This window comes from Phaenicophaeus curvirostris, chromosome 7 (genome assembly GCF_032191515.1).
Source record: "Phaenicophaeus curvirostris isolate KB17595 chromosome 7, BPBGC_Pcur_1.0, whole genome shotgun sequence".
Classification (NCBI taxonomy): Eukaryota; Metazoa; Chordata; class Aves; order Cuculiformes; family Cuculidae; genus Phaenicophaeus; species Phaenicophaeus curvirostris.
The window spans coordinates 25,366,392-25,433,869 of NC_091398.1; the positions used below are offsets into that span (position 1 = coordinate 25,366,392).

Genomic DNA, 67,478 nt, shown 5'->3' on the forward strand with positions numbered 1-67,478 from the left:
CTGCCAACCTCTCTTCTCTGAGGATCTCCTCGCAGTCCCAGGGAGAGAAGATGTTGTAGGATGTGGAAGGATGTTAGGGGAAGGGGAAGGCACCTTTCTGCTGAGCACCAAGCTAGGAGGCTCCAAAAAGGGGTTGGTGAGCACATCTTTGGTAGTGTTCTCCTTCCTCAAGGGCTGGAGAAGCAATGAGTTTGCTGGGCTCCTTGCCTGCCCTAAGCATCCTGCCTGGCTGCCGTGGGCACTGTACAGTTCTCTCCTGCCCACTGTTGGGGGCAATAGCCGCTTTGGTGTGTGCCAAGGCCCAGGCATCAAGAAGAGTACTTGGGTGAGAAGATACAGCCAAGCCCTACAGAAGATCCCATCAAGTGACCTGATCTGCACCGTGCAGCCCCCCTGCACCCTCAGAGTCAACTCCTGAGGGAAAGAGCATCAACTGGGGAGGCTCTGATACAGGCAGAGCCTGCCGTGCCCACAAGGGAGACAGAGAACTTGGTACCAAGGCTCAGTAAACCACAGAGAGCTGGGCAGGAGAGCTCCCCCGGCAATGTAGGTGGCAGATGTTGCAGGCCGGCGAGCTCCCAGAACAGCCTGTCTGCCTATCCCCCCATGCCACCGTGCTCCAGGGTCCCACAAAACAGAGAGCCCTCAGATCTCTGTACTCGGAAGCCAACACAAAGGTAGGATGTCAGGGTGATGGGCTCCCAGAGCTACGTCCCATTATCTGGGGGCATTTCTGCTCACCGTGATGCACTGAAACACCATGCCCGCAGCAAGACAGAGCAAAGATTCTCACTGCAGCCATCAAACTGAATTCTAGAGCATGGCATCCACCTTCAGACCCACCAACTGTGCTGTACACCCATCGCACCACTCCAAACATCAGCCTATGTGAGGGGGGAAGATGCCAGAAAGCAGTGGGGCCTGGAAGGAGCCTTGAGAGCAGCTGGGGCTGGGCAGAGAGAAGCAGCTCAGGACAAGGGCCAGCATAGGTGCAAAGCTGCACAGAGAGGAGCCCAGCTTTGTGTGATCTGGCAAACCCTGAGGTTTTTTAGGCTCTGTCTACCTTCATCTGTGGGGATGCTGAAGACCTGTCCTGGGCCCCTGGGCCAGGGAAAGGATGTGCAAGGGCCCCTGGGGAGCCCAAGACAGCTCCTGAGAGCAGAGGCTGGGCAGAGGAAGAGGAGAGAGGCTATCCAGTCTTTACCTCTGCTGAAGATGATGCTCTCATAGGGGATCTTGTTCTTGGTCTCGAGGCTAGAGCAGTTCCAGCGTTGGTCACGGAACTGGTGCTGGCACTCGTGGATGGCGATCTGGATGCCCTGGATGGCTGAGGCGGTGACATCAGGGTGGCGCACGCACACCTCCAGCTGCCGTCGCGTCAGCCCCGGCAGGGTTAGACACACCGTGTTGGCGTTCAGCACTGGCTCTGATGGTAGCTTCAGGCCCAGGATCTCATTGGAGCAGGAGCTGGGAGAAAAAGGGAAACTCATGAGCTTGGAGCAAGCAATGTGCCAAACATCCACTCCCCCTTTGGGAACACATGGGGAGGGGACATGCTCCTCTACTCACAACGTGCCCACTGCCTGCAAGAGTGACACACCAGGGCAGGTTGTTATTGGAAAGGAGAAGAAAAGATGAGGGGCACTGGAAAAGGTCAGCTGCAAAGGCTGGGGTGTGCCAGGATCAGAACTGTCCCTCTCCCCCCTACCCCTGGGCACAACAGCAAGCTCAGCCTGGCAGATATGCCCCAACACCACCGGGCTGCAATCCTCCCCAGACATGTCGGCACAGCCTGGACATCCCAGCATCTCCCAGGGCTGCACCTCCTCCACATGCTCCTCTGGGACTCTTCTGACCCAGCCGCACAGTGCTCTCTTGGGCACAGTCTACCCTGGATCGCCATCCCCAGACAGCATGAGTTTCTCCAGGAGAACCCAGAGATCCCAGACAAGGTGACCCGTCCCAGGTCTGGCTCCATCCCTGTTGCTGGCAGATTCCCTCCCTACATCTCCCATGCCCCCGGCACTGCTGGTCCTCACAAAAGAGGTAACCAGTGAGACCAGCCTTTTCCTGCCAGCTCAGCTGTGAAATTCAGAGCCAAGCACCCTGCCAAACATCCTCAGAAGCCCAGCAACAATCCCAAACCCACTGTCACATCCCAGCCCCGCTGGACATGATGCCAGTCACCACAGAAGCACAGAGACCACCAGATGGAAGGGTGCAAGGGGAGGCACACAGACTGCAGCGGGGACACCGCTACCCCTACAAGTAGAGCTGCTCCCAGGGGAAACAGGGAGGTAGAGTGTGGAGAGATGAGCAAAACATGTCCATAGGAAGATGCCTGGAGCTAAGACAGGGGTACACAGGACAGTCAGATGCAGAGAGGGAGATGGAAGGGAAGTGTCTGCCCAGCTCCAAGGAATAACTCGTAGTATCCTGAGGTCCACAGTGCCCAAGCAGAGGACCTGCAAAGTGAGCAGTAGGTGGTGGGACGCCCAGTAGCAGCCTGCAGCCTGTAGCAAAGTCCATCAGGAGCTCAACATCACCCTGCTCCTTGCTCAGGACAGTTCAGTTCCTGCTGAGAACTCTCTCCAGGCAGGGCTCCCTCTTCCCTGAGATGGCCAAGAGCTTGTACTCTGGGAGGAGCAGGGAGCTGAAGCCTTTGAACGCTGATTACAGAAAAGAGACTTTCAGAAGGATGCTGGAAGAAGGACTGTAGCTGTCTCATGGAGCAGCCAAGTCTTAGGGAGACGGGTTACTCCCCCTCTGCTTCCCTAAATTCTGTGAGCCCAGTGCAGGTACATACATGGACCTGTTGGGGACCAGGGCCTGACTTCACCAGTTCTGTGCTCACCCAGCTCTGGAAGAAGGGCTCAGTCCCAGGATCCCTGCAGAATTACAGCTTGCTCGGAGGGGAAGAGGGTTTGCCAGGGTCAAGCCGCTGCCCTCTCCAGCTTCCCAAGGGTGTTTATATCCACCTCAACAATTTCACAGATATGTGGGTCTGGCCCAGTGCAAATCCACATTGACTCCAACATGGAAAGTCAGGGCAGAAGGGAACAGAGAGAAAGAAAGCAGAAAGGGATGCATCCCTTCAAAGCCCCTACACAGGATGGGAAATCCTCTGCCTGGCTCCTGTGCTCATTCACACTGTTGAAACAAGCCTGGGCTAAGAAAAGAGAAGAAGCAGGTCTGCAGTTACCATCATCCCCAAGCCCGGCAGCGCCTGCCCCAAGCACTGCAAGGACCTTGTCCCCTGCATGTTCTGAGCCAGCCACAGCACCTGCCACCTCCTCCCGGGCCATCCCGCGGTCGGGGGGGATGTTATGGTCCTTCTTGCCGTTGCACAGCAGGGAAACTGAGGCAGGGGCCCTTCTCCAGGGCCCCAGAGAGTGGAGGGCAGGTCCTTCTGCCTCTTGCTCCACCCAGGGCTCAGAGGGGCCAGGGACTGGCAAGGAGCTGTCACTGTCACCCTCCCTAGGAGGACACAGCACTCCCCCTCAGCTCTCTTCCCCGTTGAAATCTGGATTTAAACTTGATTTCACGGTGACAAGCCCCCAGGTCACAGGCTGCAGCGGCTGCTGCTTTAATTAATACAAGTCCCAACGTTAACAAATTATATTTAAAGGGGCTGGAGGGAGGGGGAAGGGCGGGGGACCCCCCCCCCCCTTCACTCACACCAGCACCAAGTTTAACCCCTAGCTGCCTGGATCGCACAAATTTGGGAGCGGGTGGAGGGGAGCTGCCAGCCACCCGGGGGAGATGGAAACGGACAGGGGTGGTGAGTGTCGGGGGGCCTTTTTCTGGAAGACAGGTGGCCCCCTTTTACCCTCCCCTTGGGGATCGGTGGAGCTGGGGAGGGGATGCAGGTGGATCCCCTGCCCCGGTGTGCGCCCCTGGGACGCGGAGCGCAAAGGCGCCCGTCCCATGGGCACCGTCACCCGCGACAGCGGCGTTCCCGTCGGCATCCCCCCGGCGGAGAGGCTCGTCCCCCCGCCCGGGGAGAGCGGGGAAACTGAGGCAGGCAGGGCGGGCGCTGGGGCGGCCCCGGCCGGGGAGGGAGACGGACAACCTCCCGGAGCGGGGTGGGGGAGCCGCGCATCCCGCCGGGACGAGGGGGAGAGAGCGGAGAGGAGCAGCGGCTCCGACAGCGCCGGGAGCCGGGAGGGACCCCCGGGCAGCCCCGGACCCCGAGCGGCGCGGCGGCTTCGCGGGGCTGGGGAAGCGGCGGGGAGGGGTTGGGGGGGGGAAGCTCCTACCTGGGTACCCAGAGGCTGAGCAGCAGCGAGCAGAGTCCGTGCGCCAGGGCCGGGCGCATCTTCGCTGGGGCAGCGGCTGTGCGGGCTGCGGGCGGGCGGGCGCCTTTGGGGCAGGGGCGGCGGGGCTCGGCGCTGCTCTCTGCCCGCTTTGTTTGTTGTGGGTTGTTTGCTTGTTTGTGTTTTCCCCTCTCCTCCCTCTCACTGGCTCCCCGCGCGCCGGGGCTCGGCTCGCCGGGGCGGCTCTGCCATCCTCCCGGGGCGCCCCCCCCGCCCTCCGCCGCCCCGACGCCCCTCGAGGGCCGCGCGCCCCCCGCCCCGCCCGCCGCCCCCCGGCTCAGCCCCCCATGCCGGGACCCGCCGGGGGGCCGGGGGGGCTCTCGCCCGCCGCTCCCCAGGGCGCCCCGGGGCTGCGGGGTCGCGGCGCTGCGGGGCCCGCGGGGCCCGTGGGCGCATGGGCGGCCCCCTCCGCCGCCCCCCGGTGCGTCGGGGCCGCCGGGACAGCGGGCAGCCGCGCGGCCGGAGCGCCCCGGGAGCGCTGGGCGCGGAGCGGCGGCGGCGGCGGCTCTGCCCGGGACCGCGCTGCGCCGAGCATTACTCAGCGCCCCGAGCCCGAGTCCCGACACGTCCAGACAGGAGCCCGCGGGGGAAGGACGGGGCAGAGGGTGGCAGCGGGGCGGGGAGCGCCTGTCGCACGCAGCCCGACGGGGGAGCGGCCGGGGGGCGGGGGGCACGGGGGAATCACTGGGGGGGGGGGGTACGGGGGGGCGGGTGATTAGGGGCAGGGGTGAGTGATTGGGAGGGGGGACACCGGGACTGGGGGGGACTGGGGGCAGTGGGCACCGGGAATGGGGGAAGTGGGCACGGGGAGTGGGGGAGGTGATTGGAGGGAGTAGGGGGGTGATTGGGGGGAGTGGGCACCGGGAATGGGGGAAGTGGGCACGGGGAGTGGGGGGTGATTGGGGGGAGTGGGCACGGGGGGTGATTAGGGGCAGAGGCGAGTGATTGGGAGGGGGGGCACCGGGACGGGGGGGATTGGGGGCAGTGGGCACCATGAATGGGGGAAGTGGGCAGGGGGAGTGGGGGAGGTGATTGGGGGGAGTGGGACGGGGAGTCTGGGGTGATTGGGGTAGTGGGCACGGGGGTTGACTGGGGGCAGTGGGCACCGGGAGTGGGGATTGTTTGGGGGCAGTGGGCATGGGGAGTGGGGGAGGTGATTGGAGGGAGTAGGGGGGCGACTGGGGGGAGTGGGCACCGGGAATGGGGGAAGTGGGCACGGGGAGTGGGGGAGGTGATTGGAGGGAGTAGGGGGGTGATTGGGGTAGTGGGCACGGGGGGTGATTGGGGGGAGTGGGCACCGGGAGTGGGGTGTGATTGGGAGGAGTGGGCACTAGGAGGGGTAAGTGGGCACGGGGAGTGTGGGGGTGATTGGTGGGAGTGAGGGGGGTTGATTTGGGGCAGTGGGCACGGGGAGTGGGGGCATTTGCGGAAGTGGGCACCGGGAGTGGGGAGGGGGGAAGTGGTTGGGGGGAGTGGGCACCGGGAGTGGGGGGAGGGTGATTGAGGAGAGTGAGGGGGTGATTGGGAGGAGTGGGCACCAGGAGTGGGAGGTGAATGGGGGCAGTGAGCACGGGGAATGGGGGGTGATTGGTGGCAGGGGGCATGAGGAATGGGGGGTGATTGGGAGGAGCGGGTGAGCAGGGGGTGTGTGATTTGGGGGGAGTGGACATGGCAGAGGGAAAAGGAGAACGGGAGTATAGGGGTGTGTGGGTTGGGGACAGTGGGCACGGGGAGTAGAGGGGCGCAAGTTGGTGGGGCAGAATACCATGGGGAGGTGGGCATGGGGAGTCGAGGGGATATGTTTTGGGGGGAGTGGGCACGGGGAATAGGAGTGATGTGTGTTTTGTGGGGAGTTGGCGCAGTGAGGGGCAGCAGGCACGGGGAGCAGAGGGTGCATGGCTTCGGGGGAGAGGGCGCAGCATGGGGGAAGTGAACAGGGGGAACAGAGGGGTGTGATCGTGGGGGTACAAAGGTGCATGGTTTGCAGGGAGTGGGCATGGTGTGGGGGAGTGCGTGGGAGTAGAGAGGGTGCATGGTTTGAAAGCAGTAGGGATCGTCTGGGGGGAACAAGCGCGCAGAGTAGAAGGGGTATGTGTGGTTTGGGGAGAGTGGGCATGGCATGGGGGAGTGCACAGGGAGTAGAGCGGAGGTGGTTTGTGGGAAGAGGGCACAGCATGGGGCAGTGGGCATGGGGAGCAGAAAGGGTGCGTGGTTTGAGGGGAGTAGGCACGGTGTGGGGGGAATGTGCACAGTGCACAGTAGAGGGAGTGTGCACAGTGTGCGGGAGTGAGCACAGGGAGTAGGGAGGGTGCATGGTTTGGGGGAGTGGGCACAGCCTGGGAGAGTAGGCACGGGGAGAAGAGGGGGTCCATGGTTTGGCAGAGGTGGGCACAGCATGGAGGGAGCGTGCCCGAGAGGAAGAGGGAGTTCGTGGTTTGTAAGAAGCAGGTACAGTGTGGGGAAGTAGGGAACTGAGTGTGGTGAGGGCTGTGTGCATGGCATGGGGTCGAGCGTGCACAGTGGGAAATGGTGTGTACAGCATGAGGTGGGTGTGCACAGAGGGGGAGTGTGCACAGGGTGGAGGAGTGTGCATAGGGTATGGGGTGAGTGCACACAGCATGAACATACTCAAAGTGTTGGTGATTGCACAGGGTGTGCAGTGATTGTGCATGGCACCGGTGAGCTTGCACAGCATACGTGAGTGTGGGACAGTGCGTGCGATGCACTGTGAGCATGTGCTGCATGGGTGAGTGTGCGTGGCAGATCAGTGTGTGGGGTGAGTGTGCATGGAGTGAGGTTAGTGTGGATAGGGCATGGGTGCATGTGCATGCTATGATTCCACTAGGAATGGTATGGGTCTGCTAGGTGAGGAGAAAGGGTGTGTGCCATGGGGTCATTGTGCATGGATCGCACACAGTGGGAATGAACATGCATTGCGCGGAGAAACTGACTGGTGAAGGTGAATGTGCATGCGATGTGGGGTGACTGCAAGCACTGGTGCAGACGTGCATGAAGTGTGGGGCAAGTGTGCAGTATGGGTGAGTGTGGGCAGTGGATTGAGTGTGATTGGGGCGTAGGGCGAATATGCAGGGTATAGTATGAGGGTGCATGGCATGGGTGAAGATGCATGGGGTATGGAAAGAGTGTATATGGTACGGGGGGTGTGGGAAGTGAGTGTGCATGCAGAGGGTAAATACGTAGGGCATGGAGTGATTGTGCAAAGGGAGAAGGGTGTGCATAGAGTGGAATAGGGGGTGCAGTGGAGAGAGCGTGCCCATGGTGTGGTGATTGAACAGGATGCTGGGGATGCTGAGGGGCATAGGGGCTTGTGGTGCTGTGGGAGCTAGGAGTTTGCAGAAAGGTGTTCCTGCTGGTGTGAGGCACGTGGGCTCCTTTCTGTAAGCATAGGGGTATGAGCATGAATGGCACGTGCTGGGGCTGTGACTCTGTGTGGGCACAGAGCATGGCCACGTACAGCCCATGTAGGCACCAGGCACATTTTGGGCTCCTGCATCCCAGGGCCAGAAAAGTCATGCTGTGGGGCTGGAGGAGCTGTGGCTCTGGCTTCCACTGATGGGGCCACTGAGCACTCTCTGCCTCAGTTCCTTCCTGGGCTGAGCACCTAGGTCATGCCTGTCTCCTTAGCACCATCACCTCAGTGCTCAAGTACCTCTTTCAATCTCCCATCTGGGAGCTCTGCGGTGGCTTTGCAGGCTGTCATTGTGTCCTGCTGCTGCTCCTCTGGGGACAGGAGGGTGGCCCTGGGAAAGCCCAGGGTAACTCACCTAGTGGCATCTGCCCCAGTGAAGAACCTTCCTGGCCATGGGGACTCTTGGTGTCCTCCGAGTTTGGGTGTCCACCCTGGAGCTAGGGGGGCTCCTTTTGGATGCTCATGGCTTGGGGGTGGCAGGCAGTGCCTCTGCAACTCCCCAGAGTCCCCAGCTGCTGCAGCCCACACTACGCTGGAGTTCACACAGTAAACAGACAAGCAGCAGCTGGCAAAGTGCTTTATCCCCGGGCGGGCACCGCGTGTCTCCACGCCGGCACAGGAGCGCTGGCGGGGGCTGCCAGCACTGCTTGCGTGTCGGTTCCTGTTTGCACTGGGGAGGAAAATGCATTTCCTTTGGGAAATTAGTTGCAATCTGGGGTTGGGCCCAAAGGCTGTGCTGTGCCCCTTAGGGACTCAGGGGGGAGGAGGAGTGTCATCCCCACTGAGGTCCCTTTTGCAGTCCCGGTGGTGCTGGCTGTTCTGCCTCTGGCTCTGCTCCTGAGCTGTGGGCAGGTGGGAGAACTGGCACGGAGCCGGCATCTACCCATCAACTTCCCTGCCCACACAGCTTGGAAGCAGGGGGATTGCCGATCCCTCTGCCCCTGAGTACACAGAGTGGTCCCTTGTACAGCATTCCCTCAGCTTCACAGCTCCCATAGCTCCTGCCCTCCTGGATCCCCTCCAGGACCCAGTAGGCGATGCGGGATGTCACACAGGAGGTTGGTAGCGATGTCAGGACCCACCCCAGCACCCTGCAGAATACTTGTCCCCTCGATGCAGACTTTGGCTGATGGGAGGTGCTGAGCAGAGCACACTGAGGGACTTAGAGGAGTGACACTAGCTGGACCCCGATGTAGGGGCCACCACTCCTGCCCTCCCCGCCTCCTCCCACCCAAGACTTGGTTCCTGTGCTCCACTTCCCCTCCATGCTCTGGTACAGGCTGGCTGCCCCTCCCTTAACAGGCAAGAGGAGGCAGGGGAGCAGCCCCCTGTGCTAGGCAGCACCCTAGCTCTGATGTGCCCAGCAGGTCCTCACACCTCCAGCTTTTTAGGGCCACCCCAGGAGTTACACTCAGGTATGCACTGCCCTTGGCCTGGACCCACCAGAGGATGCTCTAGGAGGTCCTTCTGGGGTCCTGCAGCAAAAGCAGGGCTCCTTCCCACCAGAAGGCTCCTTCCCACCAGAAGGGGACCCTGGTGCCCAGACCCCAGGAGCACAAATGTTTGTGCATTTGTTAAGATCCTGTGCACAAATAGATGCCAAACCAAATCAGAGGGGAAAAGCTTTCATCCTCCTCCAGCCCATAATGACATAATCGCTTCCAAGAACGGGTGTCTTGCTCACACGTTCCTGCTGGCTTGGGGAGGAGGCCGGCTGCTGCGTCCCACAGTCTCAGCACTCATGGCAGGGGCAGGCAGAGGGGACCTGTTTCCTCATGTCCCAGCAATGTCCTGGGGCTGAAGAAGAGCCAGGTGAGCCCTTTGCTCCAGCCTTTCTTCTGCGTCACACCATCAAAGCCCTTACGCACAATATTAAGCATCTGTTGTAGCCTGGGGAACCGTGGACCTACAGGACAGGATCAGACCCCTCTGAGCAGGAATGGGTGCAGGCAGGCATGTGAGACTGGTGCAGGATGATTTGGTCCTGATGGGATTATCAAGGCTCAGGGTAAAAGCTGGGTCTTCTGTGAGCACTGCATGTGTCCTTGTCACTGCTACAGCGCCCTGGCTGGGGCCACAGGGCCATAGGTCCTGCCACTTCACAGCTTCTCTCCTTCTTTAGCACCCCACAGCAGTCCCATGTTCTGCAGAGGCCAGGTAGAGATGTAGGAAGCTCTCAGAACCAGCATGAAGGGTGTTGCTCCCCAGAGTTGGGGCAGAAATGGTGTTGAAGGAGTCCCTGGCATAGGACAGCGTAGGGACCCTTTGGAGTTCCCTTGTCCAGGCCAAAGCCCCAGGCAGGTCCCTTCCTTCAGCAGCAGCTTATGGTTGTCCTACCATATGTGTTGTGCAGGGCACTGCAGAAGCATCCATCCGTCTTTCTCTCCATGCTCTCTTCCCCACACCAGTCTGTCCCTTCACCCTTCTTGCCATACCTCCATCTCCTACATTCCATAACCACCTGCCCAGCCCCTAGGCTGCCTGTGCTTTCTCTGCTTATTTTGCCTTCCCTCATACAGCAGCAGGTCCTACCAGCACCCCATGCCACAGGCTTCATCCCTCCCCCAGGAGAATGGGGCTGGCTGTTCTGTTTTCTTCTCCATCAGGACCCCTTTCCAACACCTCTACATGGCTTTCTGGCTCCTTTCCCCCTTCCCTCCTGGTAGGTGTCCTCCTTTAGCCCCTCCTGCCTTGTGTTAAGCAACCTCCGAGTGTTGTGCCCTGGACAATCGTGCAGTGGTTTTCACAGGCACTGAATGGAAGGTCTCTGGTGTCTCTTTGGAGCAGTGGTTCATCTCTCTGGGCCTTTGGGATGTCCAAGGGCCACCCCCTAGTGACCCATAGCAGTGAAATGCAAGGTTTGGAATCACTGTGCTGTAACATGCTGCTCCCTCTTGGTCTTGTGGACTGACTGTAGGCCCATGGATGGGACTGAAGGGCCGCGCAGGGAGAGACCAGGAGCCCAAGCAGCCAGCCACGCACCCAGACTTTGCCATCCTGCAGCACAGCTTTCCTCGCTCCCCTGCCTGGCAGCATCTGTGGGACCAGAGCAAAGGCTGTATGAGTCAGGGCTGGGTGTGAGGTTGGGGCGACCCTGCCTTCTGCAGCAGCGTTAGTCACTGTGCCAAGCTGCCCCAGCCTGGCAGCTCTGGAGCCCCCAGCATCACTGCCCTCCCGTTGGCTCACACCCCACGACCTGCCTGAGTCTGCTTGTCATGACTCAGGACCCAACCACACGGCCACCCGGCCAGCCTGGCCAGTCCTCCTGGCTGCCTGGGGCTGGGGCGCTGGCAGGGCCCGGGGCAGTGGGTACACGCCAGCCTCAGCACCGTCACTCAGCCACGCTGCCCCTCGCGTCAGGGCGGAGGCAGCATCCAGCCACCTCCAGCGGTAAGATAGACCTTGCCTCCTCATGCTGCTCCCAGTGGTGCCTCAGTGGCAGCAGGCTGAAGGGAAGGGGTTAAAGACCCACTGTGGGTACCATCCTGTGGGAGCAGGATGGGAGATCCCAGCCCTTACACTGCCTCTGGCAGGGAAAGCTTATTCTCAAAGGGCATCGTCTGGGGTGGTGGCTGGATGGGGAGTGGCCAACTGCGTCTGGGTGGCACTGCCCTGGACACCTCACCCCTGTGCTGGGGGATGCACTGCACCAGAGATGAGGGGAAGGTGTTGGGTCCACACAGGGTGAACAAGGTATGGAGCCACCTCAGCAGCTGCTTGTTCAGCAGCTTCAGTCTCCAGGGGTGCACATAGTCAGAGCCCCCTCCCCACAGAAGAGAGGACGGCTGCTGCCCTCAATACAGGGTACATAATGAGGCTGCAGGAGCTGAAGAGCTTTGGATAAGGTGAGGTGTCAGCAGTCAGACACAGGACCCAGCAGTGTGGAAGGTCTCTGCCCTGCTCTTCTGCATGGGAAGGGGTGAGGAGTGGCTGAGTTGGGGGGAGTAGCTCAGTTCCTTACCAGCCTCCAGACCCCACCACCGTCACAGACACTGCTTGGTGTGAGCCATGCCAACACGGCTGGCCCTGGGGCTGGGGTTGCACGGACGGAGCAGAGGTCAGACACCAGTGCCAGAGAAAGTTAAAGAAAACGAAAGACAGAGACCTCTCATGTTCACAGGCCCCATCCCCAAACAGCACTTCTAGGAGTCCTTGTGCACTCCGTCTCCTACCTCTCGATGGCTCACGCCCACTGTCTGCATCTCACTTTAGATGTGGTGGATCTCAGCGAATCCCCTTGCCTGAGCACTTGGAGATGCTGCAGCAGGGCTGGCCTGGACACCTCACCCCAAGCACCCACCCATCTCCCCCTGCCAGACCACTCACTCCTGAGTGCCAGGAGCAGCGGGATGGGGTGGGCAGAGCCCCGAGGGTGGGCAGGGAGGAGCTGGACCCTCCTGGGCAGTTCAAGGTGCGTGTGACCCTGTGGCTGCATGGGTGACATCTGTCACTGGGAACCAGAGGGGAAAAGAGAAGGACAGTTACAAGCAGCTCCCTGGAGGGAGCAGCAGAGCCTGGAGAAGGAGAGTTAGAGGCCTCCTGGGAGAGCAGGGCTGAGCAGGCAGGAGCTCTGTCCGGGACCAAGCTCCGCTCAACACCCAGCAAGGAGCAGGCGGAGGGACCACGACCACGGGAAAGGGGTTTGGCAGAGGTTTTGGGTGCTGCTGTCTGAGCCTTCCCTTGGCTGAGTTAGCATCTGGGTTTCTCAGCCTCCCCCTCGTAGGCCTATCTGCCTTCCTCCAAACTTTCCTAAAAAGCTTCTTTTTTTGGCAAAAACTTTCTAATTTTGGTCTCAGTCCAGAAGGATTTTTTTTTCTAGTTTGATCGAATTAATCCAACCAGCTGTTTTCAACTTGGGCAGTTGAAGGGATAATTGTACTCTTCCCATCTGAAAAAAAAAAAAAAAGAAAAAAAAAGAAAAAAAAAGAAAAAGAAAAAAGAAGCCATTAGTGTTACAGAGGTTTGGGATTCTTTTTTAAAGCCAAATATTACAAACTTCCTTTTTTCCCTTGGCAAGATCCCACAAGTTTTGCAATGTAAACTGCCCTGCAGTAGGGATCTGGGCTACACGCACATGGATGGCAACTGCAGACCCCACTGCTACGCACGCACCCACACAACCACCCTTGTGCACCCCTGGCTCACATCAGCCCCACCGAGCTGGTGGGGCTGCCCCCAAAAGCATGGGCTGAGGGTTTGGGAGGGAGCTGGGGGGCTCATACACATTCGCATGCCCCACACACCCCCCATAGGCTCCCACCTGCACAAGTCCCCACGTACAGTTCTCCAAGCGCAGCCACCTGCACACCCCTGTGAACTTCCAGGAACCTGTGTCCATGCCCACAAGCACACTCCCCCATGCCCATCTCTATACACTCCCACCCCATGCCTTCTGATACACACCTCCCTGCAAATTCCCCAGACGTGCCCTCCCAGGCACACCCCCTACAATCTCCCACGCTCCTTCATGCCTGCCATGCATACACCCCCACGACACCCCCAAGCTCACTCCAACGAGCTCCGTGCCACTCCCCATATTCCCTGTGCCCCCTTCTATCCCCCCATTCCACTTCCTATGTTCCATATGCACCCCTCATGCCCCCCATGTCTACTTCCATGTTTCCCCGTGCTCCCTTCCATCCCCCATGCCCCCCCATGCCCCTTCTTCATGTTCCCCATGCTCCCCATGCCCTCCAAGCCCTCCATGCCTGGCGCTGCCCACCCCACCCCGCATCCCAGGTTGCCATGGTGACCATGGGGATGCTGCGCCCCCCTGGGCTGGGGGCTTCGGGCTCTTGAGTGGGTTCAGGGAGCTCCTAGGGGTCTGGAAAGCTGGAAGATTTCTAGCAATGTGAGGGAGTCCCCGGGCACTGCTAGGGACACGGTGGGTTCCCAGGGGGATGAGGGGCTCCTGAGGGGCTCCAGGGTGCTTCTAGGAGTCTAGGATGGGATCATAGTGGATGGGGACCTCTTCGGGAGCTTCAGGATGCCTAAGATGGTAGGAGGACTGCTAGGGGACTGGGGAGTTGGGAAATTGCTAGAGGGCTCTTCTGGCTGTTCAGACCTTTCCAACCCACTGGGCCAGGTCCAGCCCCTGCCTGGCTGTGGGTACCACCTGCCTGTGCTAAGGCCTCTATTGGCCCAGTGGGAGGAGCAGTGACAGGAGATTCTCTCCCCCACCCACACCCCCACCAGCATCCTTTCCCTGGTTGGGCAGGGTACTTGGAGATATTCTGGGAGTCCAGAGAAGTCCCCCCACAATCAGTGATCATACGACTCTCCAAGTGATGATGCCTTGCCCCTGCCCTTGCTTCATTTTTCCAGCTTCTCCCCCCTCCACGTTTTTGGCTTCTGTGTTCTTCATACTCCAGGAGCTGTAATTTGGTTCAGACACAGGTTGGATCCTTACTCACAAGAGCTACCCATCTTCTCCGGGGTTTTTCCATAATCCAGACTTCCAGAACTGTGTCCATGCAGCCAGGAGCATGAAAGTAGACCATTGTGGGGAAACTGAGGCAGAGAAGGAGCTGGGATGGAGCCAGGAAATGTGGCTCTCGGTGCCAGGCTCAACCTCTGCATTCTGAGAGGATCAGAATGCCCCAGTATAACTGGCCTCAGCCTCAGATGGCTCAGAGGAGAGCAGGGGTGACCCAGAGGTTCACCAGACCTGCCTGAACAGAGGTCTCCTGATGGTCAGCCCACGGCTCAAGGTATGATCTGGAGTTTCTAGATCAAAAGGACCTGCTCAGCCTGCAAAATGGGCCCAGCACATGGACTCTACATCTCTGTAGTTCGCTTCCCGCGGGGCCCTCCTGCACCCACACATGTCCTCCCTGTCCCAGACACACCTGCACAAATACAGTAAGACACATGCAAACTAAGATGCTCCCACGCAGGCACACACCGGGATGGTGTCACTGGCGTGCGCACACACTAACAATTTGCCGTGTATTCATTCACATGCATGAAGACACATGGGTCAATGTGTTTGCACACCCACAAGGGGCTCACATGCATGGTGGTGAGTGTGCACGCAAATTGACATGCACACTTACGGTCATGAACACGCATAGACGCGTTACCTGTGCGCACGCACACACGCACATGGAGCTGCTTGCCTACACAGGTACCTTCACCCACACCCACCCTAACCCCGCTCACATCCACACACGTGTTCCCATGGGCAGGCAGGCAGCTGGGAGTTCCAGGGGAGCCCCGTGTGCTTTTCCTCTCCCAGCACCACTCTGGGCAAGTCAGTGGGGGAATTTCCAGCTGCAAAGCTGCAGCTGACAGATTTAGAGGCTCCCGCCTCAGCGTTCACTGGGCCAAGTTAATGGTTCACCAGCACCCTGCTTCCCCTGCCCTTCTGTTCTAGTGCCCTGGGGGTGGATAAGGAGGGACCCGCTTGTGGGCATCACCGTGTTGCAGCTCCCCAAGCACTGCAGTGCGCCCAGCACTGTGAGCTCCTCTCCTGCCCTGCCTGGCAGTACCCAGCATGAAGGGCATTGCCCACCTCAGCTGAGACCCCCAGTAGCCCTTCTGCATAGGGGTGGACAGGCAAAGTCATAGAATCATAGAATCACCAGGTTGGAAAAGACCCACCGAATCATCGAGTCCAACCATTCCTATCGAACACTAAACCATGTCCCTCAGCACCTCGTTCACCCATCCCTTAAACACCTCCAGGGAAGGTGACTCAACCACCTCCCTGGGCAGCCTGTTCCAGTGCCTGATGACCATTTCTGTGAAAATTTTTCCTAATCTCCACCTTTCTGCCCAGGCACTGGCCCTGCTGACATCCATCAGGGCCTCCTCTGCCAAGTGTGGCATTGCCAGCCAAGTGCTTCCTCTCTGCAGTTACATAATCCTCCACACTGGGGAAGGCTGGATAAATCCATTCCCATGGGCTCCTGGCACCATGAGAGTGACCTCCTCAGGGATCCTGGAGCTTCTGGAGCTGAGGGATGGCAGCCTGCACTGCTAGCCAGGCTGCTCCTCAATTTGTGTTTGCCCATGAGGGGCACAGGCTGATCAGGTTACAGAGACACGCCTGGCACTGTGCAGGCCAGGTGAGGCTGCACCTCAAGCAAATACCTCGCATGCCACCAAGCCACCACTGCCAGCACAGCACACAGCTTCTCCGTGCCAGGCCCCACAGCCAGGAATGTAGTGACAACGGTTGAAGATTGTATGAAAAGAATAGAAGATATGTTCAGGAAACCCACGGCCCGTCACCATGGTGTCAGGACAGCTAGCCATGCTTCCTGCAGGAGGGGTGAACCGAGGGATTGTAGACTGCAAATCACCACAAATGTCCTAAGTCAGGTGGTGGTGGGACACAAACTGGCATCCCCAAGCAATGGTGGCCATAGATGATGGGAGGAGAGCACCCACCCTGCCTGGGGGCTGCAAAGAAGGGCAGGAGAGCATCTCCTGACTATACAACCACAGAGAAAAGCAGAGAGTGAATAAAAAATGAGCCAGGCTCCACCATGGGCTCCAGCATGGCCATCATGAACAGGAGGCTGGAGGAAGTCCATCTGATCTGGACTTATAGCTGGAGCAAGACGACTCTCCAGCTGGTCCCATCCCAGTGCCGCAGCCAGCACTTCCCAGCCCTCCCTAGGAAGCGCTGTGGCACACTGGCTTTAAATAGCTTTATTACTGGAAGCTCTGTGCCTGCAGCCCCCACTACAGGGACCATGAGAATGCCAGGCAGCCCCACGCTGTCCCTTGGAGAAGCCAGGACTCCCAGGGGTGCAGAGCTGTGCTCACCCCTGCTGTCGCTGCCATCGTCTCAGCCTGTGTCTGTCCTGGCTGCAGCATGTGCCTGGCGGTGGCCCTTCAAATTGTCCTCACCCAACCCCAGGCTGTCAGACACAGAGGCTGAGCTCCTGACGGACGGAGCACTTGCGGCACTGCACCACGCAGCACCAGTGGAAGCGGCAAAGACAGTTCTCCTCCAGCACCACCGTCTCGTCTCGGTGACCTCGCCCACAGCACAGCAGGTCGCACCCACTCGTGTCCATGGCCGTGCTGTTGCAGACGCGGCCTCGGGTGCCCAGCGAGCCCGTCTTACGGTTAGCTGAGCAGAAATCAGGCGAATCGGCTGAGTAGATGAGGTCTTGCTTGTCGGGCGGTTTGATGTTCTCACCCACAGGGATGAGGGTTTTCCCATCATTGCCCCCCATCACCTTGAAAGCCCCATTGAAGCGCTCGAGCAGGCGATCCCCCACCTCACGGAAATGGGGCATCTTCCTCCAGCAGGTCCGCAGGGTGCAGGAGCCCGACAGCCCATGGCATTTGCACTCTGTCCTCATGTAGCTGCGCACTGCCTGGGGAAGAGATGGTGATGTTCAGCTCCCAGCTCCCCGCTCCCCTGCCCAGCACCCCCAGCCAAACCCCTGCCTCTTGGTGTTGCCCTGGTGCTGGAATTGGGCACAGAGGGGTCTCCAAAGCACCTGCAAAGGGTTCCTGAAAGATATCTGTCCATATACAGGTACAGGGCTTGGAGGTAATACAGGTGGAGGGTTGAGCTGGGAAGGGGCACAGGGCAGGTGATGCTTATGGAAGGCAGAGAGCACTGGGGGCCTTACCAAGCGCCCAGCTTCATTGTTGTGCAGGTCGATGAGAGCTCGGATGTCATTTTTGCCTTTCTTGCTCTTAGCATCCATAAACTGCTGGGATTTCTCGTAGCCAAACTGCACGTCGTCCCCGCATCCCCCCCACTCCCAGGCTGTGCCCTCAGTGCCTGGACCTGCCGTGGGTGAGGGGGGTGCCCGGCTCCGCGTCAGCTCACAGCCGCACTGCAGCAGCTCGCCCATGCTGCAGGCTTGCGTGATGGCGTGGCTCACCCCGGCCGCCGTGATGGCATACACAAAGGCTGTCTCCCGGATATCTGCAAGGGAGCAACCAGGGTCAGCATGTGTGGTCAGCTCTACAAGCAAAGCATCCCCCCTGCCAGCACCCCCTGGGTGCTCAGGCCTCCTCTTCTCCCTCTTCCTCTGTGCTTGGTGCTGTTCCCTGGGTGGTGCATCCAGCCCACAGCGGGCTGCCTGGGGCAGAAGCTGTCTCTTGCAAGCAGATACAGAGAATTTGGGGGATGGCCAGGCCCTGTCAGCATTCCTTCACCTTAGCTGGAGGGTCCTAGGGGCAATGAATCTCCTGCCTCCCCTTGCAAGGATGAGTGCTGTCCCATAGAAAAGAGGGGGGCTTGGAGAGCAGAGGGGATCCCGGGTGACCAGGTGGTACCCACAGCTTCCTCACATCATCCTGCAATGTCCCTCCAAGCCATAAAAATCCTATCTCCAGCTGCAAGCTGGCACCGGGAAAGAAGTGCTATGAAGGGCACAAGGGGTGGCACTCACCTGTCTGCAGGGAGGCAGCGATGAAGCTGTGCTGCCTGCTCACCCCCATACCCACTTTGCCACAGGGTGCTACCTGCCCCCTCCCTCAGCCGGCACAGCCTCCACCCTGCAGGATTATTTATTATTAGTATTTGCTCCTGTCTCTCTCTGCTCCGGGACACAAATTCCAAGCATCTTTCCCCTGCCCAGACCTGCCGCTCACAGCCGCAGCCAGCGGGGGATTCTGGCAGCAGGGGTGCGGCGCCCTGCATGGGGGGCTCCTGCGCTCTCCCCACCCCATGCCAGGCTAATCCCCACCCAAGAGAATGCCAGGGCAGGGCTGATCCAGGGTGGTGACATGCAGGGGGAGCCTAGGGCACCGGGGCAGAGAGGAAGGCGTGTTTTGCGGGGTGCCCCTTCTGCTCATCTCCAGCATTCTGATCTGGGGGGGGACCGTGGGAAGAAGGGTTTCTGGGCACTGACTCTGCACTCGGCTCCTCCACAAGTCCCTGCAGCACTTGATTCTCACTGGTCTTGGTAGGAAGTGGGCACACAAGTGTCTTAATGGCTTTGTTACCCCAGTGACAGGTATCCCCTGCCCTGACCCTCCTGCTGCACTCAACCACACGACCACCACCCATCCACTCACGTTGGGGGCTGCCAGAGCCCTTGTCACGCAGCCTGCAGCTGGCAGAGGTCCCCATGTCACCCTGCCAGCCAGGGACCTGAGGGAACGCCACTCCTCTGACAGCTCCTCCAGACACGTGGCTGCCCCCAAGCCAGCCTGCCCAGGCACGCTGCGCCTGGCAGAGGCAGCAGGAGGGGAGGTGGGGATGGCCATGACTGAGCCAGGAACTGGGGCTTCCTGCAACATCCCTGGAAAGAGGAGGCTGGCAGATAGGAGGTGCTCATCTGATGGCAGCTGGGAACCCCCAGAATGCTGGTATGGTTTATTCAGTCCCTACAGGCTTACAGGGAAGCTGGTGCCTGCTGGCACCTCTAGATGCAGCACAAGCTCTCTGCTTCTGACAACTGTGATGCAGCTCTGGGGACCTCCACACCACCGGCTGGGATGTCACACGTCCTCAGAGCGCCAGGGGCTCCCAAACTCATAGTTGTCCCCATGACATTACTCATCTTTCCTGGGCCAGAGCATGGTGGCTCCTTCAGCAGTCCATTGCCCGATGCACTTGTGTTTCCTCCAAGCCAAGCTGCCCCTTAGTACCTGGCAGCTCATCCACCAGCAGCACCCACTCTGGCCATTGCATCCCAGCACCATCCCACTCCCAGCCCAAAGCCCTGACTAGCAGAGATCCCACCTTCTTCGCTGCCAGGACAGCATGAGAATAGGTGACTCCAGAGGCAGGATTGACCCTAGCTCTCTGCCCCTCGACTGAATATACCTCCCTGTGTTGGGGGGAACTCACACTTGCAAATGTGCTCCTTAGAAGAGCTTGCCCCCACACCCTACCATGGGCTGGTGTCGCCCTTGGGCCCCCAGATCTGGGACCCCAACAGAACCACAATCACTGAGTACACAGGGCACTGCCATTGCCAGTGCCTCCAGGCAGTAGGAAAATAGCAAACCTCTGCTGTTGGGCACTGCCATGCAGACCCGCTTTCAGGGTCCAAGGGTATATATCTTCCTTGGCCCGTCAGATGCACTGGAGAGAGACACGATGGCTGAGGAGACTGGGGCTCACTCCAGCATCTTCATCTCCTGCCTCAGTGCAGGGGATGGAGGGCACAGGGGAAGGACTAAACTCACCACCCACTGAAGTGGCCCTTTTACTTGGCCCTACCAATCCAAGATTCTTGGAGCATCCCTCCCCTTCCCTGCTCCCCCAGCCCCTCTCATTGTGCAGTGTGGCTGGTTGGCACTCATGGGTGCCCCCTCACCCTGCCCCTGCTCTGGCTTTGATGCAGTTGAGATGGGCTTGAACCACAGCATCCCCCTGTCTGGGACATGCCAACTCTCCCTGCCACCCTGTCCCTCGGGGTGACATCAGGGTGCCCACCCATGGATGCAGGGAGAGGGTCACCTCCTCTGACCCCCACAAGGCCAGGAGGGATCTGCAGGGCACCCATGGGCAAGGGGCAGCTCCCAGCGGCAGCGCTCTGCCTCCCACCCAGGCCCCTTCCCCCAGCACACCCCAGGGTCCCAGGGGAGCAGTAAATCACTGCCAGACGAAGGTGCATTCTTGGGCTTTGTGAAGCCCCGCGCTGTCTGGAAGCATTGGTAATTGCTTCATTACAACACGGGGAGACATGTCCTGGCAGTAAAACCCCAGCGTAACTGCACCGAGGAGCACTGAGTAACCCTCTACACAGACACACGCAGATTTACACGCCTAGACTGTGCACCAGGAGTCCCCGGGGAGGCGTGCGTCTGCACAGCTGGAAGCTTTTGGGGAGACTGGAGGCCAAAGAAGTGCTGGGCTTACCCTGCTGTAGGATCTTGCCGAAGTACTTGCTGTGGCTGGTGCAGTTCCAGCGGCGAAAGCGGAATTGGTACTGGCATTCCCGGACACCCAGCTTGGTGCCCTTGGCCACCTCCTGCACGATCTCTGGCTCCAGCTGGCACAGCTCCGCCTGCTTCCCTGCCAGTCGCTTTGTCTTGCGGCAGATGCTGTTGGGGTCCATGACCAGGGGGCTCCCCACTGCCCTGCAGGAGGGACAGTGAGCAGAGCAAAACCAGCACCCAAGCCCAGGGGGGACCAGGGTGGGGATGTGGCATGGCCAAACCTGCTCCCAGGGATGAAGCAGAGCCACAGGGCAGTGGTGGCTCAGGGCTGAGCCTGGGTGACAAGGAGAAGGGAAGAGATACGTAGGGAGGGAAGGACAAAAGGCGTGGGTAGCACCTGCGTGTCAGTGCCCTGGGGATACTGCCAGGCAGTCAGGGAATTGGGGAGACCCCCAGATGTGGGGCTGGCTGGAGGATGAGGCTGGTATACACCACTCCACACTCTGAAGCCCTTGAAGACATCACTGAGGGTGATGGTGGTGTCCCCAGTGCGAGGTGGCAGAGTCATTGTGCTGCTCAGCACCTGCTCTTTGGGTCTGGCACTGACCCGGCACAGCCCTGGCATCGCAGTTTGACTGATACCTGGTGCAGCTGCAGCTCCCACAGCCTCCCGGGCAGAGTGGGGGGAGCCCAGCCAGCGCTCTTGGTGTGCCTCCCCCTCTCCAGGGCAGCTCACTGCTTTGCCCTGTGGGAGATGAGCTGAGTGACCTTGCTGGTGATAACGACCCTTGGCTGCTGGCCACGCTCCCATGCTCATTTCCCCCTACCCAGGCAGTGGCCCCCGGGGAATCGAGGTGCGGGCGCGGGAGGGATGCAGGTGGCATCACCAGCCCTGCGGATGCCAGCACGGGAGGGCAAGCCTCGGCTGGGCCTGTGTCAGAGGCAACTCCTCCTCACCAGCACAGCTGGAGTGAGGTTCCTGGCTCTCCGGGCGGGGAAGCAAATTCTGAGCATGATGCCACGCTCCCCAGCGTGCTGCTGGCTACAGAAACTCCTGTACTTTCCCCACACATTTTGCCTGGAGTGCCCTCCACGGCACGGCTCGTGCAGCTGCACAGCCCGCCAGCACCGTGCCCTGTGCCGAGGCGGGCGATGCTCCAACTCCGCCGTGGGCAACACTGAAGCTGCAGCGGGCAGAGGGCAGGCACGCCGCGCTGGCGGCCTCCCGCCCACACCATCCGTCCTGTGGCACAGAGACCTCGTGCCCATGGGCCACCCAAATTTAGCCTGCCCCAAACGCAGCCCCGCGCAGCCCTTCCTCACCCCCAGCACCACTCCTGCAGGCTCAGAGCTCATACTACTTGATTCCTTGCTCATCTACCACGGTTTTCCTGGCTGTGGATGCCCCCAGGGTCCCCGGGCTGGACTCAACACCCCTCAGTGCTTTGGAATGCCCAAGGACTGCAAGGCCACATCTCCTGGGGTCCCCTGGAGAGCAGCGCCTGGGCTGCCTGTGTTGCTGGCAGCCCTGCTCTCTGGGGAGCACCGGCTGCGTTGCAGCTTCCAAACTCAGACCTTTATAGTCTGGCCAAGCCCCAGGGGCTTGAAAATCACAAGCTGAATCTCGAAGTTTAACCATGTTTTGGGTTTCCTTTTTGCTCTCATGCAGCTGGGGGCCTGTGTTGAGGACACCAGGCTGTAGGACATCGCTTGCCATCCTGCCCCCAGTGCAAACATCCCCTCAACCCCTTGTTTGAATCTTGAGGTCTGCCAGGGTTCCCCTGCCCCACGTCAGGCTCCCAAGCTGCCCGTATCTTCTGCCCGCCAAAGCCCAGCTGGGTTTGGGGAGGACATGCCCACTTGCACAGCCTGGAAAAGAAGTTCTTATGCTTTGGCTGGAGGTTTAAGGGGTTAAATAGCTCAACTGAGAGGCAAAGTCTGGAAAGATGACCTCCGGCTGGGAAACTGAGGCAAGCCCACACCGCTGCTGGGGAGCACCTGTCTCTCTTTGCTCCTCACAGCTTGGCTTTCCTTTACTGCGTGATGCACAGGTGCCTCTGCAAAAGGATGGAGAAGCTGGGGAAGCCTCACAGGGCTGTGGCTGGGCTGGCACGGGTCCCCATCAATGGGGAAACTGAGGCCCATGTGAGCCTCACCACCAGTGACCCTGTCCAGTCCCATCCCACAACCACAAGGGGATTCAAATCTCCACGCTCGGCTCTGAGCTTGCCCTCCTTGGAGACCACGGGCTCCCAACATCCCTGATGGGACAGCCGAGGTTTGGCCGCCTGCTCTGGCAGGGTGGGGAAGAAGAGAGGCTGGGACAGGACTTTTCATTAAGAGACAGCTCTTTGTACTCCTATAAAAACGATGCGCCAGCCCCTCTGGGCCGTCAGATCAAATGCTGAACTGCAGCTCACCCCATCCCGCTGGATCAGGCCGGGAAGAAGAGCTCAGCCCCGCGGGGCCGGCAGGCAGCTCGCCAGCACCACGGGGGTCCCACCCATGGCCATGGTGGGAGCGCGCGGGAGCTCGCCGGCCACGCCGACGAGGCGTGGGGTGGGCTGCCTAAGTCCTGCACGATATTAATTTCCGCTGGGCTCTACTTTCTGGCACGGGGAGGCAGCCGGGAGCCCAAGAGCTGTTTTGCTTTGGAGGGTTTGGGGGGGCTGGGGTGGCGGGGGGGAGACAAGGGCAAGAAAAATGCTGCCAAACTGCTACCGCTTTGGCAAGGGCTCCGGCGCGGGGCCCAGATCTGCCTGAGCTTGTCCTGCTCCAAGGCCTCCCGCATCTACAATTAAGGTGCCCCACCTCTGCCGCTGGGCACTCCTCCCCCTGCCCTGGTGAAGGAACTGGGTCACCAGCCCAGCTCCCTCCGACCCTCCTGGGGCACCCCACCACCCCGACACCTCCTGCCTGGCAGCCCCTAGCGAGGTTCAGCATCTCAGGAGTATCCTTGCCTTTTTCCCTCAGGTGCTCTTAGGCTGCCAAAACTGCCACCAGGCGGCTGCCCGGAGAGAGCTAGGACGGTGAGCCTCACTTTCCTTCCTAGTTCCAAGCACCCTTGTGCAAGGAAAACACCCCTTGTTGCTGAAAGGGGAAACTGAGGCACGGAAGAAGAGCAGTAACCCACTGTCAACCTGCTGCTGTCACCCCTTAGGCTGTCAGAGCAGCATCCTGAGCCCGATGTGAGTAACACACGGGAAATAGGAGTCACTGGGGTTTCCGATGCAACTTCCATGCTCTGGAGGCCGTTGCTGCTGCAACAGAGCTGAGGGCTCCTAAGAGACATAATCACCAGCTTTTCCAGCTCAGCTCACGGTCATGGAGCCTCCAGTACGTCTCAGCATGGTTCCCAGCTGAAATCATAGGCCAAAGAGCCTGGCACAAGACCCCGATTCCCCTCTCAGATATAGGGATGGTGAGGAACTGGGCTTCTTCTGGCTCCCACCAGTGGGCTGTGATGAAGGGGAGCTGATGGTGCCCTGGTTTGCAAGGATCCAATAGTGAGGAAGAGGACAGTCAGCCTCCACGAATGGCACCCACACCTTTTTGGCGGGGGGGAGCAAAATGCCTGCTTTGGTCCTGACAGCCTTGACACTCTGACGGAGGGCAGTGATTGTACTGTACTAGCTCCACGTGGGACCAGCTGGGTCTGCTTGGATGTTCCTGTACAGCTTGCCTTGCGCCCAGGTCTCCACCCGAACCCCTGGATACTTTCAGGAGTGGGCTGCAGGATGCCAGGTTGCTCAGCCCATCATGCCAAGCCCACAGGACTTCTTGGAGACACTAGAGCTGCAGGACAGCAGCCACGTAGATCTGAGCTCCAACCCTGAGTGGATGGATGACCCTGCATCCTACCTGCTGGTATCACACGCAGTGACAGCCCTGTGAAGAAATCAGATGAGGGCTTCGCTCCAGGACCGCCACCACGTCTATCTCTTTCCAAGCTGTGCAAACAAGGCGAGGGGGGAACACACATGAATTTTTGCCCATCCAGCTTCCCCTCACCCCATCCAGACATGCACTGGGCACCTGGCCCCCTCACCTGGTGCAGTCCATGGGTCCCCCTGGAGTGGGGTTGCTAACTGGGGCAGCTGGGCACGGAAAGCAGAGCGGGAGGGATGAGTAAGCAGCAATTCCCTGCCTGAGGGGCACTGCTGGAGCTCACTGGGGGACACCAAAGAACTGGGAAATGCTGTGGGTCAGGGAGAGGCCAGGACTCCATTCCCTGCCCTCCTCCTCAGACCTCCTTGGCAAGGACTAGATGCAAATAGCTGGGAAACCACTCAAAGGAAAGAGGCTTTGGCATAGCCTGGTGTCAACTCACAGATCCACTGGCTGCAGGGTCACGCTGAGGCTGAATGCTCACAAGTAGGAGCTGCCCAAGCTTGTGCTACAGGTACCAGGGGGAAGGAAGGAACACACACCTGCAGGAGTATGGTCCCAAAGCCCTGCCCAAGCTCTGGAGGGACTGTGATGGGAAGAAAGCAGTCCACCTGGTCACTGTGTCCTTCCTCCAGGTGCTGATGGAGGCTGGGGTGGTGTGAGGGCTGAGCTAGCATATATCCAAATGCAAGTGCCACTAGTTGCTGCAAGACTGTGTAGGTTCCAAGCAAATATCAGGGTGCTCTCAACTCTGCCTAGCACCCTCCTGCACAAGGAGGGGATTTGAAGGGGTCAAGCCTCTGATGCAAAGCCCAGCTGAACCCTCCAGCCTGGGACAAGTGCAAGGCAGGGCAGCCTGGGTGTCACTGTGGGAGAGTGGAGGTGACCAGGAGCAGGACAAGAGATGGCATGGGGGAAAGTTCAGTTCTTGTCTTTTCAGGTGGATACAAGTAGCCCAATTTTGGAGCCAGCACCATCAAAGAGAATGCAAGGGAAAACTTTTTCCTTTGAAAAACCCAATGCGTCATCTGCTGCCCCAGAAGGAGAACAGGGAGATGCTGCCAGGCAGGGGTTCCCGCACTGGGAGGTGTTTTGCTGTGCAAACAACACCACTCCAGGAGCGAGGGCATGCCTGGGATGACTGGTCAACCCAGGCCATTGAGTGCTGGGTGGGCTGTGGGCTGAGGTGAGCATCAGCAGGCTCCAGAGGTGACTCACGATGTTCAGCCCAAGGCACATAGGTAGGGCCTAAGAACCCAGCAGCCTGCCCTTACAGCCTCCACGCGGTGAGGGTGCTGTTTGGGGTGGGTGAGAAGAAGGGGAGGCCATCAGTGCATGACACCCACGCAGGGGTGTGTTGCTTCAGGAGACACAGGGTCAGGACCTCCTGAAGCAGCGGTGCAGACACAGGTGCCAGCAGATGGATGGATCCTTCCTGAGCCGGCATCTGAAGGAGCTGTACAGAGAGCTGGAGAGACACTGCCCATGGGCATGCGTGGGAATGGGATGCAGGGCAGGTGTCTGTCCCTCCAGACCCACACAAACCCACAGCTGGAGCAGAGAACATATCACCCGGGCTGGTTTTCACCTTTGCCCTTACTTCCATGTCCTGACTGCTCTCAGACAGGGCCACAGAGAGTCACTGGGCTTTGGGACACTGGAGGAGCCTGGGTTTTGCTCACCTCCATCTCCATGAGATCCCCCCATCTCCATCTGCATCCCTGCAAGCACAGCCCAACCATGAACTGGCTCAGCCGAAATCCTGCCCTCAACCTGTCGAGGGCTCCCGAGACACCAGCCCCTCCAGGCCAGCCTGGGAGCCCCAGGCCATCTCTACCTATCCTGCCCAAGAAGCTGGGTGAGAAACATGAAGAGCTGAAGGGAGGAGGAAGAAAGATTTTACAGGGCTGGTAGAGCAAGGGGAGCCTGTTCCCTGCAGCCTGGCAATAACCAAGGGACCAGCAGCACCTGAATGACAAACCTTCCCCATCAGCACTGATTATAGGTGGCCCTCTCTGCTGTGGAAAGGTTCTTGTGTATGCCCTTCCCCTGTCTCTTTGCCTCTTCTTAGACACAGGGGCACATGGGGTATAGGATGACTGCCTTCAGTGAGCCCCCTGGGGACATCCCACCACAATGAGGATGCTCTTTCTCAGGCTATGATATCATCAGCTTGGTGTCACTACTCGGATATCACACCCAAACTTTTCTCTGTAGAAGCAACCGTCTGACAGGGTCCCAACAGGAGCTGTTATCACCGATGAGCGGCTGAGCCTTGCTGTGTGCTTGGGATCTGTCCCTGCCAGGATCCAGCCCTGCTTCACCCCATGATACCAACTCTCACAAACCATTTAGTCATCAGCGTAGGAAGAAATACCTTAAACAGGCAGCCAATATATCCTCGCAGCTGCACAGCCAATGCACCAGGGTGGGATGGGAAAGTGGATAAAGACCTTCCTTGCTTGCCCAGTGGAACATGCCCCACTGGTTAAGCACCATGGGGTGCCCCAGGCAAGTGTGCAGAGATGCACACTTGAAAGTGTGCCACCAAGGTCCCTATGCATTGGTGACAGGCTCAGTAAGGAACAGCTCTACCAATGCCACCAGTCCTGAGGCTTCCAGGAGCCCTGGCATAACACGACTGCACCTCTGAACCACTCTTTACAAAAACCAGAACCCATAGACACTAGCACTACCCATATGTGGGAGAGGGACAAGTACAAGGAGCAGATGTTTAGGAAGATGCCTTTTCAGAGCTGGCTCAAAGGATTGGGCAGCACTCAGATCTCTCTCCCCCACACAGAATGAACTCCCTGGAAATAAGGGATAATCTCAGATAGGGAGTAGAGATACTACGCTCTGGGGGAAGTAGCTTGTGAATCAGCCAGCTGTTCCAATGCCCCGTCCCAGAAAGCCCAGCACATCCATTTGGTGGTGCTGGTGGCCTCATTCACACATCACCTCCTCTTGGCTTGTCGGCTCCAGGCTCTGGAGCAAAGCAGAGTGCATGCTGGTGACTGCCCTCCGGCTGCTCCACTGCTGGGCACATTTGGCTGCGTTGCGTGCAGCTGGGTTATTATTCTTAAATTAAAAGTTCCTCTTCTTCTTCTTTTTCAAAAGGAGAAAAAACAAATTTGACCCCTTGCCCTCCTCTGCCAAATCCTGCTAATCTCCCAAGCCAGTGCTGCCAGCGCATGCACAACATAGTCACGGCACCGTCAGGACCCGGGCTCAGCAGCGAGATGTCACTCTGAGCAGCTGGGGTGGGGGCAGCAGCACCCCAGCACCCTGACCTTGCTGGTCCCATCTGCCTGCTCCTGAATCTAAAGCAAAGCGAGTTCCTGCTGCACCCCTGTCTGCTTCATCCGAGGGCAGGATAACTCCGATGTCCTCAGAGCTGTGAACAGGGTGCAAGCCTGGAGGCAAGGGCTCACCGGGTGGGGATTGGTAAGGATGGAGCAGAGAAGGCAGGGAGAGCTGAAGCCACAGCTGTGAGTGCAAAGCAGCAGTGAGAATCAGCCAGGGAAAAAACAGCAGGACGGACTGTGCTCCAGGACAGCAGGTGGTATGGAGCAAGGGGACCCTCTGCACACACCTTGCCCCAGCCAAGGCTCGCTCTACCTCACTGTCCCCTCCTCTAGCAAAAACCCAGGCCCCTCTTAGATCTGCGTTAACCAATTTCCTGGCAATAAACACAGAGCTTGGGCTCCAGGGATGAACTCTCAGCTGGTGTAAAACCAACGGTAATGGCACCATTTACACCCACTATGCCCCCCCCCCTTTTGCCCCACACCCCTGGAGTTGGGGCTAGCAAAGGGGATGGAGCCATGGAGTAAATCACTGGCAGGCAGGCAGGCGGGGGACCGGGAGGGGAAAGGCTTATGGAGAGCTTTATTTTAGGGGTCAAAAGAGTGTGACAATGTGGAGACGAATAGCCTCAGATAATGAATGATAGCCCGGACGGCACGCCGGGGAGCTGGAATCTAAGCACTTAAAACCGGATAAAGACAGGCTGGGTGAAATTCTTAATAGATTTAAATAGTTCATGTTTCGACAGATACCTGGACTTTCCAAGGCTGGGTCCCAGCTCTGTGCCTGTAATGAATCCCCCACCCCCTCCGGTATCCTGCAAGGCACCATCGCTGCCTTTGATGAAGACACCATTACAAACAGGGGTTTTGTCCCCCTTGCATCCAGGCCACCTCTTGGGAGGGGATGCTGTAGGGACCCTCGGGCTTTTAATTAAAGTTGACTTATCGGAGAAGTCTGGAGGCCCTTGCTTCCCCTTCCCTGCCCCACGGGCGAGCAGCCCTGCAGGGCTGTGGGCTCGGGGCGCAGGCTGCAGCCCTCTCCATGGGGCTCGGGTGCTTCAGAGAATCAGGGTCCCCCCCAGCCCGCTGTCCCTAACGCGTTTGTGTGCCTAAACCCTAATAGCACGGACCCACCTGGCCAGCAAACGAGGGCACCCCGGCTGCAGGGGACCCCATCCCCAAGCTGGAATGTGGAGAGCGAGGGACCCCGCGGGATGTCCTACTCACCACCAGAGCCCGATGATGTTGGCGGGACAGAGGAGGATGAAGAAGAGCCACAGCTGGGTCCGGGAGGAAGGCAGCATCCTGCTAGGCCTTTTGTGGGGGGAGCCGAGCCCGTTCCGAGCCCCCCGCTGCCTCCTGCCCCGGCCCGGGGCTGGGCAGGCACCTCCGAGCGGCCGGAGCGCGGCGCCGAGGCTGCTCCGCGGGAGGAGGAGGAGGAGGGACGGGGCTGCGAAAGCATCTGCCTCCGACAGGGAAACCGGAGCCCGAGGGAACGGACAGGGCGGGCCGGGAGGGGGGACTCGTGGGTGCCAAGCTCGGCTCCCGGAGCGCAGCCACCGTGCCCTCGGGGCAGCGGGACACGCGGCGCTTTAACGGGGTCCGACCGGCGCTGCCCTGTCCCCCGCAGCCCCGAGGGACCTGGCACTGCCCCGCCGGGCACCGCCCTGCCTGGCTCCTCTCGGGGTCCTGGCCTCCAAGTCCCCTCCCGGCAACTGCCCGTCGCTGTCCTCTCCGACCCCAACACCCAAATCTGGTGTCCCTGCGTCGCCCCCCATCTCAGCTTTGCCTGGGTCCGCCTGGCACAAGCCTGGCTGCGTGGCCCTGCCCGCCCTCGCACCGCTTTGTCCTGCCTGGGGATGCTGAAGGAGCGACCCCCAAGCATCTCCAAGCGCTTGGCTGGAGCTCCTCTGGGGACACCCCCTGGGGCAGGGGCACGCACAGGTGGGTGATGAGAGGGAAGCCCAGGAGCAAAGAGACCAGGAGAAGAGTGTGGGGAGGGCTGGCTTGTTTGCAGTGATCTCATCTCAGGTGCAGCTGGGACCAGGAGGGAGACAGCCCCCAGCACTGGATCACTGCTGAGGGGCCTGGGAGGTAGAAGGGGGACACACCAGGGCTGAGTAGTCAGAGGTAGGAGAAGCCAGTGCCCGTTGAGTGCCATCCCAATTTTCTCCCCCTTGTGCAGCCTCAGGAACGGTTTCCCAGGTCTCATCCCAGGGTCCTGGATCTCCACTTCCACTTGAACCATTCATGACTCGCAGCAGAGCTTGGGGATGCAGCTCCCAGCCCTGCAACATCAGGGCCACTTATCCTAGGCCTGGGACAGCTGCCCTGTGGGACCCTGATGCACCTCTGCAACCCCTCCACTGAGCATCCATCCAGCCCACTGGGTTAAAACAGGTTGTCTTCCACCAGTGATGGGCGAAGCAGAGCACCCTCACTGCAGGTAAGCTCAGTCCTCCCTCCAGGAAAGATCTGGGCTCTGTTACCCTCTTCCTGGGAGGGTACCACCCCCATCCCCTGCCCATCTCTAGCCCCCGGCTCACCCATCTATGTTTCCCTTGCCTGTGTTACCAGCAGCTTCTCCTGTTCACCCTGGCAGTTTGCTCCTCACCAGCAATGTTTGGTGGTGAATGACTCAGATTTTATCTGTGGCTTGGCAGGGTTTTCTTCTCCCTCCTGGGCATAGGAGGTAAGAGACTCCCACCACCTCTGGAGGTTTCCCACCTGCTCCTTCCCTGCCCTCCCACACACAGAGTTCAGGTTCTCAGTTTGCACCCCTGGTGTGGTGACCAGGATTGAGCTGTCCTGGCAGGAGCACAGGGACATGGGAACCTTTCCTGCACTGGACACCGCGTCTGGGCTGCTACACTGTGTCTGGTCCCCACAGCCTTTTGCTTTCACCCTCCAGCTTCCATCCTACTTGCCCTGTGGAAACCCTATGGCCTAAAATCTATGGGAGAAGTCAACAACAGGCAGCTCTTGGGGAGGGGACATCCCTGCCAGGGACAGGTGGACGCTATGCCCGGGGCCCCAGCCTCTGTGGGCAGAGCTCAGACACAGCTCATCTGCCGGCGTGTTGAAAGTGCCTGTTGTCCCCTCACCCCAAGCACCCGGCCTCCTCGCGAAGACAGCACGGGGCAGGTGAGAAGCCTTTATCTGATTTCCTAAGGGCAGAAAAATCCCTTTGATTTTGCCCCGAAGAGGGGAGCAGGAGGAGGGGGAGCCCTGTCACGGCGAGCAGGTGCGGCTGGCACACAGCGACTCACCTTATCACGTCCCAGCTCTGCGCAAGGCTAGAAGGGGCTGGGGGGGACGCGATGACCCCAGCACATATATGGGAATTGGCCCCATCACCTGGGTGTTGTGGCGAAGCCCCCCAGGAGGAACTGGAGGGGGTCACGGAGGGGCAAAGGCAGGCTCCTTGCCTTATGCCTGTACCAGGGGGGCTGGGAGCAGGGATTACTGCTGCCCGGGGTTAGCCCCTTTCTCCCAGCTTTTCATAGAATCTTAGAATCACCAGGTTGGAAAAGACCCACCGAATCATGGTGGGTTGAGTCCAACCATTCCTATCAATCACTAGCTGCAAAAAAATCCACTTCATCAAGGGGGAAACTGAGGCACAGAGATGCTGAGACCTGCTTAAGCAGCTATGGGGTGATTGCCAGTGCCAGAACCAGCCTTGCTCATGCTCCTTTCTGCAGCAGGACCCAAAGGATCACATCCTTCAGGGGACAAGGCAAAAACGGTGACACTGAGTCAGGGCTACAATTGACAGGGGTGGCACCGCTACACTGAAGCAGCTTCTCCACTGCAGCTGATCCTTTGTCTCTGCCTTCCTTTGCCTCTTGCAGCTTCACTCCCCCCCCCCCGGCTTTTGTGTTATTACAAATTATAAAACAATTTTTTCCTGCCGTCCCGCATTCTTCTGCCTCCTGCAAGAATTTTAATGTATTTATTTTTGCTATCAGGGGAAAGCGCCGTGTTCCTCGGCCACCCCCAGGCAGCCCCGGACCCGCTTGGCCACTGATGAAAATTAATGATGGGGGGATGCAGGAGGAGGGAGGTGGAGCAGGCACCCCTGCAGCAGAGATGCTGGGGCACAGGTGTCCCCCCAGTCAGCCATGGTTTGGTAAGGTCTGAAGGTGGAGAATGGAGAGCTGGGCTGTGGGAGGGAAGGTAACAGGGCTGGCATGGGGCTGGCCCTGGAGATGCTGCTGGTTTAGGGCTGGAGAGAGTGTAGCTGTAGGGTGGCTGGGCAGGGCCAAGGGGTGTTGCACTGCAGGCTGCAGGGTGCCGTGATGAGGAATTTTGCCCCCCATGTAGCACCAAGGGTTCAGGCTTCCCTCGAGGAACAGGAGACACTCCTCAGACACCAACCCATTCTGTCCTGTGCAAGAGCATTCCCCATAGTCCCCACAAACAAAGCATCCCCCCCAAGTGCTCCATCCGGCGGGGGGACCCAGTGTCTCCTCACCAACCCCATTCTGCCCCTAAGCTGGTGCCCCGGCACTGCACTAAGCTCTGGCTCACACTCCCTGCCATGTGGCCTCGAGGGCAGGGATGGGGTTGCCCCACTCCCCCAGCTCCCTCCAGCTGAGAGAGTGGGGGGGCTTGGGCTGCTGAGAGGGAACGGATGGGGGGAGGAAGGAACGGGCCATTCCTGCTGTGGGGAAAGCGTGGTGATTTCCAACCCAAACACCCCGGCTCTCAGCAGCCGCATACTTTCCCAGCGTCCCTCCCCTCCTTTATTCCCGAGGACATTGGCAATCAAACCCAGGTTGGCCCCATCTCCCGCTCCTGCAGTGAGGTCATCGAGCTGTGTTTGTGACATCCCGGTGTCTCCATGGCAGCGCGCTGTGATGTCATAAGCCTGGGGTTGCGACCTCACGGCAGGAGGAGAATGATCTTATTAAAACAACACGGTCCCCATCCACAGCCGCTTGTGGCCAGGGGACTCTGGTGTGGGGTAACAGCTGGCAGAGAGGCTGGTGACAACTCAGGAAGACACTGGAGATGGAGCCTTCCCTTGGGTCACGTCACCAGTGGTGGTGACAGGGGGCACGTTCCAGCGCCCAAAGCAGAGGGTGACCCCTGACCATTAAAAACATACAAGCCTCATGTTGCTTGGGTGACAATGAATTTAGGGACAGCCACACCAGGGCTCCCTGCTCCGAGGTCCCCCGGGCTCAGCCACGGTGCTGCACATCTCCTTGGCCAAGCGTCTGGGCCCTTATCGGGGCGCAGAGCCCTTTCATGTCAGGCCGGCGGGTGGTGAGCAGAGTTGACGAGGACCTGTCCCCAGATCAGAGCTGCCCGGTGCTGACAGCGACTGCGGGGCCCATTCTTAAATTAGATGGGTCCCCCACCTCCTTCTGGCTGGTGCTCCCAGCCCCATGGCCGGCTGCAACCTGCACATCACTGCCCACGGTATTTGTGTGGCCAGTGCAACCCACACATAAATGCTCACGCCTGGAAAGAGCTGTTTGGTGGCTGGGAATCACTTGGGTACCGATGGATGGATGGATGGATGGATGGATGGATGGATGGATGGATGGATGGATGGATGGATGGATGGATGAGTAGCTAGCCGGATGGATGGGCAGGTAGGTGTGGGATGAGAGGGAAGAGCACATGTTTGTCAGTGGATGGATGAGTGAGTGCACAGGCACAGGCAATAGATGGATGGAGAGATGGCTCTGAGATAGAAAGCTTCAGGTCAGTGTGGATGGATGGATGGATGGATGGATGGATGGATGGATGGATGGATGGATGGATGGATGGATTGACAGATGGATGGATGGACAGATGGATGGATGGACCTTGTGGCTCTGGATGTTGTTGCTCTTTCCCAACAATCTCAGTTTCATGCACCAGCGGAAAAGGCCCAGCTCTGTCCTGGGAGAGAAGAGAACATCCATGTCCCAAGGGGAGAAAATCTGCTTTTTTCTCTGCACAATATTGTGAGGGCTTGACCTTGTGCTGCTGCAGCAGTGCACCCTCACTGCTAGAACAGGATCTGCTCCGAGGGGAAACCGAGGCCAGGGGGCCTGTCTACAGTACAGCCAAGCCAAAACCACCCCTCTCTGGACAGGCACAGCGCTGTCGCCAGTCCTGCTTCCTCCAGCTCCCTGCACATTCGTCTGCCTGACCATGGGAAGGACACACATTGCTTGGGCTGGGAGCGATGCTGTTGGGAGGGGTTGTCCTTGGGCCCCCACGGGCTGTAAACATGATGTCATGTGGCAGCGTACACAGCCCGCCTTGTAAGCGGGTCCCCAAATGGGCTTCACAAGTTCTGCGTGGGAGGCATCAGCCATGGCCCACAGCCAAGGGAACTGGAGTCGGGAGATAAAATCAGGTTTGCTTTGGGCTGGAGCAAACAGCCTTTTGCAGGAGGAGTAAGGGACATGGAGAGTGACTGGAACAGGGGGGCACCTCTCCAACTCAGAGGGCCTGGAGGGGAGCAGAGGCAATAGGGGATGTCCCAGCAAAGCCAACTGCTGGTCTTGCCTGTCTCAGGTCGGCTCCCTTTGCGCCTACTTGACTTAGAATAACTCTGTAGGCACTTGAAGTCACTTATCAGCCAGGGCCACTTGAGAGCAGCCCAGGACTGCCTCCTGTCTCCTGCGATAACAGGCCGCCAGACCCGGGCTCACTCCAGCATCCCGCTCCCACGTCCTCAGGGAAAGGCCCCAGCCCGCCAGGGTCCCGTGGGACACAAAACATGGGGAGGGGAGGTTGTTGTGTTGGCTGATTTACCTCATTTCAAAAGCTTTGTGCTCTCCCCAAGCCTCTACCCAGGTACAAGGGGATCAGACAGAGGGAAATGGGAAGATGGGGACCTTTAAGAGAGGGACAAGAGGGTCCTACTTGAACCCTCTATGTGAGAGAAGAGCAGCTGTCTCCAGGACTGCGATCCATCCCTATCCCTCTGGATCTCCCCACGTCTACCCTGTGCAGCCTCACTGGCCCCAGCATGGCTCATGACTCAGGCAGTGACGATGCGGTGACACAGAGCTAGCGTGACAGGCCATCTCCAGTTAATGCTGTAGGCTAGTTACAGTCCCTGGGACCCTGTGCTCAGTCTTCTCACAGCCTGGGCTTTCCTGGGTGTGAGTCAGGGGATGCTTTCCCCTGGGATACCTCGCTTCCCCCCCGGCTGTGGGAGAGAAAACGGGGGTTAGTGGATGCAGCCCTGGGAAAAGTTTCCAACTCCCGGGTGACACTGCAGGAGTCACGTAAAGAAGTTGTTGCCCAGTCCCAGCAGTCAGGACCCTCCAGGAGAAGCAGATGGTGGATGGGTTGAGAGGTGGAGTGGCAGGAGGATCTCAGGGTGCGTTGCGTCTGTGTGTACAGGTCCCACCAGTGAGGTGAGACCTGATGATCATAGAATCATAGAATAAATAGTTAGGGTTGGAAGGGACCTTAAAGATCATCCAGTTCCAACACCCAAATGTGCTGCCACTGGTCCCACCAGTGAGGTCAGACCTGATGATGTGGCTGTGGGACGAGCGGAGTCACAGCATCCCTGTGGCAGAGGGACACACAGGATGGGACCTGCCACCCCCGGCTCCCCATCCCCACGGACAAATGCAGCATTTGCTCTCCTGCCTGTGCCCCATTTGTCACCGAACCGGGGCCGGGGCTGGCCCCGCACCGGGGGATTTCCCGGGCTCCGGCGATGCTCCTGGCTCCGCGCAGCATCCTCCGGGTCGGGATGTGTCGCTTCCCTTCGGAATCCCCCCGGGAGGCTCGGGGTGGGGGTCCGACTCCCTCGACACCCCCCTTCCCGCACGGATCCCCCTCATCCCGCCGAGCCTCCAGCCGCGGTCCGAGGGCGGAGAGCGCCCCCAAGCGGCGGGAGCCGCCGGGAGCCGGGAGGACCGGGGGACCGGGGGACCGGGGACCCCGCGGTGGCAGCGGGGACCGGACCGGGAGCTGCGGAGGTCCCTGCGCTTCCATGGGGACCGGGACCGGGCTCCTGCAGCCGGGCCGGGGCCAGCCTAGAACAGTGCAGGCTGGGGGAGGGAGGGAGGGATGGAGGGAGGGATGGAAGAATGGAGGGCTGGATGGAGAGATGGATGGAGGGAGGGATGGATGGAGGGATGGATGGGTGGAGAGGTGGAAGAATGGAGGGATGGATGGAGGGAGGGGTGGATGGAGGGATGAATAGATGGATGGAGGGATGGAGGGGTGAATGGATGGGGAGATGGAGTGATGGAGTGATGGAGTGATGGAGTGATGGATGGATGGATGGATGGATGGATGGATGGATGGATGGATGGATGGATGGACGGACGGACGGACGGACAGGCAGATAAAGAGCAGCCCTGTGGAGAGGAATTTGGGGATCCTGGCAGGTGAAAAATTGTAGACGAACCTCACACTGATGGCCCAGAAGGCCAGTTGTATCCTGGACTGCATCAAAAGCAGCACGGCCAGCAGGGTGAGAGAGGAGATTCTCCGCTCTGCTTTCACAGAATCACTAGGTTGGAAAAGACCTTTGAGATAACCAAGCCCAGCCATACCAGTCCACTACTAAATCACATCCCTAAGCAGTCCAATCTGAATCTACTCTGGCATGATTTGTGGCCATTCCCTCTCATCCTATCGCCTGTCACTTGGGAGAAGAGACCAACACCCACCCCACTAAAACGTCTCTCTTTTGTGAAAGCCCACCTGGAGTCGTGTGTCCAGCTCAGGGATCTTCAGTACAGGAGAGCCACGGACCTACTAGAGTGGGTCCAGAGGATGGCCACAAAAATTATCTGAGAGCTGGAACACCACTCCTGTGGAGAAAGGCTGAGAGAGTCAGGGTTGTTTAGCCTGAAGAAGTCTCTGAGGATGTCTTACTGCAGCCTTCTAATGTATAAAGGAGTTTATAAGAGAGATGGAGTGAGACTTTTTACCACAGCCTGTAGTTTTTGCTGGTTTTGCAAGGGGTAACGCTTTTGAACCGAAAGAGGTGGTGGCATCCCATTCCCCAGCAAGAAGAAATGTGGCCACAGAAGGCTGGGAGAGGCTGAGATGTCCCTGCCCGGGGAGGGACAGCTGCAGGGTGGCCGGGTGCCAGGCTGGAAAGCCCCGAGCAGGGCTGGGGTGCCCTGCTGCCACCCTGCTCTGGGCCCGGCTCGGGGAGGCAGAGCTGCAGAGCTGCTGCGACCAGCCATGAGGTGGCGGCAGGCGCTCACGCTTGGCTCTGCAACCTGGGGTGTCTGCAGGACACCGGGTGCGCGGATCCCGCACCGCTCGGAGGGACACCGGGTCAGGCAGCAGGCTGGAACCCGACCTGGCACGTCCATTGTCACCCCGCGAGGCAGGACCGAGGGGACAACAGCCACTCGTGGGGCTCCGAGATGCCCACCCGACCTGTGGGGAAAACCTCCCCGTCCAGGAGGACCTTGAACCTTGATAAGGGTGGTTAATGATCAGCGCTGGGAGGTCCCAGCCAGAGGACGGGGCGGGCTGCCCCTGGAGTGACACCTAGGCACAGCGGTGTCACTCAGAGCCCCAGAAACAGGTGCCAGGGCCACGCTGGGCAGAGGGAACATGTCCTGCACCCCTGGCCCTGGACACCACCGCAGCAGAGCCCTGCCTGGGGGCTGGATAGCCTGATCCACCTCAAGCTGAGGCAGATCTGGTGCCACACACTCCTTCACGTGAAGACAAACAAAACCTGCTTCCAGCTGAGTTGCCAGCAGCCATGCCGGGCATGCTGAGGTCTCCCCATCGCGTTTCCCTGCTGGCAGCGCCCAGAGGAAGCACCGAGAGAAGCTCTGGAACAGCTTGGACCCAGCTCCCTAGCACATCATCCTGCATTGCAAGGGAACAAGGCAGGGACAGGTTGTATGAGAGCCAGAGGAAGGAGGCAGGGCAGGAGGGCTCAGGCCAGGACGGGAGAGCCCAGCATCGCTGCGAGGTGTGCAGGGTCTGGGGTGAGGTACCCAGCGCCAGAGTGTGTTGCCGGTGCTGGTACACGATGTGCAGTGCCTGGTGACTGCTGAGCAGCGCCCAGAGCCTCCTGCCAGTGTGCAATGACTGGAGTGCAGGACCTGGTGCCAGCCGTGCTACTTTGTGCCTGGCATGCTGTACCTACCGCGTTGTGCCAGTGCTGTGTGGTTCCATTGTGCAGTGCCCGGCATGTGGCACCCGGTACATGGTGCCGGTCAGTGCTGATGCTGTTGCGTGGTAGCTCACACCCAGTGCACGCTGCGTGATGAGTACTGCTCAGTCCAGTACTGGATTCCCCAACATAAGAAGGATATGGAACTGTTGGAACAGGTCCAGAGGAGGCCACGGAGATGATCAGTGGGCTGGAGTCCCTCTGCTATGGGGACAGACTGAGGGAGTCGGGGTTGTTCTGCCTGGAGACGGGGTTGTTCTGCCTGGAGAAGGCTCTGAGGAGACCTTATAGTAGCCTTTCAGTACCTGAAAGGGGCTACAGGGAAGCTGGGGAGGGACTTTTTACAAGAGCCTGGAGTGATAAGTCGAGGGGGAATGGCTTTAAATTGAAGAGGGGAAGATTTAGACTACACATTAGGAAGAAATTCTTCACGATGGGGTTGGTGAGGCACTGGCACGGGTTGCCCAGGGAACCTGTGGCTGCCCCATACCTGGAGGTGTTCAGAGAAAGTCTGGATGAGCCTTTGAGCAACCTGATGCAGCGGGAGGTGTCCCTGCCCCTGGATGGGCTTTAAGGTCCCTTCCAACCCAAGCCGTTCTATGATTCCAAGATTCCCTGTTTCCACGCCGGTGAGCGGCGCCCAGTGTGACCCGGTGCGCTGGGACCGGGTGTGCCGCACCGGGCACCGGCACCGGCAGCGGCTGCGGGGCGCGGGCACCTCATGGGGACCGGTGCCGCTCCGCCCGGTGCCGGTACCGGGTGCCGCCCCCGCACCGCCCCCCGCACCGCCCCCAGTGCCGCCCCCCCCACCGCCCCCGGTGCCTCCCCGCCCCGCCCCGTCCCGTGCACTGCCGACCGAGCATGGCGGGCCCGATCGGCGGGGCCCGGTGGCCGCTGCTGCCGCTGCTCCTCCGCCCGCCGCCGCCGCGCAGAGCCCCGGGGCCGCCGCGCAGGAACGGGGGATCGGCGGCCGCGGCCGCGGGGCCGGCGCGCCTGAAGGGACCCGAGGAGCTGCCGGGACCGGGGCTGCTCCGGACTTTCGTCTGGCTCTTCCTGCGCGGCTACCTGCTGCACACGCACCGGCTGCAGGTGCCCGGGATGCGGGGACCGGGATGCAGGGACCGGGATGCTGCGACCGCGGATGCGGGGACCAGGGATGCGGGGACCGGGATGCTGGGACTGGGGGTGCGGGGAACCGGGATGCGGGGACCGGGATGCTGGGACCGAGCTGTGGGGACCGGGGATGCGAGGACCCGGGATGCTGGGACCCGGGATGCGAGGACCGAGCTGTGGGGACCGGGATGCGGGGACCGGGATGCTGCGACCGCGGATGCGGGGACCAGGGATGCGAGGACCGAGTTGTGGGGACCGGAATGCTGGGACCGGGATTCTGGGACCGGGGGTACAGAGACCGGGATGTTGGGACCGGGGATGCGGGGACCGAGGGTACGGGGACCGGGGATGCAGAGACAGGGGTGCAAAGACTGGGATGGGGGGATCGGGATGTGGGGACTCGGGTACGGGGACCGGGAGCTGCGGGGACTGAGGTGCGTTCACCACCGAGGTGCAGGGACAGGGGCTGCGGGCACCGTCGCACGGGGACAGAGGCTGCAGGGACCAGAAGTGTGGGACCTGGGGGCTGCGGGCATCGGGCATCGGGGGTGTGGGCGGTGGAGGGGACTCTGTGGGGATGCGGGAGGTGGAGGGGCTCCGGGGAGGATGCTGCGCGGGGAGGGGGTCTTTGCAAGGGGTGAGGATTTGTGCTGGGGGCAGGGTGAGATGAGTTCTGGGGTGGGGAGCAAGTGACAGCAGGGAGTTGAGCTGGGGAAACGGGGGGCTCTCCCGCACCGGGGGGTGATGTCAGAGTGAGCAGAATGGAGAGGGGCAGTGCGGAACTGGGTGGCTCTGGGAGGGTCCCGGTAGCCCCGAGCCAGGCAGGCAGCCCAGGTCAAAGGTTCTGGGATGGCTCATGGGGTCCTGGCGTCCCTGGGCAGCCCGAGCTTCCCTGGCCACCACAAGATGGAGAGGCCACGGTTCTGGGAGCAGGTGTTTGGTCAGATGGTACCTGGGCAGTCAGGGGAGAGATAGGCAGAAGTGTTTGTTTTCTTCTGTCAATACTTCCTCATACGTCGGATGAAGAAACCGATGGGCTTGGCTGGCCGAGAGCCAGGTGGCATCTTCCGGCACCCTGGAGCTCTGACCGCCGGGAGGAGCATGCAGGATCAGGCCTTCAGCGGCTCCGTAGAGCATCGGGCACTGCTGTTTGGAGAAGGGGCTGTCACAGGGCAGCGGGATCTTGGAGAGTGGGCGTGGGAGCTCCCTGCTGCTCCTTCCTGCCCTTGAGGCTCTGAACACAGCCCGGCTTTGCAGATAGACACCCACATGCTCCATAGGTGCCTTTCCCAAGATCCTGGCAGCTCCAGCTACTCTCAGCCCTTCTTTCCAAAGCCTGCGTTGTGCCAGGTTCTGCCTGCCCACAGACACCGGTGGGCACAGCTGCCCGTGGCCCCACACAGCATGTTCGCTCAGCAAACCACCTGCGACACAGGGGTGGCTGTCCTTCCCCCTCCTCCTGCCACTGCGCACGAGGAACGTCTCCTCGTGGTGACGAATCCAGCTGAATCCGGGCGCAGGCTGCGATGCAGTCAGTCTCCAAGGGAGATTGTACCACGTGCATATCCGCAGCCGCGGGTAATGGGGATCAGGGCTTACCTACTAGGTCCCCTGCAGCCCCCCAGGCTTGTTCCTGCTCCGCAGGGGCTCTAGTGGTCCCTGGGTGGGATGGAAAGCTCCCCTTGGACATGGCTCTGTGGAGATCCACTTGCAAAGGGGTGCCCAGCTGCCCTCAAGGGATGCGCTTGGGGGTTCCTGGCAGAGAGGCAAGCGTGACACCCTTGGGTGCTGCCAAAGAAGAGGGAGCTGTGACCAGCAGAGTCCAGAGTGGGGCTGATGCTAGCGGATGTCCCCCGGCTGGCCTCTGAGCCTATGGCCCCAGGACCATGCCCCAAGGGTGACAGCCTGCCCTGGGAGCAGCCCAATCCTGCCTTAGCCTGGCACTGCCCTCCCAGTGCTGATCATTAACCATCCTTATCATGTGGTGGGTTCAAGGACCCACATAGGCAGCATTGTCCCAGCAGAGCATGGCTGGGATCATGCTGAAAGCAGCAAGACTTGGACCTACAAGACCTGTGCTTGGCAGTTTTCCCTGTCCCTGCTGTCGCCTCTTGGTCTTGCTTCCCCAGAAGACCCACCAGGCTCTCTGTGTTTCTCTGGGGTGGGTGAGGGATGTGGCAGCCTGTGACGGGTCAGTGCCTGGTGTGCTTAGTGCTGGCAGAGGACATGTGCCTGGAGACACCAGCCCAAGCCATCTGCATAGCACTTCAAGGATAGTGCCAGCGTCGGGGGGTCAGAGGCGAGTGCTTGGACCCAGCTGGGATTGAGGTGGCGCTGGGGTGGATGCAGAGCATGCTGGACACATGTAGGGCAGGACTGGGGCAGGAAGGGACTGATCTAGCCCCAGTGCTGCCCCTGTCCCATTCCCAATGCTGTGCTCTGGTGCTTTGCAGGTGATGTCCCGCCGCATTTATGGCCCCATCTGGAAGTCGACCTTTGGTCATTATGAGAACATCAACATCGGGAGCCCGGTGGTGCTGGAGCAGCTGCTACGGCAGGAGGGCAAGTACCCGATGCGCAGCGACATGGCCCTGTGGAAGGAGCACCGGGACACACGGCGCCTGCCCTACGGACCCTTCACTGAGTGAGTCCTGCCCTGGCTGCGCTCTGCGGGGCAGCAGACAGCTCCTGTCCCTTCCTCGGGTCTAGGGCCTAGGTGGCACTTTGCGTTGCCCCCTCTCCTGCTGCAGCAGCGTGTCCCCCCAGCTAGAAGGGCATGGCCAAGGCGAGTGGGAAGACCCCCGGGGTGGTTCCAGCATGGCATGGGAAGGATGCACTCAGGGACTGGGAAGCTGCTGCCCCCTGCCCAGCTGCACCCCCGGTGCTGAGCCCCGTCCCTGTGCAGGGAAGGGGAGCGTTGGTACCGCCTGCGCCAGGTCCTCAACAAGCGGCTGCTGAAGCCCTCAGAGGCAGTGCTGTATGCGGACGCCATCGGGGAGGTGGTGTCAGACCTGATGGTGCGGCTGCGGGACGAGCGGAGCCGCAGCCCCTCAGGGGTGCTGGTGGGGGACGTGGCCAACCTGCTCTACCGCTTCGCCCTGGAAGGTAGGGGTGTCCTCCCCCTTGCCCCTGCCCTGCCCTGTTCTTCCCATTCCTGCAGGGGTCTGGATGAGGCTTTTTCCGCACAGGGATATCCTATATCCTCTTCGAGACCCGCATCGGGTGCCTGAAGCAGCAAGTGCCCACTGAGACCCAGCACTTCATTGACTCCATCAACCTCATGTTCAAGAACTCCGTCTTCGCCACCGTCCTGCCCCGATGGAGCCGCAAGCTCCTGCCCTTCTGGGACCGCTACCTGAACAGCTGGGACACCATCTTTGCCTTCGGTGAGCAGTGATGATGGGGACCCGGCACAGTGGGATTGGACCCTCTAAGGACTCTCCAAAGTGGAGCAGTTCCCAACCACATGTGCTTTTGGCCACCCTCACTCCATCAGTGCTGGGTCCAACTCTGTCCCTGCAGGCAAGACCCTGATTGACCGGAAGATGGAGGAGCTGGAGGGGCAGGTGGAGCGAGGCAAGGAGGTGTCAGGCTACCTGAGCTACCTGCTGGCCAGTGGCAGGCTCAGCCTGGATGAGGTCTACGGCAGCGTGGCTGAGCTGCTGCTGGCTGGTGTGGACACGGTGAGAGCTGGGCAGCCACTACCAGGGGATTCATGCTGAACTCCACACCAGGGCACGAGCCACGGGGCCATGTTCAGCCGTGCTCCCCGGTCCCTGTGAGCTCTGGGCTAGTTGGCTGAGAGGCTGATGCCCCAAAAAGGATAAACCCTCAGGGATCGGTCAGTACAGACCCTGTCCTCCACTCTGCTCCCTGGCCTGTCTGCCTCAGTTTCCCCTGTGCTTGCTGCCCTGCACCCCTGGCTTCCCTGCGTCCTGGAGCAGGGGCTGTCTGGTGCTGTCCTTGTGCCACGCTCAGCACAAAGCTGCTTGGGTTCCAGCCCCATCTCCCTCATTCCTCTCTGTGCTCTCGTCCCCCAGACCTCCAACACGCTGTCGTGGGCCCTGTACCACCTCTCCCGGGACCTGGGCATCCAGGAGGCCCTGTACCAGGAGCTGAAAGCTGTCGTTCCCTCAGACCGTTTTCCTGGTGCTGAGGATATCCCCAAGATGCCAATGCTTCGGGCTGTTATCAAGGAGACGCTAAGGTACAACCCAGCCTTGCCCTGTCCCGGGGTCCCTGTCAACAGCCCCTTTCCCAGGGTGAAGGGCAGCTCCTTTTCCCCCTTGCATCGGGTGGTGGGAGACATGGGAGCATGGGCCAGGTGGGTGCAGGGCTAGATTTCAGTTCCTCGGGGCCGCATCCATCCACCTCCTCTCTGGGAAGGGGTGCAGAGCTGCTGAGCAGTGGGAAATGCTCCCCCTTGTCCTGCCAGTGGCTCCCTTCCTCTGGAGTGCCCAGATGGGTCGTGCTCACCCACAAACTTTTCTTGTATCCCAGGGTCTACCCTGTGGTGCCCACCAATGCCAGGGTGTTCTATGAGAAGGACATTGTCATCGGGGACTACCTTTTCCCCAAGAATGTGAGTAGTAGCTGTGCTGTGTGGACCACCACTGCGCTCAGTGGGGCTGGATGGAGGGTCATTAATCCCCACCGTGCTTGCTCCGCAGACCCTCTTTGTCCTGGCGCACTACGCGATGTCCCATGACGAGACCTACTTTCCCGAGCCCGAGCGGTTCCTACCCCAGCGCTGGCTCCGGGGCCATGGCTCCCCCCACCATCCCTTCAGCTCCATCCCCTTTGGCTACGGGGTCCGTGCCTGCGTTGGCCGCCGCATCGCTGAGCTGGAGATGCACCTGGCTCTTGCCAGGGTGCGTAAGGACCCCTCCAACCCCAGGCAACTTGCCCCAAGCTGGGATGGGGGCCCCAGCGAGTCCCTGAGGCGCTGCCATCCTCCCTCTCCCCACAGATCATCCAGGCATTTGAGGTGCGGCCGGACCCCCGTGGCGTGGAGGTGAAGTCCGTGTCCCGCATCGTCCTGGTGGCTGACAAGCCCATCAACCTGGAGTTCATCGCCCGCCCAGGGGCTCCTTGACTGCGCACCCACCCCCAACACTGGGTGCCAAGCAGGGACCCCTGCTGTCCCACGAGGAGAGGCAGGAAGGCAAACCCACCCCAGCGCCCATCTCCTGCCCACTTTGGGCTGGGAGGCTTCCAGTCCCACTGTGGGGAAGATGGGCAGATGAGGGATGCCCCTAAATCACCCCTGGGGCACTGATGTCCCCCTACACCAAATGAGAAGGAGGCTCGGGGAACTACTGTGCCTTTCACACGCTGCAAGGGGTTGTGTCCCCACAATCCTGTGCCCAGCTGGGCTGTACTGGGGACCTGGGAACCCTGCTGGGGTTCGGGGGGGAAGCGGGGAGGGGGCTTGCAACCAGTTGGTGTCTCCTTCATCCCGTCCTTGTGTAGCCGCGTGTGGATCTGTGCCTGGAGCCAGAACGTCTGGGTCTTCTCTGAACAGCTGACCTTGGCCTCAGACACTTCTCTGTGCCTCAGTTTCCCCGCTGCCTACCCGGGGAGAGTTGGGCTGCCAACAGAAGTTTGGGCATTGTGCCTCATCCCAAGGGATGGAGCCGGCCCTGGCCCCAGGCAAGTGGAGCAATAACACAGCTCATCCCCTGCGATGGGGTGGGGTCCTGTCAACACCTGGCACCAGCACTGTCTCCCTTGGCAGGGCCAGACAGCACAGGGTGGGTGTGGAGCACCCAGGACCTTTTGCTATCAGCTGTTATTTTGGTGAGATGCTGATACGGGGGCACAGGAACAGGGGCAGGACTCACTCTGGTTGGAGCAGCTCAGCTTCCCCTAGGCCCTAAGAAGGGACGTGGGGCTGACACCCAGAGCCATCGCTGAGACTCAGAGCTGACCGCAGCCACAGGCTGACCGCAGCACAGGGGATGCATTGCCACTTGCCCAAGCTCCTGGAGTGCTGGGGTACAGGGTATCCGCAGTGAACCCCTGTCACCTTCCTGCTGATGGGGAGCCCAGCTGGACTGGGAGGAAGCAGCAGGCAGAAACTTTGCTGACACCACGGCTGCCATCCCCAGGGTGTTACCAGGGGGACCCAGTAATCACTGCCACGGCGAAGCCATTCAGGCTACACAGCCTGTGGTGAGCCGCTGTCCCTGTTCCCCTGGCTCTATCTCTTGGGCAGAGGTGCCACCCACTGCCCACGCCACCCTCACTGCAGCAGGTCCTGGTGGGCATCCCAGGCTGGGTCCCCAGCCAGCATCCCCTCCCCTCCCCAGCCCAGCTCTCTCTGGCACAGCCGTACCCAGGTGCACCCTGAAAAGGTGAGGAGACGCTGCCTGAAGCAGGCTGCTTTATTACAAGGCTGAACAGACCAACAAAGAAATAAATACCCCCTCCCCACCCCAGAACATGTGCAGGGTCCCCGTGCAAATGCCTGTCTTGGTGGCAGCTCCGACACGGGCTGTGCTGCTGCCAGGGTGCTCCAGCTGCGTGTGACCCTACAATAAACAAGCTTGTGTGTGCAGCTGAGCCTACACTACCAGGCACAGCCCGTGGGACCATGCTTGCCGAGGGAGCCGTGGCCAAAGCACTTGAATCTGGCAGCAGGATGGGAGCAGGCTGGCAGTCCCATGGAGCCGTATAGGTCCCCATGCCCGGCTGGGAGCATAGCACAGCTCCTCCAAGCATGGTGCCCATCGAGCATCGCTGTGTCCTCGCTGGCAGGAGGCAGCCCTGGGCTCCCGTTCTCCCACTCCCTGCCTCCCCAAGGCTGGCAGGACCTGGCCCCAGACTCAAGACAAGCTCCAGGACTGGGAGAGATTCTGGGACCTGAGCCTCCTTTCACCATGCAAAAGACCCCTGCATCAGCACTTTCCTGATGTCTTCAGAGCCAGAGTCAGTCGATGCCTGCAGAGCGAGAGCGTGTGAGGCCATAACCCCCCGGCAGGCACTGGTGCTGGGCTGGGTACCCTGCAGCTCAGCTCTCTGACCCACCCAAGCAGCCATGGGGACAGCACAGGGCACAACAGGGACTTGCCCTGGTTTGGATGCCCGCCCTGGTGCAGGAGGGGGTGGTGGCACAGAGGGGGACATCCCAGTGGCACCCTGAACAGGCACCCCCATAGGCACCAGGGATGGGGAGCAAAGGTACCATGATGGGGAAGTGTAGGGGGGGCCCACAGCTGGAGAGTTAAAACACACCATCCCCTGACTCCTCTTTTGGCATGGAGCAACTGGGCATTGCTGGGGGAATGGGTGGGCACGAGGGTGGGCATGGCATGACCCAACCCCGTTCCTCACCACCACCCCAAAAAAGGCATCATTACCTTTGGGAAGCAGTTGGACCTGTCCCTCACTCCCCAGTTCACCCCTAAATTAGTGACATGGTGGGTGCCAGCAGTGTGTCCACTCATCACCAGTGAGGACTCAGCAGGAAGCAGGCTAGTGGAGCCAGGCACAGGTGGCTTGGCAGCACAGTCCCAATGTGGCCTGGGAGTGAGACCCATCCCTGGAACAGGTGGGTTTGGGTCCACCACAGGGGCCAGAGTCTCCATGGCCAGGGCCACCTTGGGCAGGAGCTCTGCCAGCCATGGCCCGTGGTTCAGCCACACTGAGCGCATGGCTGGTGGCAGGTGGCACATAGAATCATAGAATCACCAGGTTGGAAAAGACCCACTGGACCATCGAGTCCAACCGATCCTGTCAATCACTAAACCATGTCCCTCAGCACCTCATGCACCCATCCCTTAAACACCTCCAGGGAAGGGGACTCAACCACCTCTCTGGGCAGCCTCTGCCAGTGCCCAGTGACCCTTTCCATGAAAAATTTTTTCCTAATGTCCAGCCTGAACCTCCCCTGGTGGAGCTTTAGGCCATTCCCTCTCATCCTGTTCCCTGTCACTTGGGAGAAGAGGCCAGCTCCCTCCTCTCCACAACCTCCTTTCAAGTAGTTGTAGAGAGCAATGAGGTCTCCCCTCAGCCTCCTCTTCTCCAGGCTAAACAACCCCAGCTCCCTCAGTCGTTCCTCATAAGGCCTGTTCTCCAGCCCCTTCACCAGCTTCGTCACTCTTCTCTGGACTCGTTCCAGAGCCTCAACATCCTTCTTGTGGTGAGGGGCCCGGAACCAAGGGTGTGCAAGTGGGGTCTGTCCCATGTGTGTCCCTTAGGAATGGCAGTGAAGGGGCTCAGGTCTCAGGGAGTGCCTTGAGACGAAGTCAGAAAAGGGCTTTTGTCTTAGGGTGCATCACATCCCAAGCCCATCATCCAGCTCAAAGCTAAAGACCTGCAAATTCTGCATCCCACATGCTGCTTGGATGGGGAACTAGGGGTGTCTCTGTGGCAGATGCCGCATCCTCCCTCATGGACATAAGGGATCCCTGGCGATCCTTGTGTCCTGGGGACAAGCAGCATCCAGATCCTGCCATACCCATGCAGGCACACGGTGCTGCTGGTACCCAGCCCCAGCCTCCTCCATCCCCCAGGTCCAGTTTGTCTGGTGCAAAGGCTGATGGCCTGAGCAGAGAGGTGACAAGATGTGCATGACCCAGCAGCAGGGAAGGGACAGGCGTGCAGTGGCAGGGCACAGCGCCTACCTGAAGTGGAGAGAAATGGAGGTTGCAAGTGGAGAAAGATGGAGCGTTGTGGGCTAAGAGTTAAGAGCATCGATACCTGCAGGAGTGAGCACAAGGGCCTGGAGGATATCGGAGAGGGAGATTATGCCCCGTGGGTACCGGTTCTCATCCACTAGAACCAGGCGATGGACCTGTGGGCGCAGGCAGAGCATCACAGGCAGGTCGGGCAATAGCAGGGGGTCTAGCGATGGTGCGAGGCATCCCAGCCACTCACCTGCTCCTTGGCAATGCGGTCAATGATGTCCTCCATGCTTTCATGGGGGTAGCAAGTGAGGACCCCCTCCAGGCAGATGGTGCGCTGCCGCAGTGCCTCCCGTACACTGATGTCCAGGTTGTTGTAGGTCTTCTGGGCTGCCAGGTGCTGCAGGACAGGTGGCCCCAGTCAACATCCCCAATATATCCTCGCCCCACATTGTGCTGGCCCAGAGGGGGACACCTGGCCCCAGCGGCACACAGGGCAGACATGCTTTAGCACGTGCATTGGTGCAGGTTTCATAGAATCATAGAATCACCAGGTTGGAAAAGACCCTCCGGATCATCGAGTCCAACCATTCCTATCAATCACTAAACCATGCCCCTCAGCACCTCATCCACTTGTCCCTTAAACACCTCCAGGGAAGGTGACTCAACCACCTCTCTGGGCAGCCTCTGCCAGTGCCCAGTGACCCTTTCCGTGAAAAATTTTTTCCTAATGTTCAGCCTAAACCTCCCCTGGCAGAGCTTGAGGCCATTCCCTCTCATCCTGTCCCCTGTCACGGGCACAGGCAAGTGCGAGCACCCCAGCAGCGCTGTGCGAGGGGCCACGCTTGTGCCCAGGCATGAAAACACACAGGATACTCACAATGACATCAAACCGGGAATAGAGGCCAACCACTTGCCCTGCAAGGAGAAACAGCAATAGGGGAGGGAGGGGGCCTGGGGAACACGTGCCATGCTCGCCCTGCACCCTGAAAGCCAGGCTGGTGGGGAAAGGAAATTTTGGATGGGGATGGGGCCACAGCTGCTGGCAAAGGGAAATGGAGGGGTCGCTGGTTCCCTTCCCAGGTACCGGCTTCATTGATGACAGGCAGGGCAGAGACACGGCGGTCCACGAAGATCTCCAGAGCAGTGTAGACAGGAGCCGTCTCGAGCACAACAGCCACGTCGCGGAAAGTGCCGATGCACAACTCCTGTACTGTTTTCTTCAGGAAGCGCGGCTTGGGGATGGTAGAGCCCTGCAGCAGGGCAGGGCTGGGCTGGCACCTACACAAGCCCAAACACCCTTGCTTGTGCCCCTACACACCAGCTGTGTGTGTGCACATGCAGTCCCAGCACTCACAAAGATGTGGAGGAACTTGAGGATGCGCTTGTGCGTCAGGATGTGCAGGACGTTGCCCGAGATGGGCTCGATGACTGGCAGGCGGTGGATCTTGTGCTTGATCAGGGAGTAGACGGCATCAAAGAGGCTGCAGGTGACAGGGACACCACTGGGGACAGGTCGTAAGGCTGCATCCTGGGCACACACTCCACAGGGCTTGCTCTGCCCCAGCAGGCAGGTTCTCACCTGTTGCTTGGGGAGATGTGGACCAGAGGCTTGAAGGAGCCTTGCAGGTACACCTCTGCCATAGGAGAAGGGTGAGAGAGAGAAGGGGAGGGCCCAGCCTCCTCTTGCAGCCCTGCACCCCTGAAGCCCATCTCCGTGCCCTGCATGACAACCCTTGCCCAGCCACCCCCATCGCCCTGCTACTTTTTACCTCTCCAGGTCTCAATCTTGTGCTCCTCCACCTCGTAGATCTGAACCTGAGGAAAGGGAAATGCCCTTTGGGGGGCTGCAGGGGCTCTGAGGTACTGCCCTGTCCTCTGGGCATCCTACCCCATCACCCTACAAGCACAGGAATCACATCTTGGGTGCCAGGTACCAAAGCAAACACCGGGCTGGCCCAGGGCATCCCCTGGTCATGGTCTGGTGATGAAGAGGTGACTGGAAGAGGGAAAAAGGGACCAGGAGACGCCCCTCCCTGTCCCCTGCACCCCCTGACTGCTGCATCTTCCCCACTGCACTCACCAGGGGCGAGCGGTAGTAGCGGTGGAGGATGTTGATGAAGTCGGTGATGGTGAGCATCCCTGCAGAGACACGTGGGGCTGGCCGCGCTGCCTGTGCCCCTCGCTGCCAGGCAGGGGCAGGGACCAGGCAGTGCTGCAGCACTCACCCACAAAGCTCTGCGTCTTGCTGTCCCAGAGCGGGGCGGCACGCACTCCATTGGCCACCAGTGCCACAAAGGCTTTCTTGATCTGCCAGCAGAGTAAGGAGAGGGTCAGGGGGTCCCCGAGCCCAGTCCCTCTCTGCCTGTCCCTGCCAATCCCCCTCTTTGTCACCTCCAGGGAGATGTCAAAGACGACAAGCTTGCAGCTGGTGGGGATGGCGTCGTAGCAGCAGTGGCTCCTCATGAAGTGCATGTAGATCTCCCCATCAGGGGTCTGCAACTCACTCTCCGGGCTCGGGCCCAGTCCCAACATCTCATTGCCCAGTGTGAAGGTGACGGGTCTTGGGGTCCTTCGCCTCTGTTCTTCCTCCTCCTCCTCCCCCTCCTCTCGTGGGCACGGGGCCTCTGGGAAGCCTGCCGGGAAATCCACCCCAGCCCTGGTGGGTGAGCTGAGCTGCCAAGTCTCAGCGCTCTCCGGCCTGGGGGTAGAGGGGGGATGCTACAGGAGCTTGTGCTCCCCGAAGAACCTTCTATTCCCCACTCCAGAGGGACAGCACACAGACTTGGGGGCACCAGGAACTGCAGGGAAGGAGGAATGGGGCAACAAGGGATATGAACGGGCTGGGCAGAGGGCAGATGGACAGATGTGCTCATTGCATGAGTGAGCTAGCACCCATCCCATGTGTCTAGGCATTGCCTGCTACGCACCTTCCTCCTCGGGGCGGGTGGTGGCATCCAGCATCGCCATCTGAAGGGACATATAATAAAGTGGGAGGAGGAAGGTCAGCAGGTGCCAATCTGGCCTGTCTCCCACCTCAAGGTGCTGCCTGCACCCACCCTGCTGCCCTGACCATCCCCAGCCAGGCAGGGGGGACTGTCTTTTCAGGGTGGGGACACAGGCTGGGCTCAGCCTCCAGCTCCCCCAGGGATCCTCCTGCCCATCCGGGACGCCCAGAGCCTGCTGCCCCCGTGCTGCCTCCAGACCAGGATACCCACTTTGTCCCCCAACTCTGGAGGAAAAACGGGGGTCCCCAAGCCAGGGCAGAGGATGGCAGGACCCCCCGGCTCCTCTCTCCGCTGTCAGAGCTGAGCGTGTCCCACAGCGGCTCCGCGCCCATCCTCTCCCTCTCCAACCCCAAGGTGTAAATCCCGGTCCTGCTTCCTCCCGTGCCAGGAGCCCCGCCAGCCCTACCTGCCCCTCTGGGACCAGGTCTGCCCTGGGAGACCCTACAATAACAAATGGAGCAGCCGGAGGCTAGAGGGACGCAAGCACGTCTGACCCACTGACCCCGTGCCCCCCAGTCCCCGGGAGACCCTACAAAGCAGCACACAAGGAGAGAAGAGCAACCCCAGACCACAGACCCACTGACAGAGCCAGTGTTTACAAGCCACCCCACAATAACAAAGGTACAGGGGCTGCTCCCGAAGGAGTCCAGAGCCAACACCAGGAAGGGGGTGCCCCTATGCCAGTGCCCCCCAGCCCTTCCCCAAGGGGCTGGGGACAGCTGGGGCAGGCAGGTGGCCAGGCTGCACTCCCCGTCCTCATCCCCACGGCTGTCTGGCTGTGAGAAGGGGACCACCAGCCCCCCACGTATCCCCACCCCAGGAGTGACCCCTCCCCGAGCAGGGCGTAGCCATACTGGTCCCCCAACCCACCCTGGTTGTACCTGGGGTGCGACGGGGCCGGAGAGGCGCTCCATGCTGCCTGTGGGGCAGCGCTGCTATTCTGGGCCCGCGGCTGGCGGGGGCCTGGCAGATAGGGTGTCAGCGAGCAATGCCAGCCATGCCCCCGCCAGCGCCGCGGGGGGGGACACCGCTGACACCGCACCGCCCACAGCACCGTGGCCCCAGAGGCACCACTGGCACTGGGGACGAGAGGGACAGGGGGCTGCCCTCCAGGAGAGGTGCTCAGCACCTGCCAGGATGGGACCCACGCTGCTACCATCCCATCCCGCGGCAGGATCGCGTGGGGGGCACAGCATCCCCCTGCTCCCCAGGGATGCTGGTGGAGGGTTGGATCCAGCTGAGCATCAGCCAGGACAGCCAGGGACCCTTTGCCCCCAGCGCTGCCCGGTTCTCCTGCCCCAGCCTGGGGTGCTGCTGCGGTTCAGCCCTCTGATGAGTGTTCTGGGCTCCTCACCACAAGAAGGATGTTGAGGCTCTGGAGTGAGTCCAGAGAAGAGCGACGAAGCCAGTGCGGGGGCTGGAGAACAGGCCTTATGCGGAGCGGCTGAGGGAGCTGGGGTTGTTTAGCCTGGAGAAGAGGAGGCTGAGGGGAGACCTCATTGCTCGCTACAACTACCTAAAAGGAAATCGTGGAGAGGAGGGAGCTGGCTCTTCTCCCAAGTGACAGGGAACAGGATGAGAGGGAATGGCCTCAAGCTCCACCAAGGGAGGTTCAGGCTGAACATTAGGAAAACATTTTTCACGGAAAGGGTTATTGGGCACTGGAACAGGCTGCCCAGGGAGGTGGTTGAGTCACCTTCCCTGGAGGTGTTTAAGGGACAGGTGGATGAGGTGCTGAGGGACATGGTTTAGTATTTGCTAGGAATGGCTGGACTCTATGATCCAGAGGGACTTTTCCAACCTGGTGATTCTATGATTCAGCCCTCCCGGTGGCCCCATGTCTCGCAGCCGGGACAGCCCATGGGAAAGCTCCTTCCTCCGCCTCAGGGCCAACCATTCCTGCCTGCTCTCCGCTCGATCCAGGCCCCATTTCTATTTCAGGAAGGTTCAAATAACCCCTTGGCTTGTTGCCGTGCCAGTCCGGGAGCAGATGTGGGCCAGCGGGCTGGTGGCTGCTGGGCCAGGCGGACAAGGTGACTGTGGCTGAGTCGCAGGGGCAGCTGAGCCTCACCCATGCCGGGAAACAAGGAGAAAAGCCCCTGTGCCTTGGTGCTACCCCAAGGCAGGCACAGCAAGGGGGAACAAGGCAGGGGACTTGGTGCCAGAAAGGCTGGGGTGGCAGAAGGATGTGGTGGCTGCCCCGCTCCCAGGTGGCCCTCGCCCCGCAGTGGAGCAGGAGCTGGGATGGAGCTGGGCAGCCTGGCTCCAGCCTGGCCATCGCCGGGCGCTGGCAGCAGGGAAGGGAGCAGGCATCTCCACTTTCGGCGGCTATTTTCAGGTGCTGGAGAGAAGCCGAGGAGCGATGAGATTGTCACCAAGGAGACCGGAGAAACAGGGCCCAGCTCTGGGCAGCTGGGGGCTGCGGGGAGAGGGGAGGGAGAAGCTTTCTGAAAGGCTGAGGCCCCATGCATGGGACTCAGCACCCCCCTGGGCTCCAAACAACCCAAGTGCCCGGAATCCCCCTGCCAGGCTGGATGGACACAACCCAAAACCAGCAAGGGAGAGCTCAGGGAACCCAACCCTTCCTTCCCTTGCTCTAGGGCTGGGCTGCTCTGTCCCCCCTTAATGACCTGCAGGGGACACACCAGGACATAAGACAGACCCCAGCCCACACAGGGTGTCATGCCTACCTTCCACAGGGCAGCAGGAAAAACACCCAGCTCCAGGAAAGAGACTGGAACGGTGAGGTGGAGGCACAAATCCTGCCTGAACCAGAGCTGCTCTGCTCTATGGACACAAATGGGCCAGGGAAATGGAAGCAGATGGAGGCCAGGAGAGCAGCTGAGTGTTAAACTTCAAGAGGAATCCTTGAGGAAGGAAGGGAAAATAGAGAGCAGAGCCCAGGAGAACAACACCTGAACCTCATTAAGTTCAACAAGGCCAAGTGGAAGGTCCTGCACCTGTGTCTGGGCAATCCCAAGCACCAATACAGGCTGGGAGGAGAGTGGATTGAGAGCAGCCCTGAAGAGGACTTACGGATGTTGGTGGATGAGAAGTTCAACATGAGCTGGTAACAGCTGCTTGCAGCCCAGAAAGGCAGGCGTATCCTGGGCTGCATCAAGCGTGGGCCAGCAGGTTGAGGGAGGTGATTCTATTCCTCTACTCCACTTTTGTGAGGCCACACCTGGAGCACTGAGTCCAGTTCTGGAGTCCTCAGCCCAAGAAGGACATGGGTCTGGTAGAGCAAGTCCAGAGGAGGCCCCAAAGATGTTCAGTGGGATGAAGCACCTCCCATATGAGGACAGGCTGAGAGACAGGTTGTTCAGCCTGGAGAAGGCTCTGGGGAGACCATATAGCAGCCTTCCAGTACCTGAAGTGGGGGGCTACAGGAAAGCTGCGGAGGGGCTTTTTATCAGGGAGTGTAGGGATAGGACAAGGAGTGATGGTTCTAAGCTGAAAGAGGGGAGATTTAGATTAATCATTAGGAAGAAATGTTTTCCTGTGAGGGTGGTGAGGCCCTGGCCCAGGTTGCCCAGAAAAGTCGTGGCTGCCCCATCCCTGGAGGTGTTCAAGGCCAGGCTGGATGAGGCTTTGAGCAACCTGATCCAGTGGGAGGTGCCCCTGCCCATGCCAGGGGGGTTGGAACTGGGTGATCTTTCAGGTCCCTTCCAACCCAAACCATTCTGTGAGTCTGTAACCCCAGTCTGCAGTCCCCACACTCACACTGCGTGGCACCTGGGAAAGTCAACAGCCTCATATGGATGCTGCCCCACCCTGGCAGCCTGTCTGTCCCCACAACAAACCAGAGCCACCAGGCTGTTACCTGTGGCCTCTCTTGAGCAGCAATGTGCAAGCCTGAGGTTTCCCCCAGACCCTGAGGCAGGAGGAGGGCAGGATGTTGGCACAGGCTTTCAGAAAGGATGAAACAAGTTGGTTGAAAATCCCAAGCCCTGCTCCTTCCTGAGGAGCAGTGTGGTGGCTGGGGCCTTTTCTCCATGGGACAGGCTGCAGCAGCACTCAGCTCCCAGCGTTCAGGGAGATACAGGCAAGCAAAGGTTCAGCCTCTGCTGGTCAGGGATGGGAAGGCCAGGCTAACTCCAAGCTCAGCCAGCTCTCATGCAGCAGAAAAACCACCACCACCACATCAGGCTTTAATAGCAGCCCAGGACAAAGATCAGACAAACTCAGCTTCCCGAAGCTTTGTGATTTGTTTTAAAAATGGAAGTCACACAGCTCTCCCATTTGCCCAGTAGCCCTACAAGCAAGTGTGCAGCGCAGGGGGCTCCCACAGTCCTTGCTCTCCGGAGCCAGCTCCTGTCTCTTCCTTTGAGGTAGGTTGAGGTGTCCGCAGGGAGGGACAGCAGCTGCCTGGTCACATCACCAGGGCAGTGTCTGAGAGGCAGCCAGCAGGTTGCTGGTCAGCTTCATCAGTGCATTTGTTGAGAGGTAAGCTCTGAGTAGGGCTGGGTTCCTGGCATCTCATGAGGTCCTCTCCAGTTGAAGGGAGGAGTGTGCTGCAGGAGAAAGGAGAGCCCGTGCTGCTTAGGAATAGTGAGAAAGGATCAAAAGGGCCATGGTGCAACATTCATCTGTAGTATCATTACACGCAGACTGACTCAGAAGCATGGCTCCCAGGCTCACCTACTCAATCTCCCAACCCAGGTAGCTCCATTCACCCCAACAGATATTCAAGACATTGATGGGACTTTGGGGTCACACCTTGATATGCCTTTTGGGTCACACCTTTATACACCTGCGTGTAAACCCAACTCCATCCTGGCCTAACCATAGGAGGAGGGATGCCCTCTCCCTTAACACCAGAGACCAGGAGTGTGTCAGGCCTCCACTTCAGCTCACCCAGACAAACTTCAGTTCTCCACCTCTCTGCAGGAGGCTGTTGAGGCCAGAAGCACCCATTTCACAGCCCAGCTTTGCTTGGGGAACTGTCAGTGCAGCAGACTCAAAGTTTTTGCTACTTCCCCCAAACCCATGCTGGGTCTGAGAGCCTCTGCTCGCTGCTGGCCAGATCAGAGCCTACAGAATTGGTGCGGGTTCCTCTGGGGAACATCTTGTCAGCACGTCCTGACCACAACAACCCCAAACACCACCCCGTCTGGCTACTCTGGGCCTTGTTCCCATCTTAGCTGGGTGTGCGGTGCCAAGATGACATACCTTCTTGTGCAGACAATGTGCCAGCCCTACCAGTTCACTCCCCAGAAAGTGGAGGCTTGCTTCAGACCCTGCAACCCAACCTGTTCCTCTCCCCGTAAACAAAGCTTCTTTCCCAGCTGCCAGTTCTCTCTTGGGACACCAGTCCTAAAACCACACTGCAAACTCACCCCAGTCTGCCCAATTCCAGTTTGCTGACGCCATCCGATTGAACGCTGTTCTTCTGAAAGAAGACAGACTCCGGCAGCGACCACTGCAGGAGGAGAGAAAGACAATTAAATGGCTATTTAAATTGTGGCAAAAATCCCTCAAGCCTGCTGGGCTCTGCTGTAGGCTGCCCTAGTGTGCTTCAGCCTGAACTGCCTCAAATTGCTGTGCATCGTCACTGCCACCACACTGTTCCCAGAATAGCAAACAGAACAGTCTTTGCTCTCCGCCTAATGAATCCCTCTGCTGTAAGTGGGAGCAGAGCACCTTGAGGTCAAAAGAGTGGGTTTCTTTCACTGGATGAGCCTACTGTAAGCACAGGAGTGACAGACAGAGATGGCACCTTTGAGAGGGGAATAAAGGGCAGGCCAAGTGCCAAATATGTAGGGATGAGCCCAGAGCACCCACGGATATTGAGATGCAAAGTACTTGCAGATCTGATACACTGTGTGGATTTCATATTGGTGGGAGATAAAGAACTGTGGGTTTTTCCACTCTCCTGCAGACCTTATTAGAGGGAGAGGAAGAGGGCAAACAGGTAGGGCAGGAGCTACAGGAAGCAAAACAGGCAGATTCTCTGCCAAACTCTGCACAGGCTTCAAAGCAGACAAACAACCACTTCTCCCCATCCTACCCACAGCCATACGCACCATCTGAGCCAAATTCAGCCCTGCCCCAGTGTGGTACCCTTTGGCACACCAGTTCTTTAGCAGCTCCAGACCTGGGAAGTGACAGAAAAGACAAGAAGCAAGAATGAGTGACCAAGTCTGCAGAGAGTTAAGCTTTCCCAGTTTAAGGCACGCAAATATGCTGCACAGAGTGAATGACCGTACAGTACATGCTATGCAATAACTACTTCAACATGTGCCCAAGCCTCAGCAAACACGGGGTAACCCAAGGGCGTTCACCCTTTGTATGAGCAAATACCAGCGTGTGCTAGCACGTGGGCTGCTGCAGTGCCTGCCTTCCTCCTGGGGAGCCAGACGCACCATGCAGCAGGCTCAGCTAAGCAGAGAAACTGGGGCAACGTGGGTTTTGCTGAATTAGACCAGACTGGCTGTCCCCCTGAGCCCAGTACCTGCCAACGGCAGCACCTGATTTAAGCTGCAACAGTGAAAGTTCCTACAGTGCAAATGTAGAGCAGCCTTGCTGCCTCTGGCCCCTTTCCCAGAGGAGGGCAGCTCAGGCAACCTCCTCCTTCCACAGTATTGATCACCTGTGGCATCTGAGTGCATCGTTTCATCCCAGCACGGACCCATCCAGAGCTCAACATGGGCTGAGACCCGGTCTCCATCCCTGGCAGAGGGCAAGGCTGGCATGGACCAAGCTCACCAGTGGTGTGACTGGACCTCCAGACATACACAAGATGCCCTGCTCCAGAGCACAGGGAAGTCACCTTGAAGCAGAGCCATGTGTGCAACTGCACTGAACAGGCTCCACTTCCTCCAAGGCCTCCTGCTGTCTCCAGCTAATCGTCCCCGCTGCAGCCAAGCAGCTAACCCAGAGATCACGAGAAATCCAGGACTGCTTTCTTCCTGTTTCCTTTTGTAAGAGCCTTAGAGCTAAGGTGCTTTGAGATTTAGGAACCAGCAGAGCAATGCCAGGAACTTGATGCTGTCCAACTGGAGTTACTGTTGTTTGCTATATGATACCAGCCCTGGCTATAGGAGAAATCCTTGCTGTGCAAACTCTGCTCCTCAGTGACCTTTCAGCAAGCCCCAGCACTTTGGAAAAAAACCCTACGTGTTGGGGGCTGAGGGGAGCAGGGCAGCTCAGCAGCCCTGCCCCAGCTCTGTGCTCCAGCCTGGGCTTTGCACCTCACTGGCCAGAGAGAGATGAGGGCTGTGTAGAGCATATGTGAATGGGAAGGAGCGGGGAGACTGGGTTTTGCTCAGACATGAAGAGAAATGAGAGGGAAGAGCAAATCTGCTCATCAGGATGCTTCAGGGAAGCTGCAGCACTGAATCAGGACCCCGGCATTCAGGGCAGCACTTCAGTGCGAATGATGACAGGATCTTTCTTCCAGCTGACAGGAGAGCATCCAGCAAAGGTATTAGCGAGGCAAAGGATGACACATGCTGACAGTGCAGCTGGAGAGGGCTATGAGATTACTGTCTCTCTGTGAAAGACTGTTACTGACCCCTTTGATATTTGCTTTAACACCAGTGAAAAGTGACAAAAGCTTTTTTTTCTCTGCATGACAGCCAAGCTAGGAGCACACATACGGTTGACTCAGCGGAGGGCTTCCTCCTGCAGAAGCCTCTCCAGCTATATCAGATGCTGGATGTTGAGCCTTGAGCCACAGTCTTTTTTGTTTCATGTTCTCTAGTGCTTCGTGCAAGACCTCACTGCTTCTGCCTCTTAAACAGCCTCTACTGCTGCCTTGATAGACAGCCCTGAGTGAGAAGGAATTGGTCCAGCACAGTTATGCCTCATTAAAGGATGTTTTTTATTAAAATACAGAGTTGTGTCCTGGAAAAGGGGAAAAGATAGCTATTACGGAATTCTAGTGTTTAGGAAAAAACCCTCTGTGCGCACACTGACAGTTTTTCATCAATTAGAAAGCAGCAGGAGATCTGGGAATAGGCCAAATTTTCCCTTCACTTCACAGATCACCTGTAAAGAGAAAATGCCAGTGACTCCAGCTGTTTCTCCCTCAAAAGAGGGCAGAGGCATGCAATACCAGACCAGAGCTACAGGTTGAAGGCAGAATCCCAGCCTGCTTCAGCCCCAGGGCATCTAGAAGTGCTGGTGCTGTGTTTACCAGGGCAGACAGCATATGTGATCAGCTTAGAATAAGCTTTTCCTGACACCTGAAGCAGTCTAGGAGAAGAACACATTCCCTACGGCTGCTGTGCAGGCAGGCAGCTCCCTCTCAACACACGTGGTTTGGAAGTCTCCCACGACCTGCCTGACTCAGGTGGCTGTGCCAGGCTTTCGGATGGCAGTTACCTTTGTGTTTATTCAAGTAGTATTTGAGCTCCCATTGGGTCACCAGTATGTTGAAGTAACGAGGCTGCTCAAAGAAGCGCAGGTACCGCATGGAGATATGGGTGGGGAACACCCGCTCAAACTGCCCACGCCGGGAATATTCATCCTCTGTCTCCACCAGGACACGAACATCATCTGGGGTCAGGATGTCCAAGACAGAAGAATAAAAATCCTGCAAACAAGAGCAACCCAGGGTCAGGGAGAAGCGAACTACGTTTTGTCAGCCCCCCTTCCCACCTCTTCACTCCTCAAAGTCTCTTAGGCAGAGTTCTCCATGTATCTGAGATCTTTGGGTCAGAGGCTACATGGAAAATGAAGAGATCTAGGCTCAGTAATGACATCAATGTGGCACATAGCTGAAGAGTCTCCCAGTACTGCAGTCTCTTACAGACACTGCCAAGTAGCACACAAGGCAAGCAGCCCTGTTAACTCGCACCAAGTCAGCAGGGAAAGGCTGAGAGCTGAGCAGTGACAAGAGGAGGAGCAGACAGTGCTCAGACCCTGTTTAGGGACTTGTGGATAACATGCCCCTCAACATGTCCCTATTTTAATGTCAAGGTGAGCCAGTGCAGCAGCGGCTTAAGCAAATTTATCTCTGACCAGCTTTCTTGTAACCTACTGGAGCCCAAGTGCTCCCCCTCATCTGGCTGTCCTGACATCAGGGCACAATCTGCAGAGGGACAAGGGACAGACACGTGGGACTGGTTGGGACAGTGGCTTGGCAAGATGGCACAAGCATCAGAGGAGACTGTGTCATACCTGGTCAGGTATCTTCTGCGTCAAGTAATAGGCCTTCTTCATCTTCTCTGCTATTAAATGCTCAGATGCTGGCTTAGGCTTCTCCTTCAAAGCATCGCCCAGACTAAGGACACAAGAAGAGGCAATAGAGCATTTACACTGAGAAGACAAAGTCTTGTCATGGCACACCTGCTCCCAGTAACTTCTGCAAGAGCCATGACACCCTCAGGAAGATGCTGAAGGATCTCACTAGTTCTGAGAGATCAGCAATGCACCCACAGCCTTGTGCATAAGCACATGACGCAGGAAGGATGTGGGCAGAGGAACTGGGAGGGCCCTGCCAGTTCCCCACTAAGGGATTTCAATGTTCCTTTATCCAAAAGGTGAACAAACATCCTTGTCAAGACGACCAAAGGCACACCTTGACCCAATTTACACCACTTGAAGCTTGGGAAGGATCTAATGTCTACATGCCAGAGGGCTGGGGACACAGGTACTTGGTACCAATACTGTACAAGGAAGAAGAGAAATCAGATCAAAAACTTTCCCCTGCAACATCCAAGAACTTCCAAGAATCAAATTCAGCTCTATCTCCACATGCCATGGGAAATCCTGGCCTTTTGCACTATCTAACCAGCAACCATCTGAACTATTCTATGCACCCAACTGAACTATTTGGGGATGCCAGAGTCTGGGAGATACTTGTCCAACACCTTCTAACACGTACATCAACACAGCTAATTTGTTCTGCTGCTGCAAAAATAATTGATTGTGAATGGATCCAAACAGGGTGAGTAGAGCCTTGAAGCTGTGCTGCATGGTGCTTGGGGAACATACAGATCTACTGGAGTTATGCCCATAGACAATAAACTCTTCATATACTTCCCAGGGCAGGAGACATGGCTAAGCAAGCTTGCCCCTGGCTGCAGGAACTCCGGTAACGCACCATTTGAACCATGTTAAGGATCTGCTTAATCCCTTACAGGTCCCTGCGAGGACACCTGCCCTTCAGCACCTCCGTTTCAAGCCGCAAACAAGCATGTGATCAAAGCAGATGAGCTGGCGAGCGCTCCGCAGCTGGAACTGGCCCACGCTCCAAGTTTCTGCCTTTGCTGAAGGCACAGGGCAGGCGAAGGGCAAGAGTTCCATCTTTTGGCATGCCTATACATCACCGCATGCTGGTGCTCATCCGAGCAAGCTGCTCCTTTAGCGACACAAAGCCAGCAGCCATTCTGCTGCAGTAAATAGCACTGGTCTCCCAGGCACCACCAGGTTTGAAACCAGTGTAAGTCCAAGCTGTCATGAAACACAGAAGGAAAAAAGACCTGGATGGACACATGTTTGGGGATTAGCCTTATGCAAGAAACAGTCATGTTAGCTGCAAAGCCAGACTGTGCGCACCCCTACCCATAGGTTTACAGTCTCTGACACCTGCAGTTCTACCTAAGGAAGAGATTGTTACAGCCTTTGCAAAATAACAGGTGCTCCTCTTGTTCAAGGCAGCAGCACGTCAGCCCTGGGGTAGAGGGTAAGTGGATCCAGTCCCAACACAGCCAGCCAACCCTCTAAGCAAACGGAGAGGTAGTGCAACTCAGCATTGAGTTGGTTCTGGCAGGGGCAAGGAGGAGAAAGCACAACTGAACCAACTGCAGAGCAAGCACAAATTATGCTGGCCTTGCTTCCAACTATGGACCTGCAGAGTGGGCATAAATCTTTTCGCCTTGAAGTGACCGCAGGAACCAGATACCTAGGCAATGATGCAAGTCTCTCAGACCCATAGCTGAAGGACTAGCAAGCACAAGCTCTCAACAGCACAGAAACCAGTGTTTGCTGGGCTGCAAGCAGCCCCCAGATGAAATCACCCAAGAAAAAAAGCCTGCCTTGCCATGCTGCTGTGACAGAGAAAGGGGCTGACCTGCAGGTAGAGCCACTTCTCGTCTGCGATCTTGCGACCACATTGTCTGTACTGGGCAGAACGAAGCCAGCAAGGTTGAGGAGGTCCCGGATCATCTGGCCCTTGATGCTCACATCCAGTGGGGAGTTGGAGTGGAGGCTGCAAGAAGGAAGCATCACAGCAGTCTGAGTGCTAGAACGGAGGTGCAGAGCCCCACAGCTCCCAGATCACTCCCATGGTTAAATACCAACCAGGACACAAAACCCAGCCTGTTCCTCACCTCATCACAGACAGCCATTGAGAGAAAAATCCTGACAACAGCTCTCTGAATGGGTGCTCCCCACCAGAAATGGTTCATTTCTCCCCCTCTTCCCAGATCAGTTGGAAACCAGCAAATCCACTCCCAGATTTTTGTGTAGGACCACAGCTCTGTGTCCAGCTCATGCCCAGGCACTCTCGCAGGCAGGAGAGGCTGTGCTCAGGCACACCAGAACTCCTGGCCTTGCCTGTCCAGCCAACACCATGCAAGCACGCAAGGATGCTGTCAGCAAGCAAGGAACGGCGCACGAGGCAGTGGAGCTGCTGATCAATTCTGCCCACACAAAAAAGAAATCTCTGCCATCATCCGTTCCCTACATGACACATCCCTCCTTGGCCTTCCTTTTTTAACGTACTTTTCCCTGGCTGTTGCTGGAGCATGCTCAGCAAAGCTTTCTGAGCTGCAGATGGGTATTGCTTTCTCAGACAGGGAAAACTTTGATTCCTGCAATCTGGAGAGGGAGGCTTCAAAGCCCACAGTCTTTCAGCACAGAGTGCAGAGAACATCAGGAGCCAAAATCACTTTATGGTAAAAGAAAGGCCATAAACTGCTCTCATGTGGCTCACAATATGCTTTACCTTGGGGAAATGTTGACCTCTAAGATCCAGGGCTTGAGGTTTTCATCCAGCATGATATCAAACCCAAACAGCTCATGGCAGCAATACGGCCGCCGCACGTACATCTTCACCAGGCTGTTCACGTAGGGCTCAGATCTGCAAGCCAAGGAAAATATGCTTTTTTCCAACAGTGAGACAGCTCTGCTGTTCACAGCACACACTGCCAGTTCCAAGAGAGCATGCAGCCACGTGCTGCAGGAGCAGGTGGGCTGAGAGACCAACACAGGCTTCTGAGCTGCTGCTGCTGCACTGCGTATGGATCCGGCATTTGCATCCTGAGCATCCTCGCTCTGTCAGGCAGGATCCACTTCTGAACACAAGACCCATTCTGCAGCAGAGGACCTTTCTTCTCGGGCACCCTGGCCAAGAAGGGGAGCAGGTGGGAAGCTGAGTAGAGTGTACACCAAACCCTCCTGGCCTCCTCGCCTGCACCGCAGGCAGACCCGGGAAATGTACAGTCTATTTACCCATTGCAGCTACTGCGGCATGAGCACAAGCGACAGGATGAAAGGAAGGATCCAGAGAGGAATACTGATGCCAGCAGACATGGTAGCATTTAGATTAAGAGTGAAAGGACCAAAGGACCGTGCTGAGAAGGTACTGGAGGACAGGAGGGGCCAGGGTGCACCTCACAATCAGGCACAGAGCAAGGGGTACCATGACTCACGCAATGATGGTTTTGATAACGATGTCTTTAATCTTCTCCCAGATAGCCTCGCTATTAATTCCCTTCTGGGTCAGGTAACTCCAGAGAGCTTTGAGTGCCCTGGGAGAGAAAACAAAGGAGGTAGCTCTGTAGCCCCTCACTGCCCAGCCCAGCTAGGAAAGGGAAAGCAGCAGAGAGGAGCCTTGACAAAGCTCTTCCCCGGTACGGCCATCCTTCTGCCATCCTCAAACCCCTCAGCTCCTGGTTGCTGCCCTCCTCAGCCTGGCCCCTGGTCTTGTAGGCCCAGGCTACGAGGAATATAAATCTGTCACAGACTTGTCCCTGCACTGGAGTAATAGGTCCCAAATTAGCACACAAGCAAGGTATGTCAAGCCCAAATCTTCTCTTCCCTCCCCCTCCACGTCCTCAGCAAACCTCCCCTTCCTGCAGGCCTTCCCCCGCAGCACTGCAAAGCAGCTCAGCAGGAATCCAGCAGGACCCCTGTAAATCTTTTCAATGGAGCCATTTCACTGGGGCTTCGGGGGTGGAGAAAAAATGCTGAAAAATGTGGAGAGCAAGATGGTAGGGGGGAGTGTCTCTGCTTTTATAGGAGTTTCCCACACCACACCGAGCACTGCAAGCTACCTGACACTGAGCCAAGGATGCTCAGATGTTGCTTAAGTGAGACCTTGTGGCTAATGGCCAGGAATCCAAATGTCATGCTTCCTGCATACAAGATGGAGTAGATTACAGCCACTCTCATCTTTAACGTGGGAGCAGCCAGCTTTGACTTGCAGAACTCAAAGCCCACACAATCCCACCTTAATGGGATTTCAGCTGCTGGGGTACAGCAGACCCCTCTCAACATCCCAGTTGGGGACAGACCTGTGCAGCTGTCCAGGTTTGAGAAAGCAATCATACCACAGCAAAGCACCTTCTGCAGCTTCCTTTGAAGTGAAGAAGCCCTGCCCAGACCCATTAATTGAGAACTCTATCCTGCACTATTTTTAAAAGAGTTCAAACATCACTGTGGAATCAGAGACAAGTGACTGTGGTCTTGGATCAGTCCACCCACTGGACAGCAGGGAATTAGAACTCCTGCAAGATTGCAGCCCTCCTTCCAAATGCCTAGAAATTGGCACCATTGCTGCTATTCACACTGAGCAGCACATACACTATCAGTTTTGCACTAGGACTGTCCCTTTCTCTGCCTCCACAAGGAAGTCAAGAGTGAGACGGGCAGAAGCTCCCATCTCATCAATTTAAGCATCACAATCATACAAGTTCTAACAGAAAAAAAAATCAGATTCTGCTTTAACCATATCCCATCGCCCCCACAATAGGGCAATGAGCACAGACGAGAGCAGCATTGGAAACAGGGAACGGCACAGACATAGGCAGGATGAACGCAACCACATCCGAAGCAGCAGTGGACAGGATGAGTCACAAGCCAGGGAGACCATCCAGATTCCATCAACATTAGCCCATGCCAAATTCAATCTGCTCCTTCAGTTTCCCCAAGTGGGAGCAGACAATACAGGGAGCACCTTCAGGATTTCGGTAGAAATTCTGAAAAAAGGCTGATTTAACAAGAAATAGAAAGAGCTGCCCTAGGCCTAAAGGCAGTACACATACCATTTGTGTCCCTGACATGCAGTCTCATCTGAGTTGGACTTGTACTCCGTGTTCTTTTTGTTCACACTGTAGTTTGTCAAGTGCACGAACTTGTTGCTGAGGCTCTTCATCGAAGAGGAGTACCTGGAGGAGGCAACAGGAACAACAAGCACTCTGAGCTTAAGCAGCTGTCCCAGGCCCATGGGACAGAAACAAAACTCTGTTCTCATCTCAGACCTCTCTTGACCATCCACCACCCCTGCCACCTCCCTCTGCCAACCTGCCCAGAGCTCTCTGTCCCCAGAGGCCCAGATCTGACACAACAAATTGAGAGGCATGGAGCAGGCTGCCTCCGGGCAAGTGAGACACAATCCCACCCTCACAGCCGCAATCCCACCCTCACAGCACGTCCTTAAAAGACTGGAGCATCACTGAGCAAAAAGCACTGCAGGAACTGCAGCAGCCTGAGGCAATATAGTCAAAACTGGAAGAAACACCTTATGCTGCTCTTATGCAGCATGAAGTTTCAAGAACTCCTTTACACTGAGCTGATCTTGCTGTGGGAAAAGTGGATGAATAAAGCATCCTCTCACATTCCCATTCAACACTGTCACTGGCAGGGACTCCGTGTGTTTCCGAACGGTTTCTTAAGCAAGCAAGCTACAGCTTTAAGCATCACCACATACAGGATGACTCCCTCCTACCGCAGCCACACGTGCCTCAGCGCTAAAGCAGCCCCCCAGCACTGCTCTCTCATACAACCTACTTGCAGCTAGCAAAGCGAACCAATCCATCCTTAAATAGGTAGACCCTGAGGGGATCGTAGCAAGTGACGTAAACGTAGATTCTCAGGTCGAACTTCTTCCCGCCGATGAGGTAGGGTTTGTGCAGATATCTGTAGAAGGAAGCAAGCACCAGGGGATAATTATGATTCCTGTGTGCAGGAACATCTCTAGCCTCCACCTCAGAAGGCCTGGCAAAACCAAGGATCAATACAGAAGCCCCTTTGCACAGCATTTCCAAGTTAAGCGCATTCACAGTCAAAATGAGAGAGGAAAAAAGCTCTCCCATGCACAGAGAGATCCTGCAGCACATGAGCAGTATTTCCTTCTGCTCAGTTCCATTTTGAAGAGATTTTCCCCGGCTCTAAGGCACAGTAGCTTTTCCACAGCCACAAGACTGATCACAATATTCAGGAACATCTAAGACACACTGGGCCACTGACGGTTTGGTTCAGTGAACAGAAATAGCTGGAAATTTTCATTCAAATAATTTGATTATTCACCCCAGGAGTTCAGGATTTTCCACAGGGAAGCTTATCACTTTGCATGGGAAGCAGAGAGGGAGAACAGACAAGCCAACACAGCAATTCTCTGTCTGTCTAACACCAGATGGTTTTCCTGTCCTCCCAAGAACCTTCTCAGAAAGCAGCCTCAAACCAAAACCATTCCATTTTTCTGCAGAAGGGGAAGGAGATTCTGAAAATTCTGTTATTCCAAGTAAACCCTTTGACCAATGTCCACACACACAGAAGCTCTTACTGACCCATTCTAACTTGGATAAGAAAAAATATTTGGCAATTGTCACCTCTTCCCTGAGACTTCTCTTCACACTGTGCTTGTGAGCACTAGATAAGGTTTATTTATCTCAAAAGATGCCAAATCCCAGAGCACAAAGCACTGGAAGCAGCATCACAGCAGAGATGAAGCTGGATCACCTCCCAGGCAGAAGCTCCAGAAAGCCCATGGAGCCAGTCTGTATCTTAGACCTCAAAAATCTGCACAGAGACAGCAGCACTCTGGTAAGGCCAGCTGCAGCTGACAGTGTTTCAGCAGCAGCATTATAGGCAGTCGAGAAGTTTCTGGATGAAATCAGGCACTTCTGCTCTGCCACATAGTGGCAGTGGCCCAGATCTTGACAGAGAGACTAGACACCAGGAGTCCCAGGCTGGGTGACCATCTTGCTTTCCTTCACTCACCTCTGTACCAGCAGCGGTCTCCTTTTGGGGAGCTGGCTCCATTTGTGGATGACCTGGATACCAATGCCTCTTGCTGATGCTGGCTGAAAAACACAAACAAGAAGAGATCAGATCTTCTCCCTGCAGTTACAATGGAACGGGGAATTGAGTTCTGCTTTGGGCTTACCGGTTTCACAATCCACTTCTGGCGGCTAGCTCCTTCCTCCCACGCTTTCCTGAGTAATTTGATATCCTGGGGCAGGATGAAGGACTGAGGGAAGAAGTTAAATTCCTTCTTCCCACAGCGAGCTTGCATCTTCAACAGGTTGCGCCACAAACGGTCCTTTCTCCCAATTTGAAATGAACCAGGGAAGTGGTTTAGCTGGAAAGAAATCCAGATGCTGTGAGATCTCCCTTCTTCCCCAACTCCCTGCCCACACCCTGCTGCTCCCTGGCCAGAGGATACATGCTTTCTGAACACAGTGCAAGTTAACACTCTTTGCTCCCCTCCCAAGATCACACCAAGACAGATTCTGCAGGCTCCTGAAGCTTTGCAGGGACAAACACCCAGAGTGACCCACAACAGCTACAAGGCCAGCAGCTACCACCTCATCCTGTCTGATGTTTGAGCAGCTGCAGGCCACTAACCCTCAGCCTTTGAGCTTCCTCTGGCAGTATCCTCTACCCCAGTGGTTTC

The 67,478-nt window shown here is 58.3% G+C and overlaps 5 protein-coding genes across 8 annotated transcripts in view; 1 reads left to right on the forward strand and 4 right to left on the reverse strand.

Annotated features, from left to right (window-relative positions):
* WNT10A (Wnt family member 10A) overlaps window positions 1-4,851 on the reverse strand; it is a 16,998-nt gene extending 12,147 nt beyond the window's left edge. Inside the window, 3 exon segments of the mRNA XM_069861320.1 lie at window positions 1,205-1,467; window positions 4,260-4,677; window positions 4,680-4,851. Of these exon segments, the coding sequence (XP_069717421.1) occupies window positions 1,205-1,467; window positions 4,260-4,677; window positions 4,680-4,851 (853 nt within the window).
* Window positions 4,852-16,397: 11,546 nt separating this feature from the next.
* WNT6 (Wnt family member 6) lies at window positions 16,398-40,842 on the reverse strand. 3 transcript variants are annotated; one of them, XM_069861327.1, is made up of 4 exons: window positions 40,000-40,842; window positions 20,537-20,757; window positions 17,343-17,644; window positions 16,398-17,081 (listed from the first exon to the last, which is right to left on the reverse strand). In XM_069861327.1, the coding sequence occupies exons 1-4, from the start codon at window positions 40,095-40,097 to the stop codon at window positions 16,620-16,622; spliced, it is 1,083 nt and encodes a 360-aa protein (XP_069717428.1). In that variant the 5' UTR covers window positions 40,098-40,842; the 3' UTR covers window positions 16,398-16,619. The 3 variants fall into 3 exon arrangements, with proteins under 3 accessions (XP_069717428.1, XP_069717427.1, XP_069717429.1); XM_069861326.1 differs by lacking the exon at window positions 40,000-40,842 and adding an exon at window positions 28,983-29,217 and having other exon boundaries at window positions 20,537-20,752; XM_069861328.1 differs by lacking the exon at window positions 40,000-40,842 and adding an exon at window positions 28,983-29,102.
* Window positions 38,727-45,556, forward strand: CYP27A1 (cytochrome P450 family 27 subfamily A member 1). The gene is made up of 9 exons (XM_069861321.1): window positions 38,727-38,970; window positions 41,448-41,638; window positions 41,900-42,099; window positions 42,183-42,380; window positions 42,517-42,677; window positions 43,035-43,201; window positions 43,495-43,576; window positions 43,665-43,865; window positions 43,964-45,556. The coding sequence occupies exons 1-9, from the start codon at window positions 38,743-38,745 to the stop codon at window positions 44,087-44,089; spliced, it is 1,554 nt and encodes a 517-aa protein (XP_069717422.1). The 5' UTR covers window positions 38,727-38,742; the 3' UTR covers window positions 44,090-45,556.
* A 1,856-nt stretch (window positions 45,557-47,412) lies between these two features.
* On the reverse strand, window positions 47,413-51,595 carry PRKAG3 (protein kinase AMP-activated non-catalytic subunit gamma 3). Its single transcript, XM_069861329.1, has 12 exons — window positions 51,511-51,595; window positions 50,552-50,591; window positions 50,016-50,257; window positions 49,850-49,931; window positions 49,705-49,763; window positions 49,394-49,439; window positions 49,204-49,258; window positions 48,979-49,105; window positions 48,709-48,874; window positions 48,502-48,539; window positions 47,875-48,021; window positions 47,413-47,791 (listed from the first exon to the last, which is right to left on the reverse strand). Exons 1-12 carry the CDS (start codon window positions 51,541-51,543, stop codon window positions 47,675-47,677), a joined length of 1,152 nt encoding a protein of 383 aa, XP_069717430.1. The 5' UTR covers window positions 51,544-51,595; the 3' UTR covers window positions 47,413-47,674.
* Window positions 51,596-54,766: 3,171 nt separating this feature from the next.
* Window positions 54,767-67,478, reverse strand: part of TTLL4 (tubulin tyrosine ligase like 4) — an 18,990-nt gene continuing 6,278 nt past the window's right edge. The window contains exons 7-18 of one of the 2 annotated variants that reach the window (XM_069861311.1): window positions 66,969-67,163; window positions 66,803-66,885; window positions 65,591-65,719; window positions 64,846-64,968; window positions 63,232-63,330; window positions 62,526-62,660; window positions 61,650-61,787; window positions 59,756-59,858; window positions 58,958-59,168; window positions 56,656-56,726; window positions 55,969-56,051; window positions 54,767-55,167 (exon numbers count right to left, since the gene is read on the reverse strand). In XM_069861311.1, coding sequence (XP_069717412.1) covers window positions 55,002-55,167; window positions 55,969-56,051; window positions 56,656-56,726; window positions 58,958-59,168; window positions 59,756-59,858; window positions 61,650-61,787; window positions 62,526-62,660; window positions 63,232-63,330; window positions 64,846-64,968; window positions 65,591-65,719; window positions 66,803-66,885; window positions 66,969-67,163 — 1,536 coding nt within the window. In that variant the 3' untranslated portion in view covers window positions 54,767-55,001. The remainder of the gene's footprint in view (window positions 55,168-55,968; window positions 56,052-56,655; window positions 56,727-58,957; window positions 59,169-59,755; window positions 59,859-61,649; window positions 61,788-62,525; window positions 62,661-63,231; window positions 63,331-64,845; window positions 64,969-65,590; window positions 65,720-66,802; window positions 66,886-66,968; window positions 67,164-67,478) is intronic. The other variant, XM_069861312.1, reaches the window with a different exon arrangement.

Bases quoted from the DNA above. Each gene is read 5' to 3' on its own strand.
- WNT6 (XM_069861326.1), bottom strand. From the start codon at position 29,217: ATGCTTTCGCAGCCCCGTCCCTCCTCCTCCTCCTCCCGCGGAGCAGCC. The intron at 20,753-28,982 runs GTGAGTAGGACA...CCTGCAGGGCAG, and splicing joins AACATCATCGGGCTCTGGTG to TGGGGAGCCCCCTGGTCATG. The intron at 17,645-20,536 runs GTAAGCCCAGCA...GCTCCCTTGCAG, and splicing joins CGGCAAGATCCTACAGCAGG to ATATCCGGGAGACAGCCTTT.
- PRKAG3 (XM_069861329.1), bottom strand. From the start codon at position 51,543: ATGGAGCGCCTCTCCGGCCCCGTCGCACCCCAG. The intron at 49,764-49,849 runs GTGAGTGCTGCA...GTGTCTCTGCAG, and splicing joins CAAGACGCAGAGCTTTGTGG to GGATGCTCACCATCACCGAC. The intron at 49,106-49,203 runs GTGAGAACCTGC...TGTCACCTGCAG, and splicing joins CACATCTCCCCAAGCAACAG to CCTCTTTGATGCCGTCTACT.
- CYP27A1 (XM_069861321.1), top strand. From the start codon at position 38,743: ATGGCGGGCCCGATCGGCGGGGCCCGGTGGCCGCTGCTGCCGCTGCTC. The intron at 42,678-43,034 runs GTGAGAGCTGGG...CTCGTCCCCCAG, and splicing joins TGCTGGCTGGTGTGGACACG to ACCTCCAACACGCTGTCGTG. The intron at 43,866-43,963 runs GTGCGTAAGGAC...CTCTCCCCACAG, and splicing joins TGCACCTGGCTCTTGCCAGG to ATCATCCAGGCATTTGAGGT.